General features: G+C 46.5%; 1 protein-coding gene across 1 annotated transcript; it reads right to left on the bottom strand.

Annotated features, from left to right (window-relative positions):
* Positions 1-17,179: 17,179 nt before the first annotated feature.
* Positions 17,180-53,303, bottom strand: nudC (nuclear distribution C, dynein complex regulator). Its single transcript, XM_075696002.1, has 10 exons — positions 53,126-53,303; positions 52,616-52,693; positions 51,184-51,366; positions 48,370-48,429; positions 45,161-45,274; positions 36,473-36,541; positions 29,792-29,917; positions 29,026-29,109; positions 19,821-19,939; positions 17,180-17,294 (listed from the first exon to the last, which is right to left on the bottom strand). Exons 1-10 carry the CDS (start codon positions 53,201-53,203, stop codon positions 17,243-17,245), a joined length of 963 nt encoding a protein of 320 aa, XP_075552117.1. The 5' UTR covers positions 53,204-53,303; the 3' UTR covers positions 17,180-17,242.
* Between the last annotated feature and the right edge of the window lie 18,786 nt (positions 53,304-72,089).

Raw genomic sequence — 72,089 nt, 5'->3', positions numbered from 1 at the left:
ATGCAGCAGGAAAAGGCTTGATGCTCAAGCAGTGGGGGTACTTCCTCGCGCACCTCTTGAAGGAACTCCTTCCGGAGGAAAGCATACACAGTAGCTTTCAAGGTGTGTACGCAAACACAGCTCCGCGAAGTGATTTCGGGCTTCGGAAGTCACTCTCCAACCTTTCTGTTCTCTCTCGTACACTCACTAAATGTTAAGGCTGTCGATGCAGTTGAACACTGCGACTGACTGCTTGGAGTACCGCGCCGCGCGGATGGGTGTTTTCTGCTCGATGACGCGCCAGAAGCCCAAGAGTTGTTCTCTCGCCACGGGGCTGAATATCTTTTTTTCGGGAGTGGTTCTGCTCGGTCGTCGACGCGGCGTATCCGCCAGCTTTCCTCCCCGCCCACGCGGCAAGCAAGCACTTTAAATTCATGTCCCATACGAACGCTAGTTCTGCGACATGTAGTGCATGCCGGCTTCCGTTCGACAACATTGGTTTTGAGCAGCTTTCACTCTGCTCTAGCAGCACCGCTGTCGGCGAAAAAAAAAAAGAAAGGAAAGGAAGTTTGTTTATGCCTCGAAGTTGTGCTTCCAACAGTTGTTGTCGCGCCGAGCTGTCGCAGGAGTGTTGGTGAAGAGTGCGCATAATCTATAACGCACCGAAGTCCAACGACCCCGCAACGGTGGGGTGAAAAGAAACCGAACGACGGAACTTGCGAGCGGATGCGAGAGGCGCTAAAGTGCTTTAGGGGACGACGGCGAAGAAAGAAAGGCACGTCGTCAGCTATCTTAACCTTGAATAAGTTATAAACGAACTTTTAGCGGATAGCGAATGCTTAAGCAGATTTATTATTATTATTATTATTATTATTATTATTATTATTATTATTATTATTATTATTATTATTATTATTATTATTATTATTATTTACTCGGTGCAGCCTTATCGCGTTCACAAGAAAATTACGCAGAACCCACCTCACGATAACTGCCGACGGTAATGCGATTAGCATTGAAGAAATGTAGTGGCACAGCGTATCATTAAAGTCACGTTTCTTTAAAATCTGTGGCAGTCATTCTGAGACTTCCGTTGCTTCGGCTGTACGCAACACACACTACTGTCTCCAGTGTCGGCTTCGGTGTGGCACTCGTTTGCCGAGGTCGCCCACGAGCATGACCACCATGACGGCGACTGTACGAAGACGACAGAGTGACGATAGAAATGACGACGAAAGAACGGCGTCGATGGAACGACACAGGCGGTATGACGATTATGACGACATTGAGGTGACGATTCCGAAACTATAACGACAGTACACGCCGACAGCGTTACAACAACGGCGGCCTGAAGAGTGCGGAGGGACAGCGACGAATGTGCGACGACCATGAGACGACGAAGCTGGAATAGCGACGACGGCATCGTTCCAGCTAATGAAGCCGTCATTAAACGCCTTCATTACGACGACGACGCAATGACGGCGACGGCATCACAACGCCGCAATATCCATGATCTAATCGCTCCATGATCGCCGCCGATATCCATGATCGCCACCTGCGTCTCCCGGTAAACGTTACGGTTACATAAGCTGCAGTTGCCGGGAAGCATGAAAAGGGGTCAGGGGATCTTTGAATGCTATCGCGTTCCGCTCTTAAACGCTTAAAAGCTTAAGCGTACCTCCAAATTTTTAGACAACTTGGGCCACTGGGTCAGCGTAGAAGGAGTAACGACAACGGCATGACGAGAGTCAGATGACGCAGATGAAATGACGACGATTGAACGACCACGACGACATCACGAACACAAGCAAATACCCAGTGGCCCAATCTGGTAGGCAGTTTGAAATTAAATTAAATGATGGTGTTTTACGTGCCAAAACCACTTTCTGATTATGAGGCACGCCGTAGTGGAGGACTCTGGAAATTTAGACCACCAGCGGTTCTTTAACGTGCACCTAAATCTAAGTGCACGGGTGTTTTCGCATTACGCCTCCATCTAAATGCGGCCGCCGTGGCCAGGGATTCGATCCCGCGACCTGGTGCTCACGCAGCTCAACACCATAGCCACTGAGCAACCGCGGCGGGTGCTGGTAGGCAGTTTGGGCCACCAGGTCGGCATAAGAGGACAGATAGATTCAAAATGCTTGAAGTAGCTGCTTCTCCGGGTCCATCATATATGGCACTTGAGTTTCAAGGTATTCGAGGAGCACCGGTCTTTTTTTCTATTATTATTGCGATAGCAATTATACCAACGCTCGAGGCGAACGGCGTTATCGTGCTGTCCTTGCTTATCGACGGCGCACGCGCAACCTTCACATGGAGGATTAGAAGGCCTCCAAATTAGAAGGCGCCTGTGATCTGATCTAATTTCTAATCCTCCTCCATGTGATCTTCACATGGAGGATTAGAAGGCGCTGTGCGTATTGTCTCCAAAAAGCGTCGAAGCCCTGTGTATGCACCCTCGATCCGCTCAAACGGCTCTGTCGGAGCCAGTACAACGCTCTGGCTTCCGTGGCTCGCATGAACATTTTGTGTGCACAAACATTATCGCGTTCCTCCCTAGGAGCCATGTGAATACTACACCGAGTGGAACAGAAAGCAAACGTCAAAGCTAAATTTATGCAATCCCATCCTTTGGACGCTGACCAACGCCGACTGTTTTTCTCGGATGGATGGAATGGATGGATGGATGGATGGATGGATGGATGGATGGATGGATGGATGGATGGATGGATGGACGGACGGACGGACGGACGGACGGACGGACGGACGGATGGACGGACGGATGGATGGATGGATGGATGTTATGAGCGTCCCCTTTGAAATGGGGCGGTGGGTTGCGCCATCAAGCTCTTGCAATTATGCTGTCTAATGTCATACCTAGATTTAAAAAAAAAAACAAAGAAACAAAAAAAAAACAAGATGAACTCCCACAACCAAATTTTCTGATCCCCTATCGCGAACTTTGGTTTTGTACGACTCCGTAATTTGTCGTTGCCCCGCCTTTCTTCCACCAATCTTCCAATCGCCTCTTACTAATCTCTATTGCCGACATGTTTACTTTCGCACTGCTCTTGCTGAACCCAATGGCGTCAAGGAGGCCAGTGGTGCCTAAATCGACTGCCGGGCAGACGTCTTCACATTCTAATAAAACATGCTCCATCGTTTCCCTAACTTTACCGCAGCAAGCACATGCTTCTTCTTCCTTCTTATATCTCGCTTTATAGGTGCGGTTTCTAAGGCATCCCGATATCTCTTCGAAAAGTAATGAGCTTTCCTTTGAGTTATCATAGATAGTTTCTTTCCTGATTTCGTTTTTTCCTCTTAAGTAGTTACTCATGGCAGCTTTCTTTTCCATCGCCGCCACCCATGAGATTATTTCAGCCTCCCTGACTTTCCGCTTCGGTCTCATCTCGTGCGCCATCTAGGTGCAACACCTGCATAAGCTGCTGGCTCGCGCACTCATCACGCCAACGCTCTGCAGAGTGCGCTGCAACCCAATCTCATGAGACGCCTCCAGCGCAGTGCTAAACCTTGCTATCGCTTTCAATGCTTTGTACTCGGGCGACACCGATACTTTATTCAGTTTCTCAAGGTCGCCAGAGGGAGAGGGGAGAGAGGGAGGGAGGTTAGCCAGTGTAGATAGGCTGGCTACCTTGTGCTGGGGTACGAGGCTGTCACTAATTAAACATACTGAGGAAGCAGTGCCTCTAATTCAATTCACAGCAATTGAGCGAGAGATATCAGCGCTCGCGTTGCGTCTTCCCGTTAGCCTCCCGCCTATACGCGCTGTTTGTTCAAGATGTAGAAGTGTCAGTCACTAGAGCCTCGGAATATATTAATAATGCGTTAGCATTAGGAGTTTCAAAGTGAGAAAAGTGTATGTGTGAAGCCAATCACCTGGTAAAGTTAAAGAGGGAATGGGAAAGTTTGGAAAAGTGTGAATATATATATATATATATATATATATATATATATATATATATATATATATATATATATATATATATATATATATATATACTGCAATGTGGTGAACCCTGTTTAAATCATGGATCCGGGATCTCCAAGAGGTGCGGCGTAATGCGAACGCATTTCTCTCGCATTTACCACTAAATCGCCAGTGAATATATTTTCTTGTGTTCAATCACTTCTACACCCTTAAACAGCATAAAGGATTCATTCATTCATTCAGAGTGATGGTGCGTAATTACCGCCCCGCGCTTAAGTTGAGCACCAATGCGCCTGCTACGTCACACTGATCCTTTAGCTTCAACAGAAATTCAAGATCTACATGTTCACGTAGTACATGTGAAACCCCGCTCATCCATATAGCCAATGCCAAGAGCTGCCGCGCATCTAGTCAGAAATAAACATCTCAACGATACAACAACAACAAGGAAACTATAACTGTCGAACAAAATCGAGATCATTTTTGTGACTTTACAGCGAAGCTGTATACCTCTACCGTCCAAGGAAATGTTCGTGTCGTAAGCAGAAAACTCCCCATACGTGGGCCTGTTCCAAGGTTAGTGCAATGGCGGGACGACCCGCGGCGGAGGTGCAGTTCGCCATTAAAGTTTCGCTGGTCATCCTTCTTCACAGAGTGAAAGGGCACTGAGATTTTTTTCAAGCCAGCTCTTTAGACTTACGCGTCTCTGCCCCGACTGCGTGCAATATCTGACCGTCTTGCACGTAAGCCTCCTGTCTGAAACATGACATGTCCGTGTTCTATAAACAGGCACAGGATGCACGCAAAGCTTTTGCCATTCTATTTGGCACTTTACGCTTATCCCACTTGTCAAAGAAACAAATAACGATAACTTACATCGATCCCTAGAGTGTGTACGGTGGTTATGTAACATAGCAACTGCGCGAAGGCTCTATATTCTCGGCGCTTTCTTAATTCTTTGTCTTCGTCCGGTTTTGGTAAAGTACAACGCAGCAAGTGCGCAAAGGTCACGTAATCAAGTAGTAGGTTACCGATGGTACGTTATCTTTATGATGTAGATGATGCCTCAATTGTATAGCATCTGACATACATACATGTACTGATGCACGTCTTACCTAATGCGTCATGATAATTATAGGAGACACTCAAATCCGTCCCACATGCCGTGCCGACATTGCGATCGCTGTCGGTGGGAGCAACGCTTAGAGGCAGCGATTTCAAATTGACATTCCGGGTTACAATGTGCGCTGAAGGCCAAGTTTATTTGTGTGTGAAACCTATTGTCACTCTACTCTGTTTACAATGATAAAGTTAGAATAGTTGGACGAACATGTAGTGGCACTCAACATAGTTTATATACATTCCGTCCCGAACGGATTACGGCCACGGCAGCAGAGGATCAAGCCCGTAACTTCGCGCTGAGCAACAGAACGCCACACCCTTGGTGCTGCAACGAACCACGCTGCTAACACTTCGTCTGAAGCCTAGAGGGCGCGCATGACAAGAATATATATATATATATATATATATATATATATATATATATATATATATATATATATATATATATATATATATATATATATATAGAGAGAGAGAGAGAGAGAGAGAGAGAGAGAGAGAGCGTGTTCCTAAAACCCCTTAAACTTTGTAAAGTAGCGACACTCTCCTCCTCCGCCTTCACTCGTCCTCGTTTCTCCTCTCTTTCACGCTTCCTCCTCGACCGTGGCGCCGCCTACACCGCTCGAGCGTAGCAGACGACCTTTCGCAGAGTGAAAGCACGCATAGCAAGGTGCGGTGCGCTTTAAGCGTTCGCGTTGGCTTTCTGGCTCCGAGTAACTTCGTGTACAGCTTAGAATTTCTATGCGGACGGTTATACAAATTCAGTGACGGCAGCTTTTTTGTTTTCCTGTTTTGATAACTATATTTTATATAGTATCGGAACGAGCGCTAAAGCTGTGTCACGACGACTACGAATGTATCGCATGCGCTACAATTAGGTGCGCAACATTTGTCAAGCGCGTGTCGCAAGATGTTGGTGGGAATGGTTGTAAATAACAAATTACCTCCAGGCAAGCCCTCAGTAGCCTAAATAATCCGCGTCGTCCTTACCATGTGAATTCGCGGCGCGGATCAGCTATGACGGCCTGCAGAGCGCGCGAACGATGACTGCTCTGTAAAACCCCTTTAACTTCCTAAAGTAGCGACACTCTCCTCCTCGTTTCTCCTCTCTTTCACGCTCCCTCATCGACCGTGGCGCCACCTACACTGCTCGAGCGTAGCAACGGCGCCAACATGCGCTTCTCGCCACTCCGTAGGCGCTTCTCGAGCAGAAATGGCGCTGAAGCAAGGCGCGAGGGCTCACGCGATGCTCGATGCCTCGAGAGCGCGCGAGGAGGAGGCGGCATTCTTCAAAGCATGGCACTACTTTACGAAGTTTAAGGGGTTTTACTACTCTGAAGGTTCGAAAGAGTATTACAAGCTGCAGTGCCGCCAACGTGCGTGCTTGCCAATCTTCTAAGCACGCGCAAAGGCTCAGAGCTAGGCACTGGCGCTATTACGTTTCTCGCGCCTCTAAGTCGACAGAAATACGCGCGGCCGATCATCGAGTCGGGATTCTGCATATATAGAATATGAAATCAGTTTTTTTAGTATTCGTTCGCGAAGCGGGAATGTGGGAACAGCACTTCATTCGGACTCAAACAAGTGCATGACTTTTTCAGGTTAGTGAGTCATCACGAATAACATTTCGTCGTGCGTTAGCTCGTCCGTTCACGAATTGACGTACTTGTCGCGATCCGTGTCGTGCTAAGGTGTATGCATTGAGGACAGTCGCGCTCGCTCCGAAATAACATTCGCGAGATACGACTTTAGTGAAGTGATGACCGCGCAAAGAATTGCCGCGCTATGACGCGGCCGAAACTGCGGTAAGTGAAATGATGCAGTCGTTCACAGTGAGACACAATTTGTTGTCTCATTACGTGTGTCTCAGAGAAAGTGGCAGAACGAGCTAATAGTTGAACAAACGAGTAAGCGAACGAGCGAACGATGACTAAACCAGCCGGCGCACGACAGTGCGACCGCACGTTTTCTTTGCGAATGCTCCACCGATGCATCTTAACGTATACCCACACTTTAAAGCTGACACGAATGAACACGTACGTCTCAAATACTTATGATGCTGTCTTTCGGTGACGAACGCGGTTTCGGGCGAGCACGCACACTTTTCCTTTGTAACGCAAATCCACTTGGCGACCGCCACTGACGAACAAAAGATGCGAACAAACCTATTCGCTCTAAACAAGGCTAGTCCGTAACAACAAAATGCAGAAAGTTTCTTTCCTAAGATGAGTTCTCACGCTCGAGCCTCGAATTTGTCAAAAGGAATGCGCTGAATCCTAAAGGTTTCGTAATCACGTTTTCGCACGCAGCCTTGTGCGGCGGCGATTTCAAGCCTGTTAGCATACAGTAAGATTAAGCGCCCCAAATACAACCACGTACTGCTTAGATAAACAGAGTACACGTCGCGTAAGCCGATACTATATGAGAGACTCGCAACTACCTCGCACACTCGTGTGGAGAATGTTGGTCCGAAGTTCTCCCTCCCAATTCGATGAATCCATGGATTTCTTAAGAGGAAGCTTTAGCTCGGGCCCCAACTCCGACGCGGCCTATTCAAATACATGTAAAACGCAAAAACGTTTTTATGAGATAACCCCTGGACCGATTTTGATGAAATTTATTGCATTTGAAAGAGAAAGTTAAATTCTAGTGACTGTTGGAAGCGGAATTTTGATTTAGGACTTGAATTTTCCTAAAACAATTGTCAAATATTTGACCGTTTGAAAAAAATAGAAGCACGAAATATACAAATTCATAGCTCTGCATCAAGAACTGATATCGCGGTTCTGTAAACGGCATCCATTAGATCATTCAAAGCGGACAAATTCAATATGTCATTTTACATCTTACGTGAATTTGTTACCTTGGTTACAATGGTTTTGCAAAAGTTGTATTTCCCTATGATTAATTTTTTTTATATTCATGTGTAACATATCAATTTTGTCCGCTTTAGACGTACTATTAGATGCGATTCACAGAATGGTATTATCATTTTTAGTGGTTGAGTTACAGAGTTGTAAACTTGATAGTTTCGTTTTTTGAAAATTTACGTTTTTTGCCAATTTTTAATAAAAAATTGACAACCCAACTCAAAAATTCGAAACCAACAGTCACTAGATTTTAAGTTTGTCTTTTAAATGCAACAAACCTCGTCAAATTTGGTGCAGTGGTTGCCGAGAAAAACGAATTCTCCTTTTACATGTGTTTAGATAGGAGCACTCGAGCTAAAGCTTACCGGACGGTATCGAGAAGAGCTTCTTGCATTTTCTGAAACTATTTTCGCATACGAAGGCGCAGCAGGTTATGGTGATCGAAAATGCCGTGAAGCGACGTCCCGCTTGCAACAAAACTTAGTTCAACGTGTTCGCAAACCAAACGACACAGAATAGCAACGGCGCCCCCCAACATGCGCTCCTCGCCACTCCGTAGACGCTTCCCAAGCGAGAATGGCGCTGAAGCGCGACTGTAAGCAAACGAAGCCGGCGCAAGGGCCCACGTGATGCCATTAGGCCAATAGCGACGCGGCCCCGGCCAGAGCGCACGAGGAGGAGGCGGCATTCTTCAAAGTGTGGCGCTACTTTACGAAGTTTAAGGGGCTTTACGTGCTCCGATTCTAACCACTGTCTGAGACAGTCCACGTAGACAGCTAATGAGACAGCTTAGAGGCCATGTAATGTAACGCGTTTCGAACCTTCTGGAAGACGCTTCTTCGACGTGATGCCACCTCGCAGTGACAAAAAGAAAGTTGAGAAAAGCGCACATTACTTCTGTATTTGAAGTCTTTGCGCCTGCGAACCTATGAAAAACAAGGTGTGACTTATATTAAGGGCACAGGGCACAGCCTTACTATGTTTTCTTGTGCACAGGCACCTTCCTGTCGAGCATCTGTCGTGTCGAGCCGCCATTTTGTTTGGACAGGAAAGTAGCCTGCATCGCTCTTGACTTCAATGTTGTCTTCACTAGGCTGTCTACTTTGACGTCTTCGTGAGAATGTGAACGAGACTTAAGATGACTGGTGTCCGCTTAGTCGTCTACTTTGCCGTCTACGGCAAGTATTGGAAGACAGCCAGAGATAGCGAAAGGGAGGGAGCAACATCAATCGGAGTATAACATCAATTTTGTTATTATTAATTATAACATCAATTATGTTCTACCATGCAACTGTCATATTTGCTCAATCTGATGCTCTAATAGGCGATAAGCATATGGTAGGGTTGCCACAATTTCATAATATGAGTCTACTCCTTTAGTAAGGACACTAAACCAGGTTGTGGAACTGAAATCGTTTCAGTTCAGTTCAGCTTCGGAGTAAAAATAATTACTGTTCGAACCGGTTTGGAGTATTCCGAACCGGTTCGTTTGAGTTCAGACGAGTTCAAAGAAAAAAACAAAAGTCTGAGGACACCTGAGCCCTTCTTATGAGTTGTGTATGCGTAAGCATTAATCTCTAATTGAACGGTGCTGAGCAGTCCTTCGAGCTTTGTATAGAGGTATGCGCTGCCTCAGCCAGCAAGCAGCAGCAACCTGTGGTGCCAACGCAGCGTGCCACCGACGTCCTGCGCGACGAGAGACCAAGGAAGCAGCAGGGGCCCACCTAAATCAGCCGGTGCGCGCAGCAGCTAAGCCCAGTGGTGGTGGGAGAAAGCTACGGACCACGCGCCAGCTTCTGGGAGCGAGTGACGTGGCGTCACAATTAGTACATGACCGGGGTTGTTGGAGAAGTATGGGAGAGGCCTTTGCCCTGCAGTGGGCGTAACCAGGCTGATGATGATGATGACGTGGCGTCGCTGCGATGCCCTCTCCCCTCAGGCAACAACTGGCCCACTACGGCGGCAGAAGGCGTACCCTTTCACCCGCTCTGCTACATCGACGAGCGCTCGTGACATGGCATCGCAGCCAATGGGAGCTCCGTCGAGGTGTGCTCGTGACGTGGCATCGTAGCCAGTGGGTCTTTGGGTGCCGTTTCGCTGCTACAGACTACAGGCGCCGGCCTTTTCGCTCAATGGGCCATATGACGCTTTTGTATGAAGAACATTCGCGGGCCTTGTCGAAGGGGCCCTTGAAACCGAAAGCGATGAGAGAAGCGTGTAGCTTTTTGCCTTTTATTTAATTGTTTTACGGAGCACGTACAAGGCGAGGAGTGCGCTCTTCCCATATGAAAACCAAATTGTTTAATATCTGTGAGAACTTAAAAGTCGTTCTGAAATTTTACCAGGAATGGAATTTATTAGATTAGGCCAGTTTGATAGGAGCGAGTTGGGTGATCAGTTAGGTTTTGCTACGAAAATATGCTACAAGAATAAGAAAAAAAAATCTCAGCAGCTTATGAAAAAGAATCTTCAGCATGGGAAGAGTGAGCCCGTCCCGCGCATGCCCATTGAGCAGAACGGGCGTTATGCAATGAGGTTCAATTTCTTCAATGGTTTTTTAAAAGTAGGTCATTAGTCAGACTGTGGCAATTAAGCCATTAATTGCCGGAGCCTATACTCTAATAAATATCGCCGGTGTATCTACTGAAATTTATGTGTTTAACAACTTAGCAAAATGTAAAACACTTGTTGGGAACCACTGTCCAGAAGTGGAACGATGAAAGTAGTTACGTGGCGTGCCATTTTCCAAATGAGATTTGTAATGCGAAGCCAATATATTTCGCTATCTTAACGATATGCAAAGCCGCTTGGAGGCCGATATTTACAGCAAGATCAATGTACACTTTATAAGTGGCAAAAGTGATACAGTACTGAAGTTTGTTGAAGTCCCCTAGTTGGCTTCTGTTGTTTTTCTAAAGTGCCCAGATTCTCTGTTTTTTAAAGCACAAGATATCCATGGACTTTAGTTTTTCGGGATGACTTGACGAGATCATGTTAAATCACCGAATATGGCGCACACCAGGAATCGCTTCCGCCTGGTTGCGGTACAACTGGTCGTAAATTAGTTTTACGGAAGCATTTTACATTATTATTTAATTTCTTAATGAAAAATTCCAGACCTTCTTTTCAATGAAGGCGAGTCTGTTGAACCAACTGGAAGCAATTTTAATTCTAGAGTGATTCCAGAACATTTTGGTGTCCCAAAAATTTTTAATGCAAATTATTGTTGAGGTTTCTTTTGACAGAAGAGAGGGAATCGATTGTTTTGACGGTCAGAATTTCGGAGTCACTATCGAACCAGTTGTAGCCATACGAGGCGAGAGAAAGAGATGATAGCCTGCCATCCATCCAGCTGTGAGCAACGTGCGATTGTAATGTAGTTTGGAATCAAGGGTTATCGAGTGCTACGAGATCGTAGGGGAACGCAAATTGCAGTGACCACGCAGCACGCGCCTCTCCGCCAACCACGCCCTAAAGTTATTAGAGTTTGGCATTAAAGTCGCTGGCAATGATCTTGAATGAGTACATACATGATGCGAGTAATGCAAACTTGAATTTCGTTGAACAACTGTTCGAGTGGATCAAGAGGTGCTGCATAAACAACGATGATGACAAATGTAAAACTGAGAGCTGCACCCTTAGCCACTACTATATATACAAATTTTGAGGCGAAATATGCCCCACCACTTAACGGGTGCTAACAGGTCTAGACAGTCAGATTTTTCGTGGTTTCGGTGCGAGATTTGTAAAAGGAAACTTGGTCATTGCTTTTCTCCAGTGACATTCAACCCTTTTCTGCCAAATGAATGAAAATAAGAAGTTTTGAAAGAATATTGTGCCAGCAGAAGCAAATTTAATCCAGTGATGCCAACCTCCTGTGCTGAAATATCCCTAGAATAACTGTTGAAGATCCATAGTCTACAACAACAAAAATTCTTAGATGTATATATTTATGGCTATTCTTTAGATGAAGTTGTCTGCTCAGTTATGTTGCATGACAACACATGCCCATAAAATGAGGAAAAATGCTCCAAAACTCAAAAAGTTTCAGAATATGTACATTACAAAGAAACACGACTTGCACAAGTTTCCATTCACGCTTCATTGTTCCCATACTTTGAATAATGGCCACTTGTTATTACTAAGGGGTGCGCAAATATCAAAACTTTCAAATACAAACACACAGCTCCAAATATCGAATAACGATATAATTATTAGTTGTTAGCGTAAGTTTTTCCTCGAGGGTATGCATAATTTTTTATTCGCCCTTTCATAAAGGCCGATGAAAAAGACTGCCATACATTGATCTTATCCTAGTATGCTCAGATGAGACATCCCCAGTTCTGATATTTATGAACAAGAATCTTGGTAAAGAGGTCCAGATACCAACACATTATTAAAAAGCAGTCACTCAAAGAGACACTGATGCCAAGGTATAATGATTAGGAGCTGATGAGTGCCCCTCAACGCTTCATTTTTTGCATTGATTGCGTATAGGAAAGACACACTTTTGACAATGCACTTTCTGAGGGTCTATGTGGTGTGTATTTGAGTCTGCTGGCCCTACTGCTGGTTTGCAACGCTGCCGAGCTTCTGGAGAGCTGGTTATGACCTAAAATCAGACATGTACATAGGGCAAATCATAAACGTGTGCACCCGGCCACAAAAGTTTACGGACCACGGAATCTCCGAAAACGTTCAATTCACTGTCGTGTACAGTTTTACTGTACACGACAATGTTGTTAGCATATCCTAATCGAGGCCCGAAATGCCAATACCAAACTGTGTTGTGAGGTTGGGGAGATATACTGCTTTCTCTCAGATTTAATGGTCCGCAATATCTTGTGGCTGGGTGTACATTACCGTGAACGATCGCGTTTGACACTACAAACAGAAGCAAAACAAGAACCACTCACTAGCTGCTTTCAGTTCGTTTCGCTGGCAGCAATATATCATCCAATTACAGGGGTCGCATTTTATACACATCTTTTTTTTATTATTACAGCCTTTGTGCCCCATGGCTAATCCTGCCAGCGTCCCAGCCAATAACAAAGGTAAAAAGTAGTGGGAATTGAAATGGTTACATAATATGGTACCAGTTGTATGAATTTTTAAGTAAAAAGAGGGCAGTGCAAAAAAACAGGGACAAAAAGGAACACGTGAACAGGACACAGTATTTTCTGTGTCTGCGTCCATCCTGTGCAAGTGTTTGTTTGTGCTGCACTCTCTACACTTAAAGAATGAACCAACTAGTCAAAATCCGTCTTATTACATTAATACATTTCTCGGAAGTATGCCTACATCTGCCAGCCTCTTCCGAAAATCCGTACATGTTGCCACCAAGATGCCAAATCCCTAACTTCGTTAGAAAAACCTAGATCTAGAGACAAATCTCTAGAAGTGGCATCGCTGGTGCTCAACTGCAGTTTCCTGGTAAGTATGAAGTAATGGGTGCCAATATATTTTCTCGTAGTTGAGCAGTCTTGGAGCACAAATGCTATCAAAACTTTCAAGACTAACTACTCTGTTCTTTTAGAATGCAGTGTAGCCCTTCTATTCCAACAAACAATGAAAATAGGCCCGAGGGGATGCCGTGAAAACCTATGACATCATGGCAAGCTAGCGAATGAACTTCAGGGCGATGTCTCCACCAGTCTTTCATGTTCGCATCTTTTCTGGCTTGCCCCACATCCTTTTCCCAATGTCACTAATCACCAACACTATATTATAGTCAGTGACAACACAAGGTTTCAGTGGCACACATGCAGCTGTACAACTCAGATTTTGTATAGATGGGTCAGCCAATTAAGTTGGCTCATTTGCTTTACGTCACGGCAGAGGCAATCGTCTCTCTTGGAGCACGGAGAACAGAAGGCATACAGGTCTGGTGGGCTCTTATGGCAAAGCTTGTAATACTGAATTATTAAGGCTGTGACAGAGTGCATAACAGGCTATATGTCAACAGAAAGCTAACCAAATGTACTTTCCAAAGTTATATATATTAAAGAAAGAGATACTTGGGCATAATATATGCAATGCACTGTGTGAAAAACAAGCTTTGCTGAAATGTGAGAAGTGCAGAAACTATTTACAATGCTACACTGATAACATAAAAAGTGTGTGTGTATGAACACGCACAATTCTTCCACTCCAACTGCCCACAGCACACGGAAGCTCCTGATCAGCTCATAACTTAAAATGGATGCTAGTCGAATACACATGAACACACAAATATGGCAGACTTGTGCCACCTAGCCCAAGTGCTAGCAAAGCTGTTTCTTTCAAGCAGTCGCATCAATTTCAACTGCCTGCAATTAAACCACACTTGAAAACTATGTTTACATATAAGACTCACGACAGGAACCCCATTTACAGTGAATTAAAGATTTGTGACGCATTTCGTTCTCCTAGGACATCAAGAAACGATGGACATAAGTTCTCGCAGGTGAGTGGGCAAACAATATTCTATACACATACCTATATAATGCATTAGGTTACTTGTATAAATAGCTTACTGCAAGAACCAGAACTAGTCCAGTGATTACCTGCCAACCGAATAATTAACTCAAACTTAACACTTGTTCCACACATTAAACCTAGCATGCCCCCTTGTACGCCAAATGTAAACTCTGTCCTGGATTAAATTCTCAGGCACACACTGGGAAACAATGCATACAACAGCCACATAATGCTTTTCGGCACTTGGCTAAGCAAGTCCTTGCAAAGTCCATGTAATTAATCAACTTTGTTGAAAGCTTGCCCGCACATCACCCATAAGATGCCTTCTGCTTCCTTGAAATGTGAACTCTGAAGCCCGTTCAGTTCTTCAAGGACATCACGTAAACTTCCTTACGTTGTTCATAAAACGCACTTGAAATGCCCTGGCAAGTTTGTACAAGTAACTCCCTGCAAAGGCTATGATTAACTTACTACAAGTTTAAGCTTTAATTGTACTCTACTAATGAAATGAGTGAATTCAGGGCTAGGACACACACAGGGAAATGATGTATACAAACACCGTATGATGCTTTTGAGCACTTGGCTAAGCAATTCCTTGCAAAGCCCATAATTAATCAACTTGCACAAGCTTCCCTGCACATCACCCGTCAGTACAGGTAACTTTCTGGAAAGCTATGATTAACTTACAAGAGTAAACTTTAGTTGTACTCTACTAATGAAATGTGTCAATTTAGGGCTAAAGTGATGTGCCTGCTTTCATTTCCACTATCTCCAGTTTGTGGGACACTGGCATAATTGCACGGTGGTGTTGCATTTTGGTGTGGTATAGGTTGGCATTGTATTTCAAAATTTCCCTGTTGAGTTTCCTTCCTTGAGTATGATACAATCAGACACAACATGCCTGCCATTCCCACGCAAATTCAACCTCATGAGTAAAGGAGAGAATGCTGACTAAGAACTAAAGATTTATTGAAAAATGAGAAGATATTTCGGCTCCCGTGCGGGAGCCGAAATATCTGTTATAATTTATGTTATAATTTATGACGAAATATTCTTCAGTTCTTAGTCAGCGCTCTCTTCATCATGCCTCTTCCTGACCTGACGAGATACAGAAAAATCCTGGATTTCAAGTTTAACCTCAGTGCCAAGCTGAGTTCACCCAGGACAGCAGGCAATGCAAGCACTTTTTGTAACGCTGCTAAAGAGAAAAAACAAGCATCTAGTCATTTCCTAAATCACGAATTAACCTACACACTTCAAGCTTTCGATACACACTACCTACAACATGGTCCCCCATTCTTTCCAAGCATAAAATTTCTTACACCTTTGCTTGTTCCAGGACAACAGAATTTTTAGATCTTTTTATACATCACCTAAAAGACAGAAAAGGAATGTCTAGCATTTGCATATACCCCCTAATAAACCCACACATTTCAACTTTTGCCTACACATGACTGTCTGTACCTTCAACTGTAAACTCTGCGCAGGATTGAGTTATCTCGAGCCACAGGGAAACGCTAGTTTTCAAGCACTTCTATTCAGGCCAACAGCTTCACTGTGCTACATTTCTTGCTAAGAGGAAACTGCCACCTTCAAGAAATATTGGCCAAAACATCACTCTGCTATGCTGGTGGCAGTAAATATTTGCCATGTATATCACAGGCATTGCAAGTACAACATATAATAGTGCTAACATCTCTGCAACATCTCTGTCCACACAAGAAATCAGTCAGCCATCGATAGGCAGAAAATGAAATTTGCCTTCAAAGAGCTGACAATTGTCTAGGCTGGTCATGTGGGTTATCCATCATACAAATTAAAATTCCACGATCTGACATCTTTGTCACTGCTAACGAGTCTCCAAACAATCAACTAAAGATGCAAGACAGTCACAACAACTGTTCATGTAAGGGTCCAGCTACCAGACTGCATGCAATCTTCGCAATCACAAGGTGCTCGCAGTGAGGTCATTAAAGATCGGCCCCACATGGCAACAACGTACACCAAAAAATGAATGCTTACTTAGACTGTTCTAGCTGACACTGAATAGTACGAGTTCCAGTAACCTTGATATTGGGCGCAGCACTCGTGGGATTTTTGTGATCAACATTCAATGGCGATCATAAGAAACGAGTAGAAATTTTATGTGAAACTTACAGCACTGTTTTCAGGACTATGGCAGATGCTAAACAACGATGTAAAACTGAAGGGCATAACCACAAAACACACTTTTTGTTCTGCAGGAGGGCTTGTTGGGCTAGTTGATGTTTGCTTAACATACTGTAGCGTGAAGTTACTCCTTTGTAGTCATGCCTTTGCGTTACAATATGTCATGCTTTTGTTTGGCCCCTTAAAAGAATGGTTCAAACAAAGCAAGTAGCCCTTTTCTGGAATAAGGTTATTTCCTCAGTGACGTTGCTAGCACAATTTCTGAATCCTGTATGAATAGCCATCGTGGTGCTGTTACTGCAATTTTGGAATCTTTGGGCGATGTTCTCAGTTGAGACCCCATTCAGGAGTAGTACAATCACTTTCGCAACATTTTTGCACGACTTGGGACCAATGCATGTCAGTGTCTACGGGTGACAGTGTACCTGGCACATCGATCTAGAATACCACTCCTGCAGAAATATAGGCTAGTGCAGGCAGAGTCATCAAACAGCCTCTTGGGCGAGAGGTTGCAAACATGTACGGTACCAAATCAACTGTAGAACACAGCCTTTTAGATATATTTAAAGAAGGTTATAAACGATTAGCTTATCGGTCTGTTTCAATTTGCCAGAGACTACACAAAGGGCAGGAGATTGACATGTTTTTTATTACATAGAAATAGCGCTATTCAGGAATGATTGAGGAGTGATCACGTAAACTTGCACTTGGAGAAGTCCATCTCTGGATGCTGCTCCATGAACCTAGAATGAAAAATTCAGAAAAATATTGCACCATGGATGTGTGTGACAATGTGACTTGTCCTACTGCCAACTGCCTGAGAATAATACAGACTTCATTCGTCTATAAGCAAACGAGCAAGACAATTTTTTCCGTTCGAGAAGAGCTCAGAGCATCATGAAAAAACATAAAAATTGTGTGTTATAACTTTAAAACATTCAGTTAGCACATTTTTAAGACAGCCTGTGGAATGTCAACATTTTCTGAAAATGGAAAGCAGTTTGGCTTTGATGCGACTTGGAACAGCATTGCTATGTCAGGTGCCCAATTATGATCCCAATGAAGCAGGATTTCATGAAACGCGCACTGTGGGCACCGCATAAAGACACTGTGCTGGCATGGATTGCAAGAAACAAAACTACTTGCTTGGCATGCTGTACTCTTTTTCTACTAAGTGAGCCAATTTCATGGGCCCTAGAAAAGGAGCCTGATCAACAGAAAGGTTTGCACTGCTTCATCAATACGCAGGTTGCACAAAAAACCAAAAGATGAAACGGGGCAGAGAGGAACTTGTGCTTCTTCAGTTGCTGTTCATGCAGTAGTTGACAGAAGAGTGCAGCAGGATTAACAGGTGAACAACTCATAGGAAGCACTTTGTCTAGATTAAAAACAAAAAAGCACAGTGCAGTCAGACACGAAATGTGTAAGCATAGCACTTACATTCCAACCTAGCTATCGCATTTTCCCTCACTTGGCTTGCTGCTGTGTGTATTAAACTTAAAGAAAGCCCTCAGGCATCTCCCTTCATTACTTGCGACTTCTTCACAGACGGAATCCTGCGTAGCATTTGTTTTCAGATATACGAGCCGTAATACGAGCAATCAGAGATGCCCCAGCATAGAAAACCTTCTGTGTCCACCTCCGTCATGCTGGCACCATTTCATGCTGTTTGCAACCAAATTCACAAATTCACTCTCTCAATGAAAATGATACACTCTTTCAGCTAAGTTGCAGCTTTTAATCTTTTGTAATAAAAATGTGCCTTTATTGTTCGGGGCAGTGGTTTCGTGTGTAATCATACACTAATGAGACCCTACCTCTTGCAATAACCACTAAAATCCAGCTGCATTAAACTTCAACTTTGGATGAACTGGCTATAAATGAGTAGTATGTACAGCTGAAGTAATCATGGCAAAGCCACAGGGCTGGTGATCACCTGATCTCTCTAATCTTTAACTCTTCTCGTGCCACGGGGAAAACTTGCAATCTTTTGCAGGTTACACCAATTTTTTTTTCTCACGAAACTACTGCACTAAATATTTTACCCAATATATGAAAGTAAAGGAGAATGAATGCTTTTCAGGCATACAAGTTTGAGTAACAAGATATAAGTCATAAAAAGATATAAATTGCCAAGAACAAGACTAGAACTGAACAATGCTTGCAAACATACAGCTAAGAAATATGGTTAAAATTCTTTTCGTACATATCCAAAAATGTTTTGCTACCCAATAGCCAATAACTGCAAAGAAATCAAATTCTTTCCTTGAGAAACTACTTTCGCTAAAAAAAATTTAACTGGAAGCTCTATAGTTAGACATGCCATGAAGCAAAGCAGCTGATCGATGTGAAACAGGTGAATGTTGCAAGCCTTGCAGTAAAATCTTGTTTTCTGCTGCGTTTTGCTGTCGCAACATTTCGGTGATTTTGGCATGTCTCCATGTTAGCTGGCTATGCTCAATGTATTTTGTTGGTGGAGGAGCACAAATTAGGGGTTCATCCTCATTTTCTGAATTGATTTGCTTCGTCGTTGCTCTCAGAATCAAGGTCAGATGAAAAGGCAGGAGCCTCTGACTTGCTGTTGCTTGAGCCATCGATAAAATCAGCCGCAGGCGCAGCGAGATCTGCGATGTACTGGAGGCAGCCAATTTTGCTTTCAATTCTCACGAGTGTGCCCGTCTTCGGAGCCCGTTTAATAAACATCACCAAAAAGGAAAAAGCGAACTCCGTAAGAAACGAAAGTTTTGTTTACATACTATGTCAGATGGCGCAGTGTATCTGAGCGGCATGGAAGGTGTCGAAAATGGCATTCGAAACCATCGTTAGCGGGCCAGCGAAGCCTAACTGGCACATTAGAGAAAGAGTTAAATAACAGCCTTTAATTAAGTGGCGACTAAGCAGACGACATGCGCATCTGGTCACAAGCGGATACAACACAGATCGCAGAACAGATGCGCGTTGATCTTGCTGTTGCACTTTGTCGCACAGGTGCCCATGTGAGTGCTGGTTCTTAATGTCCTGGGTTCTGCATCATTTGCAGTGAGCAGCATTGATGGCATTTTCTTGAGTTTCGACATCCAAGAATGTAAACTCTTGCAAACCTTTTGAGATGCATCTGCTCATAATAAAATCGTAAAAATTTGCATGGAAGTTGCTTTGTATCTACTGTATCAGAAACTAAGCTGTGTTGTGGAGTCCAAAATTTCGTTGCCAGTTCGTCCTTAGTTCACTTTTACCAAAAACAAGCGGTGAAGCTGTCATTTACTCACTTCTTAAGAACGTCTTGTTTCTTTTGTTCGTCGGATGTTGGCAGGCCCATTTCCCGCTGCCTCTGGTCGTACATCATTTTCTCCACCATCCCTCGCGTTTCACCGTCAAGGTCAGAGAGCTGCACAAACAAAGCTGTTCAGTTACCCAGAGGGCAGACACACAAGAATGGTGAGCAAATATTTGAAGGGATTTAATGTTTGAAAGGTAGAAAAGCTTGGCCACCTCAAGTTCTTTTAAAAGAACACTTAACGTGCGCATTAAGTCAAATTAATGTCGCAGATTAGCTCTACAAGGTGTCCAAAAATGGCACTTTACTCAGAACTGAGTTCTGTGTAAGATTAGCAATGTAGTAGTGCAAACACCATGCCACCTCACGTGATGTAGCATTCCTATTTATAACTGATCAATTGTATACAACAACAGATATTAACACTTTTTAGTTGCTTTTCCAATACGACAGGTAATTCATGCTGCCTCTCCACACCAATCTGTCAGAGCCATTTAAAGGAGTGTGGTACTCCCTCTGTGCTGCATTCTGATGTGAAGAACGCATTAGTGCCCCAGTAGAGCATGACCACGAAGATTCTGGACACTGATCTGTATGAGACCCCGCCTCGTTCATCGAGATCGAAGTACAGGAACTGCATGGCTCCTATAGTCGGAAATTTCATTGCAGCAAAGTCACCTTTTAGCATAAAGTAAGCATCATGAGGTTTTTTGATAGATAATGTAACATACTATATCAGCCCTTTCTTTTCCTTTATTTAAAGGTAGAAAAAGAAAATGAATTTGCAAGGTGACTGATGGGCCAATAGACAAGTGCTAGTAAAGGCCCGTCATAAACAGTTCATAAAGCAGTGGCCGTACAGCTGCAATAATGCCCGAGTGCACACACTCAAACAAGTGTAATTGCAAAGTGAACAGTGCAATTTAAGAAACAAACAAATATAGCGCAGCCTCGATAACTTGCATAAGTGGAACAGTGGAAGCTTAAGATAAAGAGATAGCTCCAATGTTCGACCTCTATGCCTCTTTAACATGCACTGACATATCAGCCCATAAGCATATTTGCATTCTGCTCCACGGTAACAGCAGTCAGGAGTTGAACCAGTGATCTCACACTCAGAAGCAGACCATCGTGGCTACTGTTCCGTGTAGCGAAAGCAAAAAATTAAATTCTGCAATTTCACGTACAAGGACCACTATCCGATTATGAGGCACACTGTAGTGGGGCTCTCTGAATGAATTCCGACAAACTGGAACTGAAATAGCATGCACTTAAATTTAGGTATACGAGTGTTATAACTTCGCCGCCATAGAAATGCGGTCACCGCAGCCGAGACTGATCCCACAACCTCGAGCTCGGCAGCACGATGCCATAGCCACTAAGCCACCGTGGTGGTTAGCTCAGAAGAGAAATTAACAGATCATTTTGCACTGTTGAGACCAAATTCGGGTGGCAGGTGACACAGCTTATATAATTCATCTGGTGCTGCAGTTCAAAGCCCTGCGAGCTGTCGGCTACCTGACAATGCTCAAACTGGCTGCATCTACCAAATCGATGGCCGCTCACGCACCCTAGTGCTGCAAGTTCTTGCATGCGCTCTCCTGTGCTCTGTGTAACACAGCTCACTGTGCCTTGGTTGAAAGTAGTGTTCTTACACCAAAATTGCACATGAACACCTGAGCGCATAGCTGACGGCACATGGAGGAAGGGGATGCTTTAGTACCTGCTGCGCCGTCTGCACATGTGCAGGAAAGGGGTTTTCCACGTACTGGAATTACAGTTTGGAACAATCCATTGCGACTTCAGCTTTTTTTTTTTTTGCCCTTCATCAGTGGCTAACAAAGCCGAGCCACTGCTATTAATGGAACAGGGCCACAGTGGATAATAAGAATAAAAATTAAACGAATCATAATTTGAATTAATTAATTACATGAATCATAACAAAATGTGATCTCCTCAAGTTTCTCGCCATCATTGGGATTATTCGCGTTTTATGAATGCCACAGCACAGTGCTGCAAGCCTTTAATTTCCTGCAACATCCTTCAATAGATGCCAGCCTAAAGCAACACCTTTTTCATTGTTTAGAAGCATCCATTCTACAACCGCAATGAGCATTGCATGAAATCGAAGACTTGCAGCGCTCATTCGGCACGTGCACGAAACGCTGTTGTGCTGCTACAGTTTTTGTGCACACGACAACAGCAAAGATCATTGAGCATTGACAGCTGCATTAGAAAAAGCCATCATTGAGTGCACAAAGATGTGGCAGAAAACAATCTGTCGAGGTTGTTTGGCAGAGTGGTGCAGGCTTTTGTACAGGCTTACTCTGTGGTGTTTGGATCGGACTGCTGGTACGATCTGTTGGGAACTCGGCGCTGACGCCCGTGGTTGTACCTGGGTCGCAAGCCCCAAGGGTAGCGTTGGCCTGGCGGCCTGGGGTACAACTGGAAGCATCCGAAGGTCCCGGCAAAGCATGAGTCGACTGGTAACAACGAAACAACTTGTTTATTTTAACATCGCAAAGAGTTGGCGGTCAGGTTTGACCGTAGTAGAGAGACGGGAGAGCACTTCACTCAACAGAAGAAATCGGAGCCCTCCTTTTGGCGTCCGGGGGCAGCTGTTTTTATACTCTCGCAGTTGAGGGCAAGAAGGAACCCCTCAAAAGACGAGCACGTGAATGTACAATGGGCTAATGGTGACGCACACTGTCGTAGCGATGCCGTAGCACCATGTCGAGCACGATCTCGTAGCACCCTGTCGTGGCGCTGCCGGTCGGACACAATGACTGTAATGAGAGGATGGTCCCTGCTTTGGCATCGCCTGTTTCGGGCACAATGACTGGAATGCGAGGATGATCCCTAGGCGGTCGCATCGCCGCAGTCGCGCCTGGAAACACCTGGCGATGAGTGTTGCGGCGACGACGATCGGGCCAAAATGTCTGCCGCCCCGCCGCAGTCGCGCCGGCAAAACCACGTGTCGCAGGCGAAACGCAACAGACCGCCCCGCCGGGGGAAGGAGATCCCGATGGACAGGGGACTGCATCCGCTGTCCGGAGGGATGTCGCTCGATGATGCTCATAACCGAAGTCGGGCGTCCCTCGACGTTTCTTGAGCGCAGCGCACAGAGAAGGCCTCGTTCTCTCGTTCAGGTTCGCACGGGACACTGCAAAGTGACTTCGGGAGAGTTCACATTTTTGTTCTCGTTCCCGGCAAGCGTTAGAACTACGCTGAAACTCAACCGCTCAGTCAGCAAGCACGGCACAACCCTCACTAAGCCCTGCCAGGCTCTTTCCCCTTTTTATACCACTGCCTAGTTCCTTACAGTAGTCTAGCATCACTCAGAACGCGTCCACAAATTGAAAAATTGCACTAGAAAGCATATCATCACTTTGAAACACTAAACAAAAGCAATATGTTAAAAAAAAATCCTGCCTCAGGAAGAAAAACATCAGTAACAAACAATTTTGAGGCTGATTCCTACGTTAGGGGCTTCGACTTAAGCCATCGGCGTTACCGTTGAGACTCCCCTTTTTGTAACGCACCTCAAAGGAATATTGTTGTAAAGCGAGGCTCCAGCGCAGGAGGCGGCCATTTTTGGGAGAGATGGTCTGCAGCCATTGGAGAGGGCAGTGATCCGTCTCAATGATAAACCTTGAGCCGGCTAGATAGCATGACAATTTCTGAACGGCCCACACGAGACATGCACACTCTTTCTCGGTGGCGCTATACGCCTGCTCACGACTGGTCAGCTTACGACTAGCATACAGGACGGGGTGTTCTACTTCTCCATTTTCCCGTTGGCACAGTACAACGCCCATGCCTCGCTCACTAGCATCGCACTGAACAATGAACCCTTTTGTATAGTCTGGCGATCGTAGCACAGGCTGGCTTGTTAGGGCACTCTTTAGGGCGCTAAAAGCTCTTTCCTTTGTCTCGTCCCAGACGACTGTTTGAGGCTCTGTCTTTCTTAGAGCATCCGTCAGGGGAGCCGCGATATCAGAGTACCTAGGGATGTACCTCTGATAGTAGCCGGCGACACCCAAGAACGACCGAATATCGGTCTTGGTGCGCGGTTGCGGAAAGTCTCGCACAGCGGCCACTTTTATTTCAGAGGGGCGGCGACGACCCTGACCAATCACGTGACCGAGGTAGACAACCTCGGCCTGTGCTAACTGGCACTTAGGAGCCTTGACTGTCAAGCCCGCTTCGCGCAGGCGGGTTAGCACTGCCCGCAAGTGTGTCATATGCTCAGACCAGGATGCGGAGAATATCGCTACGTCGTCTAGATACGGTAAAGCGAATTCTTGCTGTCCCCGCAACACTTTATCCATGAGACTTGAAAAACAGTATGGTGCGTTCTTCAAACCAAAACTCAACACTTTAGGACGGAATGTTCCCATTGGTGAAATGAACGCCGCATACCTACTAGCCTCTTCTGTAAGTGGAACCTGCCAATAACCCCTGACAAGATCTAGGGTGGAAATAAACTGAGCGCTACTAACTTTCTCAAGGCGCTCCTCGATGTTAGGGATCGGATAAATTTGATCCTTAGTGATGGAATTAAGCCTGCGGTAGTCGACGCAAGGACGAGGTTCCTTGCCCGGTACCTCAACTAAAATCAAAGGGGAGGTATAATCACTCTCACCTGCCTCAATAACACCGAGCTGTAGCATTTTCTTTACCTCAGCCTCCATAATATCGCTCTGGCGGGGTGACACCCGATACGCCTTGGATCGTACTGGCTCTGTGGAGGCAAGTTCTATATCATGAGTAAGTACAGAAGTCCTACCAGGCCTCTCAGAGAACAGACCTTGAAACTCTTGTAATAGCTGGTGTAGTTCGGTTTTCTGCTCGGGCGACAGCGGTGCTTTACTGATAAGGTCACTAATGACTTGACCGGTGTCTTCCCTGTTCGTCACTGAGCCTAGTCCCGGAAGCTCGACTGGAAGCTCTTCAGGAACGTTTATCATCATGCACACCACTGCTTCCCGTTGTCTATAAGGTTTGAGCAGATTACAGTGGTAAACTTGCTGTGCTTTCCGCTTTCCTGGCAGACTTACCACGTAGTTAACGTCCGACAGTTTCTGAACAATTCGTGCTGGGCCCTCCCACTGCACGTCTAGTTTGTTGTTTAGCGATGTGCGCAATATCATGACCTCATCGCCAACCTCAAAACGACGGGCCCTGGCTGTCCGATCATAATAAACCTTGGCCCTCTGCTGGGCCTTTGTCATTGCTTCACCTGACAACTCCTGTGCCCTTCTTAAGCGTTCGAGGAGCTTAAGCACGTACTCCACCACGACTGGGTCGTCGCCCCTGCCTTCCCATGATTCTCGAAGCATGCGAAGCGGAGATCGAAGCGAGCGACCGTACACCAGTTCAGCTGGCGAAAACCCCGTAGCCGCATGCGGCGCGGTCCTTAAAGCAAACATCACCCCAGGCAGACACAGCTCCCAGTCAGTTCGATGTTCAAAACACAACGCTCTCAACACGCGCTTCATGACGGAGTGGAGCTTCTCAACGGAATTCGACTGTGGGTGGTACACTGAGCTGTGTAACAGCTTTACCCCACACCTTTCGAGAAAAGTTGTCGTCAAAGCGCTAGTAAACACTGTGCCCTGATCTGATTGAAGTTCTGCAGGAAAACCAACTCGCGCAAATATGGACAGTAGTGCATTGACTATCTCAACTGAGCTGAGTTCTTTAAGCGGCACTGCTTCAGGGAACTTTGTCGCTGGGCAGATCACAGTCAAAATGTGTCTGTACCCCGTGGCTGTTACCGGCAGAGGTCCCACTGTATCAATAACGAGCCGTCTAAAAGGCTCCGTTATGATAGGTACCAATTTCAACGGCGCCCTTGATTTGTCCCCTGGTTTGCCCACCCGCTGACAAGTGTCACATGTCCTCACGAAATGGTCTGCGTCCCGAAAACACCCTGGCCAATAGTACTCTTGCAAGAGACGGTCCTTAGTTTTCTTAACTCCTAGGTGTCCGGACCACGAACCCCCATGTGACAAGCGCAACAGATCCTGACGATAGCATTGAGGCACGACCAGCTGATCGAACTCCACTCCTCTGCGGTCTAGATACTTCCGGTACAGGACTCCACCCCTTTCCACAAAACGCGCAGTTTTCCTGGCGATACCTTCTTTGACATTGCAGCGCACGTTTTCCAGGCTGCCATCCTTTTTTTGCTCGGCTATCAAAGCCGTCCGGCTGACTTTTAGCAACCTATCAAGTCCGTCTGACGTAGGCGCGATGAGCAAATCAGTAGATAGCTCTTCTAACTTTCCCGAATCGGGATTTTCCTCTCCAGTATCTGGCGCCATCAACGCTACAGACTCAATTTTATTCAGTTCGGGCGTGCTCTGAATATCAGCTTGCTGCGCCTCTGACCCTTTTTCGTTGTTTGATAACGTCGGCCCCGCAACTACCGCCTTTGCAGCGAGCTCCCGAACCTTCGATCTGGTTAAGGCCTGAACACTAGCTTCACCAAACAAAAGCCCCTTCTCGCGCAGGAGGTGATCGGACCTGTTTGAAAATAGGTACGGGTACTGGGGTGGCAGCATAGATGACACTGCCGCCTCCGTCTCAAGCGCTCCGAAAGGTCCTTCAATAAGCACTTTTGCTACCGGCAGACACACGCTATGAGCTTCCACGGCTTGCTTGATCCATGCGCACTCGCCCGTGAACATATGGGGTTCTACGTAAGACGGGTGAACTACATCCATCGTAGCTGCGGAATCGCGAAGCACTCGGCACTCTTTCCCGTTCACGAGGAGGTCTCGCATGTAAGGCTCGAGAAGCTTCATGTTCTCGTCAGTGCTGCTTATTGAAAAAAACACAACTTTTGGTGTTGTTTCCGGACACTGCGCCGCAAAGTGACCCGGCTTCTGGCACGTATAACACAAGCGCGCTCGCCTCATCTCGAACCGCTTTCTGCGTTTGGCTGCCGCCGTCTCTTTACGTTTGGTCGGACTGCTTTCGCTCGCATCCGCACTACGCGTGTCCCCCTTTAATCTCATGGGCGTGAACTTCGGCCTCTCAAACTTCGAGCCAAATTCACCCTTTTGACCGTCCTTAGCTCCGCGAGCCCGACGCGTCACAAACTCCTCGGCTAGCTCAGCGGCTTTAGCCACCGTACAAACGTCTGGCCTATCCAAGACCCAGTATCGCACGTTCTCCGGTAACCGACTATAAAACTGTTCTAGCCCGAAACACTGCAGAACTTTATCGTGGTCACCAAACGCTTTCTCTTCTTTGAGCCACTCCTGCATGTTCGACATAAGCCTATACGCAAACTCTGTATATGACTCACTTTTGCCTTTCTCATTTTCCCGAAACTTCCGACGGAACGCCTCCGCAGACAGCCGGTACTTTTTTAGAAGACTCGATTTCACTGTGTCGAAATCCTCTGCCTCCTCTCTATCCAAGCGAGCGACTACGTCGGCCGCCTCGCCGGGTAACAAAGTGAGCAAGCGCTGTGGCCACGTTTCCCGAGAGAACCCCTGCTTCTCGCACGTTCGCTCAAAGTTAACCAGGAACAAACCAATGTCCTCTCCAAGCTTAAACGGCCGCATCAGGTCAGTCATTTTGAACAATACGCGTTCTCCTGCACCGTGTGCCTGACTTCCATTACGAGCGCGTTCCATCTCTACCTCAAGACGCTTCATTTCCAAAGCGTGTTGACGGTCACGCTCTTGTTGCTCTCGCTCTTTCTGTTCTTTACGTTCACGCTCTTCTTTTTCTTTTTGTTCTTTACGTTCACGCTCTTCTTTTTCTTTTTGCTCTTTAAGTTCGCGCTCCTGTCTTTTTGCAGTCTCTCTCTCTTCAATGGTCTCAAGGCATTCCGACAGCTCGTCATCCTCAGCCTCTAACTCAAGAATAGCCTTTATCAGTTCTGGTTTTCTTAGTTTGTCTGAGACATCCAGACCCAACTCTCTTGCAAGCTCCAACAATTTCGGTTTGCGCAACGACTTCAAATCCGTGGCTGCTCTGAATGCTGCTTTCTCTACTGCTTACTATTGTCTTGCCGCAAACTAACCCGGCAGCAACGACAACCACAATTACCAGCTCTGTTTCTGACACTAACAAAAAGCCTGGCAAAGCTCAGAAGAAGAAAGTCCCGCACTCACCTAACCTCGCAGGCAGGAATTCCGCGCAGTCGTTCCGCTGCAGGCAACCAGTCGTCACACAGGGCTCGTTGCACTGCTCCCGGATCGTCGTTGAGCTGCTCAGCATACAGTCAACTGCATCTCTTCGCTGCTGGCCTCCGTTGTCGCGATCTCACCGCTGGCAGACAGTTGTTTGAAGTCGTAGGCGATCTCACCGCTGCCAACCAGATGTTTGGATCGGACTGCTGGTACGATCTGTTGGGAACTCGGCGCTGACGCCCGTGGTTGTACCTGGGTCGCAAGCCCCAAGGGTAGCGTTGGCCTGGCGGCCTGGGGTACAACTGGAAGCATCCGAAGGTCCCGGCAAAGCATGAGTCGACTGGTAACAACGAAACAACTTGTTTATTTTAACATCGCAAAGAGTTGGCGGTCAGGTTTGACCGTAGTAGAGAGACGGGAGAGCACTTCACTCAACAGAAGAAATCGGAGCCCTCCTTTTGGCGTCCGGGGGCAGCTGTTTTTATACTCTCGCAGTTGAGGGCAAGAAGGAACCCCTCAAAAGACGAGCACGTGAATGTACAATGGGCTAATGGTGACGCACACTGTCGTAGCGATGCCGTAGCACCATGTCGAGCACGATCTCGTAGCACCCTGTCGTGGCGCTGCCGGTCGGACACAATGACTGTAATGAGAGGATGGTCCCTGCTTTGGCATCGCCTGTTTCGGGCACAATGACTGGAATGCGAGGATGATCCCTAGGCGGTCGCATCGCCGCAGTCGCGCCTGGAAACACCTGGCGATGAGTGTTGCGGCGACGACGATCGGGCCAAAATGTCTGCCGCCCCGCCGCAGTCGCGCCGGCAAAACCACGTGTCGCAGGCGAAACGCAACAGTGGTTACTAACCGCATCCCCTCCCCAGCATGCAATGTCATCGATGAAAGTGGAGAACCCTTATAACTAAGTAATGAATATACTGAAGTAAGCTCGGCTCCCTCTTCCACTTGATTAAAGCAAAGGCCTTGATGTAGAGCAGAAATGAATTTCACACGAAATTCACAGTAGTGGAAATCATTAGCACAAACCTTGGATGGCTCAGGGTTCACTTTCCTAGTGTTGATTTCTGGGTCCGTCATCACCAGACGTGTCCACCATTCCATCTTGTTAATCTGATAAAGAGAGAGAGCAAGAAGACAATGCCGTGTTGCACCTTCTCTTCATTTCCTAAAGCTAGGTAAAAGAGACGTTCTGGACAACATTGCTATAACAAACAGTACAAATGCCGCAAACTAGCTTCATATAATCAAGATCTCACATAAAAATGCAATTAGACATCAATGCTTCTCTACAAGGAATTAGCGCTAAACTGATAATATTTGGGCAGCATGCAGTTTGAACACTATCTTCATCAGTAAGTGCCAGATTCCAGAAGACCTATAAAGAAAGCTTTCCCACGGCGCTCTGATTGGCTATGTAATAATAAAGCTGTATTACATGGACAAAAGACTTTAATAGCATTATCCTGGCTTTGCTAACATTGTAGGAGCAGGCTTATTGGCACAATACAGGTTCGTTGCTATGTTGAACAATCTTACAAGCTTTGCAGCAATGCTGGGAAACCACCAGTGCAACCTGACATCACCTCCCTCACAAATTCAGTTTCCAGCCTGCAATTTAGAGGGGCAAAGCATTTGCCATGCACAGATGTAAAGTGCACTTTCCGATTTAGAGCAACGCACTCAGGCTATGACACAAAGCTGAAGCTTACGTAGGTGGCAGCACAGTCTACAGCAACAGTCAACAATGTGTGCTGGAGACACCACTGGCATTCCTCACATCATAAACACTCACTTTTTCCATTGTGACTAGGATGGTCTTGGAATCCTCGAGGATCCAGCAGGACTCTTCCAACTTGATCTCATTGAACAGGTCACCATCAATGATGGGTGGGAAGCCCTTGAGACCGACCTTTAGGTGCTGCACGGAAACAGGAGCACAGTTACACTTTCCTCAACCGCATACATTAACAGTTCACTGCATGAGAGCTAATAGCCAAGGTGTGGTACATCTCGAGCACCTGGCTACTCACATCTTATGCCTCTGAGAGACGGCTTCTAGCCAAGAAGTTCTGTTAAGAGAGCTTTATCCTGTCTATCATCATATTAAGGTTTATGGAATACCACAACTCCGATGTAGATGGTAACATCAGTGGCAGTAGCGCCATCTTGTGATGCTTTCCAACAAAGCCATGGAATCTTTTTTCTCTTGCTACATTGTTCCCACAGAAATGGGAGGAGAAAAAATGCACTACAGTTGAGCTCACTTATGACGGCCTCACCTGAGACAAACACTTACTTATTGCAAACTAAACCGCTATGACCGTGAAAATATACATTACTGCAATGTTGCCATGTCTCATGTACAATGAATGCAACTGACACAGTCGAGTGGTTAAAGGGGTACACACAGCTGCGGAACAACAGCTGGTACATCCGCTACAATGTCCCATGCTCTGATCATCACTCGCCTAACTCACCTGGAGTGCCTTCACCGATGCACAGCACAGGCATGTGTGAAGGCTCTCACAGTCCCTACTCTCACCATTACTATCATCACCAAATTGTGACGCACAATCGACGTGACCCACCGCCACCACCATCACCAATTGCACTTCCTCACTTCTGTTTTACCAAGTTTAAAATCAGCTGTCCTCCGGTGTATTAACAGCTTATTCAAGATGGCGGAAGGGAAGCCTTCTCTGCCTGTGTTAACCATAAAAAAACCCTGATGCTTTATAACAAACCAGTCCCGCAAAGACGTGTGGCAGCACTCTGTAGGCTCTGACACAGGTAGCCTTGATGTTGACTGGGATGATTTCGTTTGTGCGTATGATGACATCATACATGAAGTGCATTAAGTGTAAGCAACGCGGAAGGATTGAACGAAACTGCATGGCGAAATTTCGCGCACAAATGACGCACGGCAGCAGGACGGGGATGTCGTTGCGAAACATGTGCCGGGGAGATTGCATCGCTGCCGGTTTTTGTTGCAGGTAGAAAAAGTTGTGTGTTGCAATGCTATGCACGCTGCTTGCACCAACGTATATTTTCCTCATCCACAAGTAGTGGTGGTGTGTACTGTGTGGCTTTTGGTAAAAATGCATTACTAAACACGAAAAATGAGCTGCAAACCTGCTGTGGCAAATACTGTCATGCAGGTGCTCTCACAGCGGTGGCTGGGCAGGTGTTTGCCGCATGACGTGCTTTCATCGAATCACACCATGTGGTTCCCGCTTCACAGCTTATCTACGCTGTGGGCCTCAGTGAGGGACATGTTTTCACAACAAACTTCAGAGCGCGGTTTCATTGGGCCTTGCTTCTGCAAAAGCGGCGATTACCAGCTTCTTGTTCATTTTTGTTTTTTGCAATAAAAACTGCATTTCAGCTAACGACTTGGGTTTTCTTTTTTCTTGTCCCCCCCGAGCAATCCTTTTATTACAAGCATCAGCATAATGGATGACGCTCAGTTTCATTATAATTGGGCTCGATTGTACAGTTGACTTCCATTAATTTGATCCTGATGAGACTGAAGAAACTGGTTACTTAAACAAAACGCAGGAAAAACGCTGAAACATGCCACTGATTCACTTGGCAATATTTGCCTTTAACGTTAGCTTCGCCGCAATACAACGGTGTTACGCGGTGAAGCATACTAAGGGAGGACAAGAATGGCACTGTTATGGGATATAGCACGTATACCTTAATATGCATGGGCACATGCAGCATCTGAGGTCACAGTACGAGCACCGATAAGACTAACGAGCTTACAGCCAAGCCTTCAGAGTTTTAGATAGACCCCTACTCTTTTATTGGCTTTAACCACTTCCTCGACTTTCGGTGCTTTTTTTTCATCTTACTGCCTCTTCCTTTTTGTGAGCTTTCTCAAAACACAGACGGTTTTTCTCCGCTTCAGCAATGCTATACCCCAGAAAATGCATGAATGAAGAACATATCAGTGGGGTTCTGTTGTATCCGCATTTGTTTTATAGAGGTACGATTGTACAAGAATTAACAAAAGCTTGATATCATTAAAGAAAAGATACGCTGCTTGCCGGGACCAAAAAGCAAGTTCAAATAAGCCATCTTCCATCTTTTGAATGGATTAACATTGAACTGGATTAGTGTTGCTAGTGTGGAAATATGGTACCAGCTCCCACAACACATAATGCCTCATTTATGATCAGCTAATTGGAATCGGCCACTGATAACAATTAAATGTCTTTCAACACGAATGCATATGCGGTTTGTCCAGCTTATTAGGTTTTATTAAACAACTTATTGATATTACTTCACACAGCCCCAGTGGCACTTTTTATGACAGAGCACAGTGTGCATTTTCTATTTAAAAACAGGCAGTAGTGCTAGTACAGAATGACCTCAGAGATTGCCGGCAAAGCAATGCAAGGCATATTTGTCCCAGCCGGTTCGAATAGCTGAAGAAATGTGCGGCTCCTCCAGCTACAATTTTCTTTGCAAAATTAATTTCTTAACTTTATATGAAGCAAACCACTCTTGAGGTTTTAAGAAGGGTTCAATGTTTGCCTTTACCATGACCTTAAGCATTAAGCAGGAACATAAGCCTTGAGCTACAAAGGCAGATGTTCAACCATCATGGGAACTCATGACAGTGCAATGTTTCTTTTTTACTCGGTTTGGCACAGCATCACAGAGAAAGCACATGGCAGCTTTATGTCTGTTGGCTTTATGTGGTTGTGACTTATAAAAAACAGCACTCTCGATTCCCTTTCTTGTCAACCATTACATAGCGAAGGTGTTGTCTCCGGCAGCTTTCATGCAGTCGAGTAGAACTTGTTGCTGGGCGAGTTGGTTGGGATCTAAAGAATACATTGTTGCGCCAAAAAACGAAAAATAAAGACTTGGGAAGGAAGAGTACGAAAAGACAGATTGAGCGCTGAACAATAAAACTGAGATGGTTGATGTAACTTGAAGTAGACATGGTAGAAAAGGGGCCCACTGTACTAGAAATGTAGTCGAGTAGAACTTGTTGCTGGGCGAGTTGGTTGGGATCTAAAGAATACATTGTTGCGCCAAAAAACGAAAAATAAAGACTTGGGAAGGAAGAGTACGAAAAGACAGATTGAGCGCTGAACAATAAAACTGAGATGGTTGATGTAACTTGAAGTAGACATGGTAGAAAAGGGGCCCACTGTACTAGAAATGAAGTCGAGTAGAACTTGTTGCTGGGCGAGTTGGTTGGGATCTAAAGAATACATTGTTGCGCCAAAAAACGAAAAATAAAGACTTGGGAAGGAAGAGTACGAAAAGACAGATTGAGCGCTGAACAATAAAACTGAGATGGTTGATGTAACTTGAAGTAGACATGGTAGAAAAGGGGCCCACTGTACTAGAAATGTAGTCGAGTAGAACTTGTTGCTGGGCGAGTTGGTTGGGATCTAAAGAATACATTGTTGCGCCAAAAAACTTCAAGTTACTTCAAGCTACTTCAAGCTACTTCAAGTTACATCAACCATCTCAGTTTTATTGTTCAGCGCTCAATCTGTCTTTTCGTACTCTTCCTTCCCAAGTCTTTATTTTTCGTTTTTTGGCGCAACAATGTATTCTTTAGATCCCAACCAATTCGCCCAGCAACAAGTTCTACTCGACTACATTTCTAGTACAGTGGGCCCCTTTTCTACCATGTCTACTTCAAGTTACATCAACCATCTCAGTTTTATTGTTCAGCGCTCAATCTGTCTTTTCGTACTCTTCCTTCCCAAGTCTTTATTTTTCGTTTTTTGGCGCAACAATGTATTCTTTAGATCCCAACCAACTCGCCCAGCAACAAGTTCTACTCGACTACATTTCTAGTACAGTGGGCCCCTTTTCTACCATGTCTACTTCAAGTTACATCAACCATCTCAGTTTTATTGTTCAGCGCTCAATCTGTCTTTTCGTACTCTTCCTTCCCAAGTCTTTATTTTTCGTTTTTTGGCGCAACAATGTATTCTTTAGATCCCAACCAACTCGCCCAGCAACAAGTTCTACTCGACTACATTTCTAGTACAGTGGGCCCCTTTTCTACCATGTCTACTTCAAGTTACATCAACCATCTCAGTTTTATTGTTCAGCGCTCAATCTGTCTTTTCGTACTCTTCCTTCCCAAGTCTTTATTTTTCGTTTTTTGGCGCAACAATGTATTCTTTAGATCCCAACCAACTCGCCCAGCAACAAGTTCTACTCGACTACATTTCTAGTACAGTGGGCCCCTTTTCTACCATGTCTACTTCAAGTTACATCAACCATCTCAGTTTTATTGTTTAGCGCTCAATCTGTCTTTTCGTACTCTTCCTTCCCAAGTCTTTATTTTTCGTTTTTTGGCGCAACAATGTATTCTTCAGCTTTGATGCTTTCAGGTAGCATAGGAGGGTTTATTGGCAAAGTTGCCCCCTTCCAAATTCATGTACCGTGTGACGTCTTACGGCAGGAAGGATATTTTACATCCACAGCCGAAGCCGCAAGTGGTAGCATGGGCTAACAGTCTCAGGGTTAACTAGTATGCACGCATAAACCCAAAAGAAAGTGGCCAGGAAAAGGGCCTGCGGTAGCTCAATTGGTAAGAGCATCATGTGCATAATGCGAAGACGTAGGTTCGTATCCCACCTGCGGCCAGTTGTTTTTTTCATCTACTTTCATTTACAGTAAAATCTCATTACTACGAACACCACATTAACGAACCTTTCAGATTACCAAACTTTTCAGAAATTCGCTGCTGATTTCTTATAGTTTCAGTATAAAAATATTTCAGTATTACGAGCTTCAGAATACCAAACTTTTCAGAATAACTATTCAGTTCCCCTGTAATGTTAACAACGCTTCAGTTCTATGAACTAATATTCGGAAAACTGAGGATTCTTAGATTCCCGTGTATCCATTCTGGCAGCCAAAACAACAGACTATAGCAGACAATGCACAGATGTCGGACGTCACAGCACATGGGTTCAGAAAACCTGAGACGGCGCCCGAGCAAAAAAGAATGCGGACGAGCGAAGACGACGACTCCCCAGGTCTTGCAAGCGCATGCTCCACCCAGAAATTTGCCACCTAGCAACGGAGGCGTGCTCTTCCTTCTTTCACCCTTCTATCTGCGCACACCTCTTTCTGGGGCCGTACAAGCGCCGGGGAAACGTAACCTCTGTACTTGCGGGGATGCCACGCGGTCGCACTTTGCACTTTCCAGACGGTGTCGTTTACGCACGCTTACACTTTGACATAGTTCAGGTGTCCTGCTCAAGCGAGCCAGTTACGGTGTCTATGGCCAGAAATGTGAAAAACAAACAAAAAGTAAGAACCATTGCGCTTTGGAGGCAACGTAAAGCTACCTTTTTGTCGGTAGTTTTCTTGGCGTCAGCATCTGTTTTGCACGCGTCACTCTTACTATACAGTGCTTTGGTGGTGCGTGGCGGCAGAATCTATGGAATATAGCAACAGTGTGTGCCGAGAGAGCCAACAGCGACGTTTGCATGGATAGCTCTAATGGTGATAACTTATGAACAGATGGGTTGATGGGCGGTATGGTTAATGTTGAGGCTTTCCCTATAACAATCTTTCAGAATAACGAACAATTTACCGCGGTCCCTTGAGGTTCGTCATACTGAGATCTCCCTGTATTTATAAATTCTACATTTCAATTAAATAAACGAGCAATTCCCCCTACACTTTCCTTCTTGTCATTGTTTGTCAGCTTTATACTGTCGTGACTTTTGAAAAACTGGTCCCTTGGTACCCTTTCCTTACATTCATTATAATCACTTTCATAAGACTCTACATCGGACTTGTATAGAAGTATGTGCCTGACAGCATTTCTAGCACTGTGCGCAGATAACAAGCTTGGAACAGCGGCAGAAACGCTGGCGTCCGATTACACCAATGCATCTGGTGCCGAGTCGCACAAAATCTTGTGAAAGTGATGGTACATGTCTGAAGCCGAGAGCACCTCTCTAGATCTTAGTCTAGTGCAAATTGAACGAACAACAACCCTCACAAAATCGTGCTCTGCCATAATTTTGTGATGGCTATGACACTGCCTCTGACAGCTCCAATGATTGGCCACAGGCAGGACGTCGCAAATGCCGCGAATGTGGTTTTAGTTTTGTATCTGATTGGAATGCACAAGCAATTTTCAAGCACATTTTGCTGGAAAAAAGGTGCACGTTAAATTCAGGTAAATACGGTACTTTGGCCACAAGCTAATTCACAGTTCCAGATTCGTTCTACTATGAATGTGCAAATAAAACGCTTAAAAAGTCAAACAAAACAACAGCTACACTCGGGCGCAGGAAGGAATACAACGAAGGACTAATTCTATCCTGGTTCTATTGCGAGCTGTGCGGTGCGTGGCTTTTACGATGAAGTGACCTGTATAATTAATGATTCAGGAAGCCTCAAGCACTCCGTTATAAAGGCTTTCGACTGTACCAATTAATGCATTACCCAAATGGTTGATGCCACTAACCTTTTTCTCAAAGTCGATGACAACATCTCGTGCCTTGATCTTTAGATTCCTTGGTATGGGGACCCTGAGCTGGAAAAGCAAAAAAAAATTTTTAAAAATATGAACGAACATTTTGTGGGTGCAACACTATGAAAAATGCCCATCCTGCGTCTGACACAGAAAAGAATTGAATGCACTGTAGAACAGCTGATAAACAACAATGAGAACATTCACACATTATTCCCACTCTAACTTGTGGTGGCTTATGGCTGCACCGCAGATACTGAGCCAAGCCCAAACCACCCATCACACTCTGTTAACATGCCGTGAGCAGGAGAGAAAATGAGACTAAGACACTTTGTCAGAAAGTTGTCTTTTTTTTTTCAGTTTCATATTCCTTATTACATGCACATAAAAAAAAACACACACACAGGTCATTATCCCTATGCTTTCTTAGCTTCAATGGCGACTTCGTATGGCAGCTAACAAAGTTTTCCTTAATTCAAAGAAGTTTTATAGATGTCCGTCGAATGTGTAACGCGAAGGGGATTGCGAAATAGCTTGATATATCAATCATTTGAAATTGAAGGTGTGCGAATATTTGAAGAGTTCAAACATTATCGAATATTATATCTTTAATATTCGTATTCAATTTGCAAAATAGATGTTCTAAAATGTTTGAATATTCAGTTGGATACAAGTATTCCTATCAAATCGAGTATACTGCTGGCTGTGAGGGAGAAAATACGGTTCTCAGCATTGGTTTCTATCCAATCAAAGAATACCGGGGCGATCTTGTGCTGAATTTTGTGATGCTTTCATGCTGCTTGCGAAATTTAGCCTGTAAAGCACACTTAGCTACCAAACGTCTGAACTTTGTGGGAAAACCAGCCTTTCAGTACAGGGGGGCACTGGTTTGTAAACAGCGAGGGTGGACTTTTTTTTTCGCAGATCTGCGTCCAATTACGACCTTATTGCTTGACAGCAAGTGTGACGAGTGACAACTGGTACAGTGTCAAATGCCTCCGAGTTTACGGGCATTTGATGCATTATAATAAGGCACAGGCTGGTGAGGACAGCTAGTGGGAATGAGTAAACATCAGCCAAACACACTATGTTTTATTATAACGGCTAACTAGTCTCGTTTTTTAACATTGGCAATGTAATTTCAACATTCTAACATAACAAGTTAACCCAACTTGCTAATAAATGCATGTTCATGTCATCATTCGATACTAGAAGCTAAGTATTCGTGTTCGGTTTATATTAGAAAATTTTCTTATTCGCACACTCCTAGTTGAAGTACAGTAAAACCTTGTTAATTCGAATTTTTTGGGGATGCTATGAAAATTCGAATTATACAAAACTGAAGTAATGAAACAAAAAAAATTATACAGCGAGCGTGCGCACTCTATGTCATGTTGGCGAGAACGTCTATGGTTCAAAACACTGGCGCAGCCAACGTAACCGGGCGTGGCCAACGCGGTCCAACATGCGTGATGTCAAGGTGGCTCTTGCTCCATCCGCGCATTTGTTGCGACGACTGCACCGACCCACAATGCATGGCACGAAGAAAAAAGATGCTTACGCCGCTTCACCGACATACGCAAGCAGTTGTTCAAAGCAGCACGCGGGTTGGGGATTGTTCTGCGCATGCTGCAAAGAAAGCACCCGACGGTGCACACAGAGAAGTCTAGAGAGGAGGGCATTTTAGCTGGTGCAGAGCAAGCGGCGTAGCGTGACTGGTCACAAGCAGCACGAGCCGCAAACGTTGAACTATAAACGCGCCTTTGCATCACCGACGCTCGCCACAGAAGCAAGAGCTGTGCTCTAAAATGCACTCGTGAAACGCACCACAACCTGCTGCAACGTTGGTCTCCGTTGTACTTTCATAGGTGCCCTGGCTGCATGCTGCCGAGTTCCACTATATGTATAGGTGGCGTCCAAACACATACCCCAGCAATGCTTTCCTTTGAGTAATAGCCACGAATCTCAAAGGCTATGCTTTTTGGTAACAAATGCCGATAAACATCAAGGCCATCATGTTTCAGACATTACCTAATGCCGCTTCATGGCAGAGCACCTTATAGAGAAAGAGCATAGCCTTCAAGATTGAACATGATAAAAAAAGGGGGGAAAAATGAATGCGGTGCCGCGTTTGCGTTTTTATCTTGACGGTCTTTAGAGAGGGAGAGAACCGACTTGCAACAGAGGCGTTGGTCATGCCTGACCAGGCCCAACGCGTCTCTCCAGTCAGGCCTAAACAAAGGGCCACAGGTCGAAAGAGCAAAGCTGTGCAGTGATGCCAGCGTCGCCAACGTGCTCCCGCGCTCTAGCACTCTCTCCCCATACAAGATCACGGAGTTCGAGTTATCGGTGGCGGTGTGTGGATTTCAGTGTGAATTTGCGGGATGTGTTACATATTGCTTTCAATACATTGTTGGACAGACCGTGCCTGCTACAGTCGAACCCGGTTATATCGAACTTGCAAAAAAATGCCCATCAGTTCGATATAGGGCATAATTCGATATAAGCCTGCTAAAGAATTGGCCGTCATAAAAGCACATAAGCACATATCAGTTATAAAAGCACTTTATTGCTGAAACCAGGTTAGTCTTGCATGAAATAGTCCTGTATTTTCTTCTGCTTGGGCAATTTTGCTGCCTGCGACGCACACACTTTTTCACTGTCCAAGGAATCGGAGCAGCTGTGGCCACTACCTTCCACATTCACGCAGAAGCGCCAGACTAGTGCGAGTGCACCAATCACCTCGGATGATGTTGGCAAAGGATCGTCATTGCTTTCTTCATTGTGCCCACTATCACTTGTGCTCGGTATTATGTCGGCAATGTAGTCTTCGTTTTCAGGCTCTACCCTGGTCACGACACCATCATCCGCGCTCACAAACTCGTCGACCATTGATCCGTCAACGACTTCCGGAAATTCTGACTGCTCGCTCCATACTTCGGCCGCAACGACTTTTTCGCACTCATCAGAATCATCAGTCACCACCGGGCATGCAGAAGCCGACACATCTGAAGCAATTTCGGAACAACCACTTGCACACAGCCGCCTCGACGTTGCTGTGCGTACGCGTCGGGTGCCATGGGCATTGGGTCGCGAGTTTGTCTGCTTTAGCCCCTAATCTTCCCATTATTCTTCCTTCAAGATAGTGCTGAGAGTGCTCCTCGGAATCTCACATGCTGCGGCGACATCCGACTTCTCACCATCTTCGAATTGATTTACGATTTCGAGCTTCACGGCGAAAAACAAATTTTGCCACTTTGCACTAGCCATCATGGCAGCACTGTGGGAGAAGGCCCACAAGGCGCAAACACAATGAACCAGAAAAGCAGTGAGATCACTCGCACTTCCACCATCTTGCATGACTAGGGCGCAAGAGACTCTGACTGGCTGTCTGAGCAAGGGCTGCGGGTATGGTATGGTATGGTATGGTATGGCAAAACATTATTGAAGTCCTGCAGATTGTGAGTCTTCATGAAGCGGGCCGCTCCCACGTGGGAACCAGAAGGCCGAGCCTCTTGGCTGCATCATGGGCCTGCTGGAGAGCCCAGAGTTGGTCAGCCAGAAGAGGGCTGCGGAAAACCGCCTCCCATCTGGCTGAGCTGTTATCGATGATAGAGCGTGACCGGACACACCGCCAGAGCATGTGTTCTAACGTGGCCCTTCGTCCACAATCGCAGCAGGTGTCATTGGTGTAAGTATATGGATAGATTTTATGTAAGAGTGACGGATTGGGAAAGGTATTCGTTTGTAGTAGACGGAGCGTTAATGCTTGAGCTCTATTGAGCAGCGGATGAGGAACAAAGCAAGTTCTACGGCTGAGATAGTAGTGTTTCGTAATCTCATTATAGGTGGAGGGCGTGTCCCTGTTCTCTGGGGAGTCGGCTTCCGATTGGTCGAGGGTAGCGCGGTGGGCAAGCTCAAGCGCAGCCCCGTGAGCCGACTCGTTGAGGTTGGGAGGAGCACCCTTTATTTGACCCTGACGTGCGGGAAACCAATAAATGAAGTGGTGCGTGACTGCCTTTCTCCTAAGAAGTCTGAGGGCCTGTTTGGAAACGGTGCCTTTTTCAAATGCTCTGACTGCAGACCTTGAATCACTGTAGATGACATCCCGTGAGCTATCCAGCAGGGCTAGTGCAATAGCCATTTGTTCAGCTTTCTTTTTTTTTTCCAGCTCTTATGTTTTCTTTTTTTTGCAGGGGGGGCGTCGACAGCTCTCACCACGCGGCACAGTCGTGATAGGCAGAGTGGGTGGATGGAACCATGCTGCCGGGTTTGCCCGCCGCCATGAGGGAAAGCCAACTTCTGGAGGCACTTTTGCGCCACTTGTGATGTTTGATATATCGGGAGTCACTGCTATTTTTGTTCGATGTAAGCGCAACTTTTGCTACATATACTCACTGTAACTATACTGTGTTCAGAAATTGCTCGATATAGAGGATAATTCCATGTAAACGGGTTCGATATAGTTTGGTTCGACTGTACTTCGAATTATCTGAAATTTTGATTTAACGAGTTGTGAATTAACAAGCTTTTACTGTATAAAATTTACCAATATGAAGCTTATCTGGAAACTTCGAACGTCTTGGAGTTTCCAGAGATCATGAAAAATGGGAATTTACCTGTTTGCTTCTCAAAAGCTGTGTCAAAAGCAAAACATTTACTCACTTTGTTTGCACATGAGTGCTATAACTCACTCGCACTACGAATGGTCTTTGATATACTGACCATGTTAATGCTAAAAGCCCGCGTTTCCAGTCACCGAGATCACAATGCATCTCGTGTCGAAGCATTTGTTGTGCGTTTTTATTCAGGATAAGCTAGAAATGGATGCAGCACAGAAGCAAGCCAGTCTGTATCTCTATGCACTGCGACACCACCAGCGCACTTGCTCTGTGAAGTGTGTGCATACCTGCCAATCTGGCGAGATAAAAAATCGGGAGACTTTTTATTCGTGCCAAGGGGGGAGAGGAGGAGGTGTTCGTTCAAACTTTCAGGCATTGTTCGATGAGTCCTTTTGCAAGGACTTTCCAGTAGCAGACTTTGCTCACTTCAAAAATTTGTCGGAGTAGCCTTGCTCAAAACATGGTCCAGACTCATGGCCCTTCACTAGCAGTAGGTGTTGGAGGGTTGTGTTCCACACTGACGAGCGGAATTCAGTCCTAGTTTTTCGGGCCATGCTAAAAATCCTCACACTCTGCTTTGCTACGCAGTATCACAAGTAAATCGAGCATCACTTTAGCAACTCGATGAAACATGTTTTCCATCAGTGTTTTTCATTTTTCTAACCATACACCACTGCACGTCCCACCTTTCTTCATTCAGAATGTCCTATTGAAGACTGTACACCTGTAGTGTGGCAAACTCAGCTTCGAGAGCATCTAAAGCATCTTCAGCAGATTCATTGGTATCTCGGGGCAGCAGCTGAGGGAAACTCTGAATAAAGAAACGAAGACTCGAGAGCGATGCCTGTGAAATAAATTTCAGGTTGGCCACCCCCGCATTCTTCATTGTTGCGTCCACATCCATGACGCTTCGCCTTGTGGCGACGAGCGACCACGTAGACCGTTAAAGTCTCGGGCTCTCGCAGGAGAGGAAGAACCGACAGTCCGTCTCTTAGCGTAGCATTCTTTTTAATGATCTCCTTCGGAACGCTAGCCCGTGCCGGAGCGCCAGCCGCTCGAGCCTCGTGTAGACGCGAGCGTCTACGTCATCCCTCGTGCGACGCCGATGCTGCTGCCGCTACAGCCTCGTTGCATTTCAGAAACATTTTCCGTAGAAGAGGCCCAACGTGGTCGCTGACCCTAAGAGGTAGGTCGTGTTCGATGAGGAATCCCAAAACCAGGCACTCCACATGAATGACACTGTCGTCGCAGTTGTTCCTGAGAAAGTTCACTATGTTGTCTTGCTGCTCAGCGGTGCGAACATAGCTTTGATTCTTCGGCGCGGGAACATGCAGCTTCAAGTCGCCTTTGCCACTGTGAGACACGCTGACGTCGCATCCACACGTTGTACAAAATGCAAAATGCTCTCCTTTTCTTGATGTCAAAAAGCATGGAAATTCAGAAGTATAAGCAAAAACTTCTGCAAATACATTTTCTTGAGCTTTGATAGCGCCATGGCATCAAGCATATGAGGATTGTAACTTTACATGATGCACCGCACACACATGCCTAGCCAACACTAATCATACACACAAGCAGCCGTAACAAGGTGCACCATGGAGAAAGGCATGCATTGGCTGTGTCTTTGGTCGGCTTACTAGGCAGCGTATTCGGCTGCTTAGTCGATGATAACGATGGTGCTAGTGCGGCCATTGTTGGTGATGCTGACGATTACGATGTGGCTGTAGATTCTGCGGTGCCGGTTTCGCAAAAATCATTATTGCGTGAACAGAGACCACTTTTGGAGATATAAGACAGTGATCGTACAATCGGAAAGTTCAGTAAAAAATCGGAAGTCTCCCAGGCGAATCCGGAGGGTTGGCAGGTATGTGCGTGTGAATGTTCCCAGCATGCCCGTTACAATGCTTAATTTACGACCGACTGCCATACATTGGCAGGGAATCCATCCAGGCAGACGCTGTTAGATTCAAAATTGCCTTTCAGCTTACGCCACATCCCCAGTCCATTCCCACTCACGTGCAACCATGCATGCATGAAAGAAACGCGTTCACTGTGGACCCGCAAAGTGCACAGCGATGAGTCTTGCGCACCACTGCTGCGATGGCCTTTCCTAAAAAATGACCTATGTGTGCATGTAGAGTCAGGTGGTTTTGTTCCAATTCAAACTGTAATCTAAAATTCGCCAGTGAGGTCAAATTCATTTTGGCCACTTTCGAACCCTAAAACGTTGTTTGCGAAAACCCACAGTTTGAAATGACAAATCCAGTGGTGCAATATATCCGGTTCGGAATTCCATGCCTGGATCCACTCAATTCGGTTTCACGGGTCCAAAAGAAATGTCCGAATTAACTTAATGTCGAATTATCCAAGGTATCAAGAAAACAAACAAATGATTACTACATCAACAAGCCCTCATTCACTGAATCAAACAGCAAATCCCATTCCTGTTTTGCACAAAAGCAGTGCGGAAACTGCAATTCTCGTCATCTCGTGACTGATTAGCGTTCGCAGCAACAAAGGCTTCACAATCAATTTCCTTCGCAGCGCAGTCTTGGTGCACGTCATCTGAGACATGCGCACACATCCTGATTATTTTTTCACCAGTGTCGCCACCCATCGCAGTGTAAACGGTGCTCTTCATCCTCAACAGCTTTGCACCGAGTAAAAACGAAGCTACTGTTTGTCACAACCACTGCGGATGAAAGCGCGGCTGCAGCCGACATGATCATGGGCAGCGACCTTGCGGTTCTGGAGGCGTGTGGCCAATGCACTCACTGAGCCAAAACGAAACTACTGTTTGCTGCAACTGCGAACGAAACTGCAGTCGCTATTGATGCGGTCATGCATGGCCACTACACAATCATGAAGGCACAAGGCTGATGCGCATACCGAGTCAAAACGAAACCACTGTTTGCTACAATTGCTGCGGACGAAACTGCAGCTGCTGTCGACACAATCGTGGATGGTGACTATGCAGTCATGAAGGCGCACGGCCGACACACGCACCGAATCAAAGTGAAACTACTGCTGCAACCGCTGCAGACGAAACCACGGCTGCTAGCAATGCATCATGGGTGGCGACTACGCAGTTATGAAGGCACGCCACAAATGCGGTGCTATGCGTGGTGGCAAATGCGAAAATAAAGGCTTTAAACGCACACATAGGCGCAGCATTCTGGTATTGCTGTCATTCACATACAATTTCTACTAATGATTATGGCGATGCGAACTCCACTGCTCCATTTTGGTGGACGTTAACGCCGTCTTTGCTCTTTTGCGTCACACATTTGCGACATTCGCCGAGCTCCGAGAGTTGTCCGAATAAACTGATGTGTGGCCAAATATCTCTGAATTAATGAGAGTTTCATTGCATTAAATAATGCATACACCTGCTGGGGCCAAAGGGCGAGTCCAAATTATCAGATTTTCTGAATTAACGAAGGTAGAATTAACGAATTTTTACTGCGATGGCCGCGCAGGCCTTTTACATTTTTGAGGCAGTGTGGAAATCCACTCTTGACAATATAAATGGCTGCTTGACACGACACATACTTTGCTCATTTTTCCTCCGTGGCAGGTGACACTCTCCATATTCAACGGCTTTTTTGACAGCATCTGATAAAACAGCAAACTCACTCGTCAGTTGATTCACTCAGACTCGGACCAATTCATGAGCCTATTGAGCTTGACTGAGACTTTTGGCAAGTATGAGTCCAAGTGAGCCCAGCCGAGTGCAATTTTGGCGAGTTTGAGCCCGAGTAAGCACAGCTGAGTAGAATTTGAGTGAGACCGAGTCAAAGTGAGTTCTAAGCCAAAAATATTTTTTGTGAGTGTGTTCCGCTTATTTTGCTGAGCTATACAAAACAGTGCCATTTTGTTGGCATTAAATATTCCACACAAAAAGTGATTGCGGCCCCATTAGGAAAGAGGTGCATGTGTAGGGATGCGGAGTGGTGCAGTGTTCAATATATACATTGTGGCGACAAACGTGAGTTTGATACAGGCTAAACTTTGAAGAAAACACTGCGGGATAATGTACCAACACTTTTGTTAAGCTTACCTCAATTTCAGAGAGGGTCTGAGTCCACCTGTAGTTCTCCAAGTCACAGCCATTGCCAGCATTGGGCTTGAGCTTCCCTTTGTCCTTCTCGTCTTCCTCCTCGTCCTCATCTCCCTGTTCAAAGTGAGCCCAACAATAATGAGCCACAAGCACGAAGAGTCAGAACTTCTCATCGGCAAATAATAACAATTGACCGTATTTACTCGCATAATGATCGCACTTTCGTAATGATCGCACCCCTGAATTTTGTCGGCCAAATTCGATTTCTTTAAATTTCCTGTGTAACGATCGCACCCCGAACTTGTCGCAGCGGCGCCGTGCGCCAAGTCTAGCTAAAAATGATCGCACTTACCATCTGTCGAATGCTACGCGAATGACTCTTCAAGACGAACCAAGCGGTCTGCACGCACCAAACATTCTTAAGCAGATGCCCCATTTCATTCCTTTTATCACTTTCCGCACTTCCGTGACAAAAAAAGCTACAACCAAACTTGCCTTCATTATGCGTAGGCTTTATAATGGTTGTGGTCAACAACAACAAACAAGGCGCCTTTCGATTCTTCTTGTCTGCACTCGTGGGCACGCAACAAACCGCGAGTGGCAATGATAGCAGCCATGTTTACACTGATATGTTAGAAGTGTACCCTATTCATATGCCAACGCTTATAACACAGCTAAGATAATCACCCACCCTTAGCGGAAACGTACCGTATTAGGATAGTAGTAAAGACAAATGCTGCAGGGGTTGGTGATAACATGTCACTTTTATTATGAAAGTTCATTTAAGAGTTATTTTACGTGCTAAGCTAGTGATAAGAGAGCACCACACCATATTCTTTATCCTCCAGAGACACATGTGTTAAGCTGAACTGGAGAATTACCGTATTTACTCGAACCTAACACGCACTTTTTTTCCGATAAAACGAGTCCTAACATTGTGTGCATGTTAGAATTGAGCACGACCCTAAATCTGCATTACCATATCGCCATCGGCATTTCAAAATGGCCACCTCGTATGCGCTTCGAGCCTAGCTGCAGCAGATTCCTCCGTGTGATATAGTACATGTGCTTAGGCAATGCAGGCAATGCTTCCTTTGGCTTAGGTTAGTGCACCGACTGTATTCCGGTTTTCTGTGCTTGCTCTATCAACACGGAAGTGCCGACTGCAAAGGCATGCAGAGTTCATCACGATGCTGCAATTAAAAGGAAAGTGATCATGCATGTGGAGACGGACAGAAATCAGGCCGCATCATGGGCATTGAAAGTTACCGAAACATGCATGCAGGACTGGCGAAAACAGGAGAGGTGTTGTAAACCAGTGGCTGCTACATACGACGTGGCCTCGCAGCCCTTATCTTGAAAGCGATCCGAGAGTCTGCAACGGAGACAACAGACTACGCACCTAGGCACACCTGCTGCGCTCTCATCACTTCATTCGCGTTGAAGCGAGAGGCCGCACAAAGGTCAATTCCCTCGCTCCTGCTACCGCACTTCCTCACTCCAGCGCTTTGATAAAGAGTTTCCGTGGTCATTGAGTGAAACATGTTTGCTTGTGTGTGTGTGTGTGCTTGACACCATGCTTGTTAATTCACTTAGTAAGCAAATGTTTAAAAGCTTACACGGCCGATAAAACTACCATCCTTACTTTTCGTATAGCTATCTACTAATTTGCTATCATAATCTATGCTTCGCCTTTCAGACGAAACTGCGACATTTTTATTTATCGAAACTTTAGTGCATGTGAAGTAAATTTTTTTTTTTCCAAATGAGAGAAGTTGTATTTCTGTATGAAAGAATGAGGTGTGCGGTACTATAAAGGACATTTCTTTTTTTCGGTGACGACAAAAGGGTGCGTGTTACAATCGAGGGCGTGTTAGAATCGAGTAAATACGGTTAGTCAAGTTAGGGCATGAACTATCAGCTCATTTGTGATGGTTGCAGTCATTTGAAAAAATCAGAATATCGAACACATGTTGTGGTACATAGAGTGCAATAAAAAGCTTCCCAAACGTACATAATTTTAGTTCTGAGAACACAAATTTTGCAGGCTGAATTTCTTTTTGGTAACAAAAATTGGAGGTACAGAACTTTTATTTTAGTCATAAAAGTGGGAGTGCATTCAACTCAAATGCCCATTACTTCCTTGCTCTGAACACACAGAAACTGGGTGTGAGGATGAACGTTTGAATGGAGCGCTGCAACTTTAAGCCCTTGGGGACATTTCTAGTGCTCACTAGGAAAAACAAAATTGAATTGTGTTCAGACACACATCACAGCTGTAATACTATACCTCAGCTGCATATATATGGTGTAAAACCCTCCACACGGTCAGTCCAAGGAATAGCTTACAGTAAGGGAAATTTTGGCTGACGTCATGCACCCTTTCCACAGCAGCACATCACAGCACCCAGAAGGTCAACACACTCCCTCATGAGCCCACTGGCTCATACACACTCTACGTCGATTTCACAGGCGTGGGATACAGAATGTGAGTGACAAAAGGTGTGGTTAGCCACGAGTATGAACAGGAATGAGAGCTGGTGAGTTTGAGTGGGTACGAAGAGTGGCTGAGCACTGGTTAATGTGATTATCTGCTTACTGTACTGATCTATGACAGCACCAGAAGGACATAACCACAGCACATAACCACTCCGACCTCGAAAATTTTTTTTTAGTCGCAGCTGTGTCCCAGCTTACAATGAACATGCAGCTGCAAGAAGTCTGCGAACTGATGCCACTATAGCCAAGTTGCAGGCTTATGACCATGACTATGCGGCCGCCTCAGCTTCTTACTCACTTTGCTCCCTTCTCGGAACACACAGCCAGCTCTTGCCATGCTGCCTCTCTCATCCCTCGATCAATAAACAACATTTACCCTGATGGCGTCACCCGCATGGCATTGCTGGCCCTATGACATGTGAAGCTGGGATTGGAAAAGCCCAGAGAGGAGTGCAGGATCGTATTCTTGGTGTGTGGCTTCCCCTCAGTGAATGGTGCTGCCATGTTCACTGAACGCGATCATTGTGCCATTTTGCATACAATATGAACGTTTATTTCAAATGTGTTGTTAAAAGAGTCAAAGGTGGTTTGGGGTCTTTTAAAGATAGGTGCCAAATAAAAAAAAGAGCCAGCAGTGTCTAAGTTTATAGACATAGTACACTAACCCTGCACCCCCCCCCTGCCCCCACTTCTGCATCTTTCTCATTTACCTTTTTCTCCTCGTTTTCCTTTTGTGCCTCAGCAGCCCTCCTTGCTTTCTCTTCCTTTTCCTGAAACATAGTGCAAAGCATAGATGAATGATTTGCAATAATTTCCTGTTAGCGTTTATAGAGCCTTAGAAGTAGGAAAAAAAAAAAAAAAGGAACTAAGTGCATGTTTACAAATGCTCGAACAAGCTATGAGCCATTTATGAGCCACGTAATGCAAAATACACTACATATAAGGAAATTTGAATATTGTTAGAAATGGCCGGAATTAACATGATTAGTCTCTTGCGGTAAGGACACAAATTATGTTTAATTAAAGAAACAATGTATTTACAGTATACAAGACACACAACTCACTTGTGCAGATCCACACAGTTCTTTCGATTTCACACACTGCAGCATTTCCTTGAACCACTCAGCCACACATGTGCACGCATGAGCACGCACGCGCGTGCAAACACACACACACACACACACGCGCGCGCGCACGCACACACGCACACACACGCACACAAAAGAATGTGCACATTACTGGGCACACATGGTTGGATAATCCTGGGGCGAAATAAAGTGCGCAATTTAAAACTCACATCAAACTACATATACGAATTTGAACATCGCTGGCAGCAGATTATCTGAAGATAAAAGAAGCCAAAGAACCACTCCTAGAAAAAATTTTTTTCATGGAGCACCAGACATACTTCAGACATGTTTAACTGCAACTTTGGTGCTCTTCTATTACAAGTGCAACACACATGGCACTTTCCACTTCGGTCTTCAAATGCACAGTCAGGATACTGCACTTTAGATGTGCAAATAGAAAGTTACTCCCATGTACCAATATAACTAAATTTCTTGCACAAGAAACCGTGTCGAAAGGAACAATACACAGGAATTTAATGAATGCTGACTCAATATCAGTATGAGTGGGAAAAAAATGTGCAGAATACATTTCACAACTTTGTATAGCCCCTGTTTGAACTCAGCAAGAGTTGCACCTTGATGTTGGTGTCTGCCCTGCATGACGTTCCCTCTGCCGTTCCTTCGTAAACCTAACGAGTTATCATTACAGCTCCACAGACCCTTAACATGATAGTGGCGTTCCTCCCAAAAGGAACTAGTTCCATGAATGCCGTTCCGTAAAACACTGATAGGTACCATGATAACTTCTCTCTTGTATGCACTTTTTTGCAATCTAGAGGCACCTCATTTTTTAACCCCATTAATACTTGCATTTTTCATAAAACTGGTTGCAACATTTGCAAAATCATAGAATAAGCCCAAATTCGAAAACATCACAAAATATCGGGAGAGTTGGCAGGTATGCATCCAGTTTTTGTCAAAAGTAAGGCAGCCACTGCTCCCATGGCCACAGCTGGCTCTGATGTATCCCTGTCGACCATCTCATATATTTATGGGGCTTGAAAGCTCGGAGGAGCCACGTGACTTCCATCTTACTTTGAAGAGTTTTCAAGTATATAGAGTTAAACAGGCACTACACAAAGTTGCCAGGACCCTACAATGCTCTATTTCACTACACTGCTCTTGGCAAATGACTGTTCAGTTGGCCAAAAAAAAAAGTTTACAGGACACAGGTTTCACATCAAAGGTGAATTTCTGTCCTGTTAAGAGCACAGCGCCTCTAATTTAATGAAAATCTATGTAGGTCACAATAACTACTACAGTTTGAAACTTTGGATTCAAGGCTATGCACCCAGGCTATGTGAGAATTTGGCCTGTCACAAACTTCCTGTCCAACAGATGCTGCGCACAAGAACAGAAAACTGGGCAAGTTGGATTACGTTCACGATGCTGCAGCACAAAGAACTGACGCAGACAAGAATACGCTTAAAAAGAAATGCTTGTGTCATCTCTTGTACGCTGCCTTAAATATAGCACACTGCTTTTCAAACTGGGATACATAGCACAAGAATGACACAGGGACAAGCAGGAACACGGGATGAGTGCTAACCCTCTGTGCTCATCCCGTGTTCCTGCTTGTCCCTGTGTCATTCTTGCGCTATGTATTCCAGTTTGTATGTGTCCCACCAACACGCCCAAACCTCTTCCTTTGCTAAAGTGCTTTGCAAAGTTAGCTAGGAAGAAATCCCTCAAAATATTCACCTTGCGTATGAACATGTGGAACTGTGCAAAAATAATTTACTCATACACCCGTCATCTGCTTTGGCAAAATCTGACACTAAATTGATCTAGACATATGTGCTGTCACGGAGGGCAGAAAGCAATGTTGAAGTGTGTTTCGAATTCCTCGAGATTGCAAGAAAATCCGCAGCAGCAACATGGCAACATACTACACATAGTTCCATCTTCTCCTCGGCAATGAAGTGCAGTTTTTACCACAGCAAACATGAGGAGATGGTTACTTTTTCCACGTACATGGAGATGCGGGTTTTGGTACGTAAATGTATTTAAATTGAAAACAACGCCTATAATGTTCGCACCATAGCACTAGACAATAAAAACCAGCTTGAAGAACGATTATACCCCACAGCTGTGTTCAGGTGTCAAAGTGCTAGCAGGTCGAGTAGCTGCATAAACAATAAATGTGACAGCACGACACAGCACTACACGCGTGTCTTGCACCAAGCGACAAATCGACAACAGCAATAATTGGGTGAAAAATGATCGCCGGCTAAACACGAAACGTGTTACGAGTGATCGCATGGTGAAACGACATTGTGGCTGCATTGTTTGGGTAATAGCACTGTGAGAAGCCACCCTCGCGACATGTCAAAACTATATTTAGTGGCCAACTGTACATAGCCACTTTGCGCAGAATTAGACAGTGGTACAGACCTTTTCCAGTTCTTTTTGAAGGGCTTCAGCCTCAGCGTCGCTAATCTCTTGGACTGTGCACTCCTCTTTGTCCTTCTTGAGCTTCGCCTTCCGCCGCTCCTCGGCTTCCTTTGACTTCTTTTCCTTCTCCGCCTTCTCTGCTAATGCCACAGACTCGTACTTGGAAAACTTCTCGAGTATGAGCTGAAACGCGTGAAAATAGATGTTGGCAACACAATCCCCAATATACAAAAACGCAGGCCACCCCAAGAAATGAAATGTTAAGGTGGCTTGAACCGTTGAAGATGATCGTCAATGTCAGCAATAGCTTTATTGGGTGACCTGCTGTGTATCCCCATGCAACCTGTCAATTACGAAACCTTATGGGCACATCAAACGACTAACGAAGTGGCAATCTCACTGTTTACCACAATGCCAAATCACACCACAACATAGTATACCTTTTTGTAATCACAACACCCAGGTTGAAACTCCGTAGCAGCACCCACTGTCCCAAGTATCCTGGTTGCAACTTCGTTGCAATGGCTATGCATCAAATGGTTGTGCTTGATGCGGAGTTGTCTGTTGTGGAAGGGGCAATATTGATTTAATATATTGAAGGTTTACACACCCCAAAGTAGGGGCAAAGTCGGAGGATAAACCCAAGAAAGCTATCACAGCAAAAAATTAAGCCAAGATGTGATGTGATATTGTACTTGTTGCAGACAAGACAAAGCACCACTTGCGCTATGAGGTGTTCCGTAGTGGAGGGCTCCAGATGAAGTTCTACTTAGTCCCGTCTGCTGTCTGGCTAATTGGTAACATGGCTAGAAACGGTTTTAGGCGCAAAATTAGACACGGACAAGCGCTTGTCCATGTCTTTTCTTAGTACGTGCCTAAAACCGTTTCTAGCTGATTTCTTTGACGTGCGCCGAAAATTTGAACACGCGGCAACAAGCCCCATGGCACAGTAGCAGACAGTTAGCCGCAGCAAACCGATCTGTACAAAATCGTCTGCCGTACTACTCACTCAAGCAAGTTTCTTAGCTACAAAAGCCACCAGACAAAGTTACTAGCCTACATCGTTCTTATCACAACACACTGGTCCGGCAGTGACTAGTTGTTTTTTAGGGCCATGTAATATTCACATTGAACTTTCTTTTGCCAAGCCGGTAATAAAAAAGAAATTTAAGAGTTTCTCGCTGATCTGCACTGGTACCGAATTAACTGATGGTGCTGCCTATTAAATACAATACGTATAAATTCATACTAAGAATCGGAAATGTAACAAACAGGTCGTCTCAAAAACGCGCAGCTGATTAGAGAAGATGAACAGCAAAATAACTTCAATCGACACCTGTTCCCACTGACGCGGAATATCCTCGAACAGTTACAGTTACAGTAGAATCTTATCAACCCTAGCGAAACACAGCAGAAAGGTCGTGTTACCCACCTTTTTCGCGGAGCCTGGTCCCCCGCCAATGTAGAAATCAGTTTTTCTGGCAAGAAAGCTGAAGATTGTGTCTAGGAGCTAGGCAACAAAACGAAAGCACATCATTACTACAAAAGGTCGAGTAGTTGGGCCGCTACTTTGCATTAAAAAGTGCACCACTACCATGCTTTCGATGGTTAAGGATTATATTTTGTTCATTATGTTCGTGAGCAAGCAAGAACTTTTTTAGAATCAACATGAGCGATAAAGTAGTCGAAAATCGTCAACGCAGCTAATTTACATACTCATGCTCAAACTTGAATAAACTGAGAGATGCAGGTTCAATAGACCTAAGATCATTTCAACGCTTCGGTTTCAGGCGACGTTGGTTTATCTACCACGAAGGCCACGCCGGCTCCAGTCGGAGATCCGTCAATCGCCGGATCATGCAGGCGTGTTTACGTCGTTAGGCCTAGTAACAACCACGAGCGGTACGGCGAACGGGCAGCACTACAATTCGAGTCAACTCACATGCTGCACGCCACCTTCGTGCTGTTGCGCCAAGGCAAGCAGCATACCGTCGAATTTCTCAACGTCAGATTCAGGCATTGTGGTTTCTACTACGTAGTCGGTTCGCTAATCGGGCTTGGCTCAGACTCCCAGGGCACGTCTGTCTGGTCCGTCGTTTACCGGCGTTGCCTGGCAATGCGCAAATCGAGCGTCACGGATATCATGATATAAAGAAGTATGTAAAAAATAATAATGAAAGTCAATTTAGATATCAAATTAAATTAAATTATTATTTTAATTGGCCAAATTAGGCAGGATCTAGTTAACAAAAATGTACTGTAGAGAACTGGTTACGATTTCGCTTTCGCCGCTAGATGCAAACTTGTCGATTTGCTCCGTGTGCGTAAAATTGTATGCTGGTATGGAATTGAGAAAACAATATGGCCCTTTGTCGCTGTAGAAAGTGTCAGAAATAAAATCTAGAAAGTTCGTGTTTCAGCACACAACGACGCGTAAACACGGACTCGTGTCAGAGAACACCCTACGAAATATTTGGTCAATGCTGACACACACGCACGCATACGAATTGACAGCCTTGAGAGTACATTATGACGCACCACAACAACACGAATGTATTTGTTCGACGGTGTGTTGTCTGGGATCGGCCGTCCCTGGGAGTTTCGATTCGCAAAAACGCAGAGCGGAACATAAAGCGTCGGCAATTTCGGAGGCCAGTTAAACTGGCCGTAGGTCACATTACCTCTTCCTCTTCATTTCCAGTAGATGGCGACTCTAGTCACGTGAGTTTCTTTTTATTCGTAGGTCTTCTGACGAGACGTTCATTTGAGGGATCGCCAGTTGTTTGTGCTCAGGCGCGAATTACAGCGGGCGCGAGGGAGAAAATGTGCGGGATTCTGTGGAGCAGCAGGTTTCTTAGCGCGCGTTGTATGCGTTTGTCCCATGCCGGCATTGCGGAGTGGCGTCGAGTTTGTTTACGCTCGGACAGGCGCGATAAAATAGGTGAAGCAGCGGGCACTGATCACCGATTTGGCAACCGCTGTGTCGGACAGACTATCTCACACCTGCGGCGCTTGTGCTGTTGGCGGCTCGACGTAACTATATTTAATAAATCGTGTTTTTTTACTAATTGTAACAACGTGTCATTATTTCGCGTGCCAGGGGTGTATAAGATCGTCTGTCCGCTATCGCAGACAGCCAGTTTTTATGCGAACACCCCCTGGCATGCTTCGGCCTCCGCGGCCACAACCCACGGGCCGCCCTGCTTCCAGCTTCGATCCCCCCGCTACCCCTTAGGTGTCCTGGAGATCCTGAGCCTCCTGCTTTATTATAATAACCTCAGGCGCTCTCCTGAGGCCTCCGCTGGCCGGTTACATGTGCCCTCCTGGAGCAGTGCTTGTAAAAAATCCAATCTATCGTCGCGACGAAAAAAGCGACCCGCGACTTATACAACACCAGTCAGAAACTTGCCCCTTCAGATACAGCGATCACCAAATGGGGCGTCCGTGCCCACTGCCTCACCGCGCGGGCAGCTGCAGCGGCGGAGTGTACTCGACCGCACGCCGCAATGCCGGCATGTCTAGGGGACAAACGCATACAACACGCGCAAAGAAACCTCCTCCACAGTGCCCAGGCAGAGTCACATATTCAAGGAGCAAAATGCCCCACATTTTCTCTAGTGCCTGCTGTTACGCGCACAAACGGCTGGAGATCCCTCAAATGAACATCTCGTGAACTATTGAACGTTACGGGCTGTTATTGCAATTACCGGTTTTGTGTTACTACGTCATACTTAGTATGCGCGTGCCATAAAGTATTAGAAAAGGAAACTGCTCGACATAAGCTCTCACTTATTGGCCATGCTATTCCCTCGCGAATACGCGTATGCCAGCGCGCTGGTCATTGAGCGAAGGAAGGAAGGAAAAACTTTATTGCCCTATAGAGGTCTTCATGTTTTACTGAAGTCACCGTCGTCTTGAGTGGTCGGCGCCCCTATTCCAGAGCACCGCCGAGCCTGGCTACTTTGAGAGCGTGTTGCACCAATCCTTTTTGGACTGTAAGCACGCCGCTGGTGAGCAGGCCCTCACACGGTTCCGCACTGGTTTTTTTTTTATTTGTGGAAATAGAAGTTATTTCTGCACCGCCATGTGATGTGATATAACGTTGGGATGGCCCCACACCGTGGGCATGTGTCCCTGTATTGACTGGGAAACATTTTATGTAGGATGTACGTGTAGATTGGAGAATGCTCCTGTCTGCAGCCTTCGCCAGCCGACTGCTTCGTGTTGTGTTAAAGACGGGTGGGGTGGTGGATATATTATCCTTTTGCCTCTGTGACGGTTTAGTATTTCTGCGTACGTTGGTTCCACCGCCATAGTGGTATCCGGGTCCATTGAATGTCCCACTCGGTATGTAAGCTCGCGAGCTAGACTGTCGGCTCTCTGGTTATCCTGTATTCCGGTGTGACCCGGCACCCAGAAAAAGCGTATGCAGCATCTTTTCGTTCGGAAGCCCTGCCTCGAGGAGGATTCGCAGCGCCCCTTTGTTGATTCTACCTGCCGTGTAGTTTCTGCATGCTTCTTTGGAGTCTGAGTATTATCAAGGATCTGTTTCTACGGTAACCCTCTGCCGCTGCTAAAGAGACAGCTGCTTCTTCCCCCTCTTTTACCGTGCAGCTCCTCAGGGTTGCGCTGCTTATCAGCTCTCCAATGTGATCCACGGTCACTGCCGCAACTCTTGGTTCTTTGGTGTTGTGGTCCCACGGGTATTGGGCTGCATCCGTGTATGCCACATTGTTTTTAGTGGCCAGGTGTTTTTCTACATATTCTGCTCGCGCCTGTCTTCTGGCCGCATGCAGGTTCGGGTCCATATTCCTCGGTAGGGGGCTAGCTTTCAGTGTCTGGCATGTTATCCATCCTATCATCCGTTACTTCTATATTTTTATAGCCCAATCTTTTAAGGAACGCCCTGCCGGTGGTTGACTACTGGAGCCTGTACAGCTGCGCATCCAGTTGTGCCTCCTTGAGCTCTTCGAATTTGTGAACACCTAGCTTGAGTAGCTTGTCGTTCGACGTGTTTCTGGGCAGATGCAACGCTGTCTTGTATGCTTTCCTGATGAGAGTCTCGGCTTGTTCTCTCGTTGCATCATGTTGTGGTACGGGAGTACGTGACCCTGCTGACCACCAGGCTCCCGACCAGCTTGATCGTGTCCCCTTCCTCCATGCCGCTCCGTCTTTGCGACACTCGTGATCATCCTACTGACTTGCTCCGTCGATTGCTTGAGCAGGCTTGGCGTGTGCCCGCACAGTTTGCTGCTCCGGATCCACATGCAGAGGTATGCTGTCCTACCAAACGCACATTCTCATGTTTCCCCGTTTGATGTAAACATGCATCTCGAATTAAACTTGTCGGCATAACAGCACGTACGGACCCACCAATCTACGCAGCGAACGAGACTGGCAGCCTTCGGGAACGGCGAGGTACATACGTTGGCTCTGTGCTCTTTCGCCGCTTGCCACTTATTGTGTACGTGCCGTGCAAAGATGACGATTTCGAATCGGTAAGGTCAGAACTGAACGATAAAAGCAGCTTTCAGCAACTTAACTGCTTAGATTTCAGGTCCGCCGGTAGCGGGTGCGATAACTCGACGGGGCCAGGCCTTACCTTCGCTGAACAGGACCGTGGGTAATGATCGGATACGGTCTCACACGACAGTATCGAAGGCTATCAGCACGCTGCAATAAGCTGAAAATCCTGGAAGGCATTTCAAATGCAACACATTTCAGAAGCTGCATCATCGACTTTGGAACTACTACGTCCAAAATTTTATTTCAGCTCGCATAGAACTCCAGTGAGCGCCGAGGTGGCAGGAATATGCACTACAATAAAAGTAAGAATGCTTTCAATTGTATAATGTACGCCACACAGGAGCAATATTCCTAAAGAAAAAGAACAGCTTCGCCATTTTATTAAGTTACAGTGGACATTGTACCGCGAGTGCATGTTATAAAAAGTATAAGTGGATGCAAGCAGGTAAATTCACACAGGGCAGTGAAGTACAAAAGCAACGTTGATGAAACAGTCATCAAGACGTAACAACGGAGGCGCGTGTGGTGGTGGCGTGCGATCAATGTCCAATCTCGCTGAAGGGAGGTTCAGGATCAGCTTTGCTTGGCTCTGTAGTGGTACGCAGCTTTACCGCGAACATGAATAATGACTGTAGACAGGTTTTTTAAAACTAAGTTTGGTGACATACCAGCACTACATTTGAAAGGATAAGCATGATGCTCACAAGCTAACGGAAATGTTTTATTGCCTTTAATTCACACCATATGCTTTTTGTAACGGTACGCTGACGCTTCGCATTAACCGTGATGAATAACGTCATAAACTAAGAAGATATGGACAAAGGAAAGACACCGACAGAGACCCCTTGGATTAGAAAGTTGACGAGGGAAGGGTCACAGACGAATACACCACCGGATGCCCTTCAATTAAGGGGAACACCCAGAGCCATAGTTGGAAGGATTTTGGAACAGATTGATGACCACTGCGGAACCATCAACGAGCTTTCTGAATAATTCGGACAAGGCGAGCCGCCAAGGATTCCATGGAAGTGAGAATGCACCCAGCTAAGAATATGCCAACAACCAGATGAAGTGATCGAAGTTGCACGCACATGCAATAAATATACAACATACATGCAGCAAAACACGCACACACACGCATACTCATACGAACACATACGCGCGCGCAACTTCACAATGCGAACCAGCATCAGCGTACCATTACGAGAGCCCAGGATGTGAATTAACGTGCACCAACCTCCAGATTGACTGAGCAGAGTACCACAGATGAGCCAGCATGTTACCTGGAATTGTTTTGGTCTGCTCGTCAAACAGTCAGGGACCCTCAATACGAGTCTTTAGCGAACGGCAATAATACAGCTACCGGACGGAAAAAACTCGCACAGGGATGTCGTGATCGGTGTTGGCATTACGAATCGGTAGTTGTGCAGCGTCATCAAGGCAGCACGGAGAAGGCAGGGAGGGACTTTTTCTGCAGCTCAACGTCAGCGGGTGTAGAAATCTGACGGACTGTCGTGAGCAAGGCTTGCCGCACTACGGTGAGCACCGGACGCCATGGCCGACTACGCAGGCGGAACAAATCTTGAGGGGCGGCGGATGTCAAGACAAGGGTACCAGACTGAAACGACAAAAAAAGGATGTTAATTAGCCGTCAGCACAATATCGCAGCACGGGTCGGAAGAATTCCGATTTACCTACGCGCAGCCGACGTAGCCGGCGCAGCCGACGGTCTTGCAGGTTTCTTCGTTGGCCAAGAAACCAGTAGCTGTGTGGCTGGAGGAGTAGTGCACAGACGGTCAGCCGCGGAACAGGCGGTGAAAGTCATCCGTCCGGGACACTGCAGGGGGCAGGAAAATGCGCCGCACGTGACTGATGGCCAAGTATGGGGAACTGAAACGACATGGAGGCATCGTGTAAAGCACACGACAACACGAAAACAGTGCGGGCCCGAAGAACCCCGATTTACTTACGAGCAATCGACGTACTGCAGGGCTGGTCGTGCAGGTTTGTCCATTGGCCAAGGAACCAGTAGCTGTATGGCTGGAGGAGTAGTGCACAGGCCGTCAGCCGCGGAACAGGCGGTGAACGTCATCCGTCCGGGACACGGCAGGGGGCAGGAAAATCCGCCGCACGTGACTGATGGCCAAGTCTGGGGAACTGAAACGACATGGAGGCATCGTGTTAAGCACACGTCAACACAAAAACACAGTGCGGGCCCGAAGAACCCCGATTTACTTACGAGCAATCGACGTACTGCAGGGCTGGTCGTGCAGGTTTGTCCATTGGCCAAGGAACCAGTAGCTGTATGGCTGCAGGAGTAGTGCACAGGCCGTCAGCCGCGGAACAGGCGGTGAACGTCATCCGTCCGGGACACGGCAGGGTGCAGGAAAATCCGCCGCACGTGACTGATGGCCAAGTCTGGGGAACTGAAACGACATGGAGGCATCGTGTTAAGCACACGACAACACGAAAACACAGTGTGGGCCCGAAGAACCCCGATTTACTTACGAGCAATCGACGTACTGCAGGGCTGGTCGTGCAGGTTTGTCCATTGGCCAAGGAACCAGTAGCTGTATGGCTGGAGGAGTAGTGCACAGGCCGTCAGCCGCGGAACAGGCGGTGAAAGTCATCCGTCCGGGACACGGCAGGGTGCAGGAAAATCCGCCGCGCGTGACTGACAGCCAAGTCTGGGGAACTGAAACGACATGGAGGCATCGTGTTGGGCACACGTCAACACGAAAACACAGTGCGGGCCCAAAGAATCCCGATTTACTTACGAGCAATCGACGTACTGCAGGGCTGGTCGTGCAGGTTTGTCCATTGGCCAAGAAACCAGTAGCTGTATGGCTGGAGGAGTAGCGCACAGGCGGTCAGCCACGGTACGACACACACTGAACGTGAACAGTCCGGCACATTGCTTCGCACAGGGACGTTGGGGGAGTGCGCTGGAAGCGGATGCCTAGGATGCGTACCTGAAACGTATAAAAAGGGAGAACTGTTCTAATTACATATATAACCAGAAAGCAGGTACTCACCATGACAAGCGTCATCGCACGAGCCGTGGGGGAGATGAACTCGACAAACATTGTCCGCGTGTCGAGCGACAAAAACACAGCGTGGAACAAGGAATGGAAAAGAAAAAAAGTGGGCACGTACTTTGGCCGCAACGCGCCGCGCCGCGGACCGAAGGCAACGTCCGTGCTTCAGCGTAGCTGGACGAACTGGAAGCAATACGCCACTGGTTAGCCTGACGCTAATTCCGGATGCCACCGACTTCCGCAATTCCACATTTCGCGCCCTTTCGCGCGCGTGGACGCGAAACTGGCCGGGAAGCGATAGGCACTCGGAACGGGTCGATGGCCGTGTCGCAAGCGAGAGAGAGGACCCCTGCCAGCTGTTGCCTGCGCGCAGCGTCAGCTACCTGCCTAGTGTTAGCTCAGCCTGAAGCTATAGAATCGCCCCACGCCGTCCTCTCCGCTTCCGTCACGGCGACGACCCGATGTGGCTGCGGCCGTCCAAGGAAGCTCGTGCCCAATTAAGCACCACAGTTAACTGCACACAATTTGCCAATGTTGTCAATCAGTTTTGATGAGGAAGTTAATGGCCGCGCCGCCCTCGCAAGCTAAACACTCCCACCTCGGAGATTAGATGCCGAAGCGAAGCTGCGGCGACAGTAGCTGCGTTGTCCCTCGGGGCAGTGCCACGATCACCTGGTTGCACGAGCTGCACCTACGGTGGGGAAAATAAAAGAAAGACAAGTCATGGCAAGCAAGGGAGTCTTGAAACCTAACGTATTTGTAGGTGAATAATGCAAACACGAATACAACGCCACGACGTAGGACTTTCGGTTCCAGAAAAGCAAAGATAACGGTGCATGTATATGCATGTCAGGAATGTAACGCGACATCATGTCGAAAAAGAAAAACACATGCATCGCAGAGCTTTTTAATCGTCAGCGAAATACGGTCTCTAAACGAAGTAAGAACTACGGACTCTGACGTCTCGCCGTCGACGAGAGTGGCGTCATGCGTTGCTCTAACTATTAGTTACTGGACAAACAGCACCTCAAGAATATTACAGCGACACAATAGAACGGGACAAAGTCCTTCACGGACTGTGCGGCGATTCACCGCGCGACTTCGAAGACTGCGTGACGCGCCTGCACATCGGCGCCTATCGTCTTGCGCAGAGCTGCGATGGTTACACTGCGAGCATGTCCACGCCGCACTAATGGCGTTGTAAATGAGAATACTGCGCAAAAATATGCAGTGGCCGCGGGCACGGAGAGTTGGAGTATACGGAGGTGAGCAGCCTTGTCTACAGAGCGCGGATCCCGGACCCCTGCAGTACAAGAGAGCGCTGTCCAAGGTTAGCGGGCTTTAGTAGCACTGCGCACGTGCTAAGAAATGCATTAAGAAGAGCTGGGTGCCTCATGGCTTCACTGTCCAGTTCCCGCCCCCATGGCCGCGCTGCATGGCTATGTTGTTTTAATACGAGGCGCGGTCACCCCGCCATCACTCTCGCTTGCCTGCCTGGAAGCCGTGGCAACGTCATTTCAAAGCCACAATATGGATGAAGCGCGGCCACAGCGGCAGGAAGCGAACGCGCGAGGTGGGAACCGGTCAAGGAAGCGATGAGCAGGCACCCGGCCGACTGTTAGCCGCGCATGCGCAGTTGACACTACACTCGAGCCCAGCGGTTAGGGTTAAGACGAGTCGCTCCGCAGGGCCCCGGCGGCACGCCCTAGACAAGGCCGCCCACCTCCGTACAGAACAGCATCAGAGAAGATATAACCTTGCCACGAATCCGAAGACTTCGCGAGGAGCGTTAAGAGGAGAGAAATATCGGGGGAAAGAAACAAACTCGTTATATTTGTGGAAATACGCTCGTTACGTATTAAGGGCTAAACATGGGAAGAGGCCGTCATGCAGGCACAACAGCAAAAAGAAAAAGAAAGCCGCCCCACCGTAAGATATGGCGTTCCAGCTAACCTTAGCCAAGGTGTTACAAAAAAAAAAAAAAAAGAAAAAAAAAAGCACGGTGCAAAACAGTCTGAAGGCTACGGTGTTCGGTTGCCAGAATTCTGACGATAAAAACCGCAGGTTCTATCGTATCGTACACCGTGAATTCTTACGCTTTTTCTTTTAACAGCTTGGATAACTTGAGCAGCGACATACAGCTTGCACAAGCTCGCGCGCCCAAACACACACGCACGCGCACACACAGCTTACCTCACAAGGTAGTTGAAGCATCTGCCGACGACAGTTGCCTCGTTGTATTCCTCGGTTAAATGGCAGGGTCAGTTCGCTCGTGGGAACACGCGCACAAAAGAAAAGACCGCGACAGGCGAGACTTCAGACTTGTCGGCAGCAACGGCGTCGTTAGCGTCAAGGCACGACAGCTCGTGCGTGAGAAAGGATGCAATGGCTGCCGCGCGTCGCATACGCGTATTCCGGGAGCTCCAACGGGCCGTGCAAGAACTTCGGAGCAAAAGAAGAGTCCCGTAACCGCAATTGCAGAAGTCCATGCCGTAACCGGTGCAGCCGCGACTTGAAGCTTCGAAGCACGTCGCACGGCAGAAGCCACCGCCGCGGAACCCAGGGCTGTGTTTCGGGCTCGGTGATGTAGTCGACAATCGCTGCCGTAGAGCATATACGGTACGATGCAGAGGTTCAGCTGACACGGGCGGCTGCGGCGTGAAACGCAAAATGAAGGGCGGGTCTCCCGGCGGCCGCTTCTTAAATCAAAATTTACGCGCGACTATCAACTGTTGATGCGCATGCGCTGCTGTGCCCAGGCGTCTTTCCTTCGTGCGCCGTACATACGTCATCGCTCGTTGCCAGTGGACCGCAACAGCCGTTATCGCCGAGATCAACAGCTCGGTGCAGCCGCTCGTCTGCAAGAAAGAAAAAAAAAAAAAACGCGAAGAAACAAACTGAATACAAACAAATACAAACAAATACAAACTGAATTACAGTTTGTATTTGAACCCTGCTGGAAGGGTTTCACCACGACCTAACCATAATCACGCTATAATGCCTTATGCGCCAAGAGTTCATGTCTTTAAGCACTCTTTCATTGTCAAGACAATTGTTGAGTGGAATAACTTGAATTCTTGTGTGTCTCCGAGCAATAACAGGGTTGACTGTTTTGAAGAAAACTTGACTGCGTTCTTTGCGTGAACTTTGTGCTCTGTATTCCCACCCTGTAACAGCCCGGCAGGGTTTACAGTATTGGAAATAAATAAATAAATAACTAAATAAATAAATAAATAAATGATGGTTGCCATAATCTGGCCTTCCATAATCCGCCGGTTTCGGAATGTTCCAGTAGCGTCCACTTCGTTCAACTGCGGCTGCGTGCCGCACTGAGGATTACGGCATGATTACGGTGCTGCCTGCAGCCGCATTGTCTATCGGTGGAGCATGCGGACGCAGCCGCTGCTCCGAACGCGCTATCAGAAACTGCGCGACTTGCAATTCACGGGCGCACATGCTACGTAACGTGTCGGAACCCCTTTCCGAGTTTCATTATCGATTTCATTTTTTTATTCGCGCCGTCTCGTTACGCGTACTAATAGCGACAACGGTTCGCCGTTCATTTGATGTGACCCCGCGTTGCAAATGTTTCGATTCCATATCGCACGCGCTTATACCGTGACACCAACTTCGTGGATATGCTATAGCAGGGCCCTAAATCGCGTTTAACGGTTAAAAAAAATTAAGGCAAAGTGCTGTTCGCTGCAATGCTGGCGCGAATGAGGCCAACCGTCGAAGCAAAGGCCCGTGTCTCGACAACGGTGACTATACTACATTGTGGGAAACATTTCGCACAGACGATTATGGCTGTTTCATAACGTCTCTTTCTACGCCTGTTCTCAGAGCGTGCTTTGCGGGGTGGTAATGCTCGCTGTGCTTTGGCCCGCCCCCACTTACCCTCAGTATCCTCGTAGCTGTCCGCCGCAGCTGTGGCATTCTGCTGCCCAACTCGAGGTCGCCGGTTCGGTTCCCGGCGGTGGCGGCTGCCACATTCTGATGCAGTAAGAAAATGCTCGAGTACATAAATGTATATACAGTCGGCGTCACCCTTGTGTGGAACGCGTGAACGGCAGCCCCCGCGGCGCTCCAGAGGCAGCCGGCGGCGTCTAACGCTAAGCTGCTGCTGGACCCGACGTCTAACGGTAGCTGCTGGGCACTTTTGAGCCCAGCGACCATCGTCAGACGTCGCTGGCTGGCCCGTGAGCGCCCCGGAGGCCACCGTTCCCGCGTTCCATACAGGGGCGACGCCGACTGTTCTTATACATCTCTTTATGTAAAAAATCACTGCAGCCGTTATGACCGTTCGTGTCTGACGTTGGTCGTGTCTGGACCGATTCTCTGGCATTTTCTATCTCGATCACGGTTGTCGACAACATGGAGTGCCTCGCTTATCTTACCGTCAACGTATCATTTTGGTACATTTAGAAGGCTAATTTACGTCCATCTTGGACGAAAATTAAAAAAAAAATTACCGACGATTACGTTACTTCCTAATGCGAAATTTGAGCGCAGCAAATAAGCTGTTTCACCTTTTCGATAGATTGAGGCAAAGAAATCGAGCAACACATGTATGCGCTATCACAGAATATTTTTTTTATTTTTCACACGTATTCCTTTAACAAAGACTCCACTAGGTAAGCTTCTGCTTCGGCGGCACGCACCTCTGGATTCTGACGGGCCTCTGCTCTGGCAGCTCGTTTAGCAGCAGCAGCAGCAGCAGCAGCAGACGGAGGACTTCCATCGGTCGTCTCGCTCATGGCTCAGAAAGAACTGGCAGATAATTTCGCAGTGGCGAACGGCAGCGGCAATTTCGGCTCGGGCGGTGCACATATACAGATCCGCCGCCACCGATCTGGCTCTCTGATTGCCACCGCACAGGGCGAACGGCAGCGGCAATTTCGGCTCGGGCGGTGCACATATACAGATCCGCCGCCACCGATCTGGCTCTCTGATTGCCACCGCACAGGGGTTGCATTGGAGGAGGAGCGAAGAAAGGAATTAAGTTCGAGCCGGCGCTTTGACAACCGGAGACTCGCAGGAAGAGGGGGGAGGGGGGCGGCGTGTACACCCAGCGGCAAACGATGGGGGCAGAAGCGCGCGCAGCAAGCGGACAACACGATAAAGGGAGGAGGGAAGAGATAGCAGCGACTGACTGATGCCGCTGACGCCGATAGTGAGTCAACCCCAGCTGCGGAGTTGGTTTCAGGGACAACGCCGCCGATGCCGACACAAACAATATGATACCCTCGCTTCCGCAGCGCTAAGAACCAGGTCTAGCCGTGGGAAGGTGGTCACGTATTCGTCGACGTGCCGGGGCCTACGTGAAATGACCGGCGCGTCGGCAACTGAAGAGCACCCTATCCGCCACACAAGAACAGGGGGGGGGGACCCTTTCCTCCTCTTTCTGCATGGCGGCGACGGTGTTCTATGCAGTCACGTTATCTTGACTCTCTAACGGCGTCAGCGGCATCCAGCGGTATCAGTCGGTCGCTGCTAGCGCTGGGGGGATGAAAGGGGGGCGGAGCTGGTTACGAGGCCGACGACAACGCCGACGACGACGCGAAACCCAGGAACGGACGCCAAAGAGCTGCGCTCTAAAAGTAAGACGACAACGCAAAAGCGAACGACGACCGCAACGTAGCCAGTACTGTTACCCTTGATAATATTCCATCCCACAGTGGTATTCTAATGTCGCGAAAATGAAGCAGGTGTGCTGTCCCCGCTTCTTGACCTGAACATAAAAAAAGAAGTTACCTTGCCGGTGCTCATCACATACCTAACGCGTCTCTTATGAGGTATGCCGAAGGATGCGCTCTGCTTTTTATATCTGTAATTTGTCGCCCGACAATTCAATTGGATTGGAAGCATGCAATAATTATTCCTAAATCAGAAGAACGGTTGTTCCTTCCTCCGACCCTCCGATATACGTACTTCGTACGTCATCAAAAACACAGGAACACCTCGACTCATCTCAGAACCTATCCCACGATGAATGATAACGTTAACCCGATTAGCATTCAACCACTGTAGCTACCAATGGTATTGCTGAAGACACCGTTATTTGGAATCTGTAGTGGTCTTTCTGTGATTTGTATTATTTCGGCCGTATGCCACGCACACTGACTCCGGGACGAGCCAACTTTGCTGCGACACCCGCTCCTTACATACGGTCGGCCTCGCGCATGACAACACGTGAAGACATCTGTATGACGACCACTCCCTCCAAACACATCAGCGTTCCTGCTGAGCTCCTGTGTGTAATTAGCATTCGAAATGGTAAAAGTCAAGGGAGAGAAACGAAGAGGGATATGTAGGAAGGTCAACCATGGACGTGCCCGGTTGGCTACCCTGCACTTGAGGAGGGGGACAAGGGAAGAACAGATAAGGAGAGAAAAGAAAAATAGTTAAGCAAGGACCGACGCTTTCCCGCCTCATGCCCGATAGGGATGCGACGCCAGTGATGGCGTCCCTAATCCCGCCAGCGTAGTGAGAACCCAGTTGCCAAGCACTGTTCCTTCTGCCCAAAAGTAGTTGCAGTTAAGTTTTTGCTGTTCTTTTCTCCTTGAAGTCGACCAAAGTCTCTTCAAGGTGATTATCGGCGTTGATGAAGCAGGAGGCAGGTTGGAGGTAACAAAACTTGAAGATATGTTGCAACGGAAATATTTACACAGTCAAACACAGAGTTAGCAAAAGAACACTGATACAAAACACACAAGTAAACAGCGCCTTACTCTTCTACTTTTTCTTAAGTTAGAGCCTAGGACAGCTGTCACTACATACGACCAACCGAGTCTCACTGTTCTACCACTAAGTGGTTACGGCCCAGACTAGCATTGCATCGTACGGAGTCTTACTGTTCTATCAGGTTTAGTGATTACAGCCTAGACTGAGGAACAAACACCTCGTCTCGATTGTTATAGTTGGAAGAGACAAAGAAAAGGGGCGGTAGGGTCGTTAGCCCATCCCACGGAAGCAGTTGCCAATGAGAGTTGACAGTTTCTTAAGCCACAACTCAAAGGGATGGGCTTACTCTCAAAAGTAAATGTATTGGAAAACAACCCTGTTTTCCCTCTTCCCACAGCTTCGTTTCCCTCTCCTATTTACACGTGGTCAGTGACGGCCTCGGCAAACACGCCAGGCACGCACGATTTATTGAGGCCATCTCGCACCTCAGCGGCGTTTCTAGCCAGCGGGGGGCTCGGGCGCTGGTGTCCCAACACCGCGTACCGCAGTCCCCCTCAAGGTCTTTCCTCGTAGGAAAATAATGACCGCTGGCGGCATCCGGACTCAGTGTTCTTTAAACGACGTTCTCAGAACGCGGCCTCCGCATGCGCACCGCGCCCCTCTCTACGGCGCGCACTGCAAGTTGTAATACGACACCAAGCGGGCTCTCCTCAGCGCTCAAAATAAGATGCACGTGGCTGCCGCCCGAATACGTAGGGGCGTGAACCCCCCGCTCCGTACGCGCAACACGTTTCATTGCTAGCAGCTGCGTCTCTAACCAGCAGGGGACTCAGGAGCCGGCGCCACAACGTCGCGTATACCACCGCCCCACTCGAGGTTTGTCCGCGTGGCCCTATTATGACCATCGGCGGAATGTCAACACAGCGCGCGTAAGAGCATGTTCTCCGAATCCGTTTTCCGCCTCCGCCTCCCCCCCCCCCCCCGGCGCGCGCCTCGGCTCGTCACCCGACACCACGCGGGCCGTCCGACCCCTCAAAAACAGAAACGGTTGCTGCCCGACGCGCTGGGGGGTGGACGCCTGCCCATTCACAAAACACATGGGCAACTCGCGGCACTGCAAAAGTATATACAAAACAATCATGCAGCCCTACACCGTCGATTCTGCATGCTCGAGAGATCAGCGGCCTAACAGTTGCCTTGCGTGCTGCGTACGATTAGCACACCGACTAAGGAGTTCAGGCGATTCAGGCACAACGGCGATGCCTATTGCTTACAATTAGTAAATTACCACATCAGATCCTGGCACATTGAGGACGTCACACGCTTCCGGAGCCGAAGCCCACATCAATACGTCTGTAGCATGCCATCCCTAAAAATCTGCGCAGTAGCTCCGACAATCCCAAAGGTATTGCTGATGCAGTTATTCAAAAATTTCAGGAAAACGTGAAATGCCGCGAACATCAGATGAATAGTTGCTTGGCACGTATGTCTTTTAACCTAACTTTCATAACTCTTTGAGGTCTCAAGTCCATGATTGAAACTAAGTTCACCACATTGAAACGTTACGTTCAGGAGCTCACTCGACACACCCTCCCGCCTCTTCGAAGAGCGATTTGCAACTGACGGTGGTCCGAAGCAGATCACCGTCAGTTGCCGTGTGTATATTATATATATATATTTATGGCTTGAGGAAATCACGCTGGTCCCGGTAATAAAATGAAGAAAAAAAAGTTTTACGTACGTTGAATAAGCACAGTATATTGCACTGACGTCTAGACTGGTCGACCAGCCTAAACGTCACACACACACACACACACACACACACACACACACACACACACACACACACACACACACACACACACACACACACACACACACACACACACACACACACACACACACGCACACGCACGCACACGCACACGCACACACACACACACACATACACACACACACACACGCACGCGCGCACACACACACACACACACACACACACACACACACACACACACACACACACACACACACACACACACACACACACACACACACACACACACACACACACACACACACACACACACTTTTTTCACTTGGACGTTCTCAATGCTAACATATTAATATACAAGGAAACAGTCGGAAATTACAAAAAAAGAAAAAAAAAAGAATAGCCACCCTCCACAAAAGCAACTAAGGCTGCGAGTTTATAAAGCACCAAAACAAGCAAGAGCCACGGGCGGCCGCCAACTAACGCAAATTGCAACTATCATGCCGGCACGCTGGAAACTATATTCGAAACTAAAAGCAAAAATAAAAAAGAAGTAATAACACAGCAAGAAAGCAAAACCAACGAAAACAAAACACGTTAGGAAAATAACAGACAGCGCATGTAAACCGCTAAACACTAAATATGCAACCAAATCAGCCGTATAAATTTATCTATAATGGAAAGAAGCGTGGTGCGGGATGAGTGTAAAATATGGAATAAAATTATTAGAAAACGTCAAGAAAAAAATAAAGAAACTTTGCTTGTCAATATCGCTCTTGATCGTAAATTATACGCCCGCTAACCAAGTCCCGTTTAGAGACGCATCTCCCGGTCTATCTACGTAGCAGCGATAACAAGGCAACGACACGCTGTAAACCACGCCAACTCAACACATTACAATCCGTCTGGTGTGACCGTCACACCTCTTCGCAGTGCTGGCGTTTTCCTGCGTCTACACGCCTGCACAGCCGTCCAAGCTCGTTCAGAGCGGTGAGAAATAACACCAGCGTCCACCTTTAGTGCTATAGCTTTTTTATCTGGTGGGATAGGCTGTGGACGTAGGGAATGACCCTTTTCGAGTTCCTTTCAAACCGGTGGAACTTTGGAACGAGGAGAGACGTCCATGCTGAAAACTGGAGTATATGTAAGCCCCGATAAGTTTTGTGCAGACACATTTTTCTTATGACGCAGTAAACGCTAATAATAATTATTGAATATAAACGTTTATAGCAAAACGTAACAGCATTTGCAGTCTTGTACAAAACTGCGACAAATTGTGGCTTTTGCTTCTCGTGAAGATGTGTGGCGCACGCCGGGTTTTTGCGTTGCAAGTGTTCTCATCATCATCATCATCATCATCATCATCATCATCATCATCATCATCATCATCATCATCATCATCATCATCATCATCATCATCATCATCATCATCATCATCATCATCATCATCATCATCATCATCATCATCATCATAATCATCATCATCATCATCATCATCATCATCATCCTCTTCTTAATAATAATAATAATAATAATAATAATAATAATAATAATAATCCTATTTTATGTTCACTAAAGGACGAAGGCCTCTCCATGCGACCTCCAAGTACCCCTTTCTTTCTTTTTATTTCAGTTCAGTAAACAGACTTTCACCGTTCCACTAAATAGACGGGTGAAAACGTATAAAATTATGCGATTATAACTTTATTTCTTGTAATTACCGCTTAATTTAGGTAACCAGAGAAGTTTGAAGTACGACCTATTTGCAGTTTCACGGAGGAACAGTGGCTGGCGGTTATGTGAGGGCGCTGGCGGGGCTTCACTGCATACTTGAGTTGTATACGACTATGCATGAATTTGGTGCATTGTTTACAAGGGTTATGCAAGAGTCATACTCACAAATGAGTGGTGCATTTAGGAGCTATGTATATTATTACATTTTGTCCGCTTTATATGTACTATTAGATGCAATTTACAGATTTCTAATTCATGTTCCATTGCTGAGTCACACAGCTGTAAACTTGGTAATTTCTCAAAAATGATGATATTCATCAATTTTTAATAAAACATCGACGCTATAATTAAAAAATCCGCTCGCAACAATCACTACCTTTCAACTTCGCCTTTTAAATGCAACCATACTAATCAAGTTTGGTGCAGTGGCTGTCAAGGAACACGATTTCTTCTTTTGCGTCGATAGAAGCCCCCGAGTTAAAGCTCTTAATGCTGATCAGTGCAGAGTAACGGTTACACTGCGCATGGTGTTTACATCGACTTCACTCACGTAGCATGATGTAAAATACACACATATCAATAACAAAACCTGGAAATGTGATTGATGAAAGACAATTTGGTCTGCAATCTCTGCTGGTTTCCACCAGCCTTTTCCGACTGCAACGAAATTTCACTTGGGCTCAACTGACTATAAATGCCATCTAACTTATACTCTCAAAGTAACATTGGCAAAGACGCAGGACTGGTGATTGGCTAATTTTGTTACCAGTAGATATTAAATATAGCGCCTATATACTCAGACGGTGCTTGCACCTGGCGGCAAAGCGGTGCACTGTCTTTTAAGGGACTGCACCGCTTCTCTATTACACATTGCTTTGTCTACCACATGTCTTCTCTGTATGTCTTGCGCTTGCGTATTATTTTTAAGTGCACCAATACGAAGGCTCCGTAGCTATTCCTGAGCACTGTAATAAACATTTTATTTATTTATTTATTTATTTATTTATTTATTTATTTATTTATTTATTTGTGGAGGGGTGCAGCTTCAAGATGAGCACATGTTTGACAATACGCAGGAGGTCAAGACTGGAGGCATCTGGACCAGCGCTGCCAACCTCCGAAGCCAGTTTTCCCCTATGTCGGATAACAAAAAATTCGCTAGATTTCTCTGCATTCATTGCAAGATGCGGTTCATAACCAGTTTGTCAACGTAGTTTCTGCAAGGCTGAATGTTTGCATTATGCAAGTACACTACACATTTTACAGCTCAAATTTATTTCTAACCTCGTCTTAAGGTACTAAAATAATGAAGTCATGTACTCAAGCTTAAATTGTGTCAATATGGTATGCTAACACGAAGGCCTCCTGGTTTGAGTCCATATCCACAGAAAGAAAAAGTCATCACGTATTCAATTGTTGTTGCCCAGAGTTGCTTTCCAACAAGAACAAAGTGCAGAACCGCCTAGAGTTTGAGCGCCGGACCTCGCTTACAGAATGTAAACATGCCAAAAAAGGTGTGCCACTCAGCTAAACCAATGTAAAGATACGAATATCTTGTTTCGCATGCCGCGCACAGACGTAGCACAGCCACATCTACGCGCTTAGGCGTCATTTGCAGCGAAGCACGCAGATACGCGACCAATATTTATCTTTCCTCTAAAGCAATACTCGCCCACTGAACACGTGATCCCTGGCACTCTGTCCAAGGTTGCTCTGGTTATATAGGCGGCTTGCAGTAAAATTTTAGTGTAAGCATGCACTGTCGACTGTTACGGCCGAATCGTCGAGCCCAGCGTTAGGCATACGCGTCCGCTTAGGTCCAAATTCGCCTGTGCTGCTTTGTTTGGTGCTGCAGTATGGTGCCTTTGCGTCGCTGGTTACAGACAACTATTTCGTTCTGAATGCGTTAACGTCGACAGCACAGCTAGGGGTGCCAACGGCAAAATTGCGGTATACGAGCACTTCCGCAAGGAGCCAAGGGCATCCGCACCGGCCCTGCCGTTTGTTTGGTGAGTGAGTGAGTGAGTGAGTGAGTGAGTGAGTGAGTGAGTGAGTGAGTGAGTGAGTGAGTGAGTGAGTGAGTGAGTGAGTGAGTGAGTGAACTTCATTCGGTCTAGAGAAGACGCAGGAGAGACCTTGGTGACACGCGCGCA

Source organism: Dermacentor variabilis, chromosome 6 (assembly GCF_050947875.1).
Source record: "Dermacentor variabilis isolate Ectoservices chromosome 6, ASM5094787v1, whole genome shotgun sequence".
In the NCBI taxonomy this organism is placed as follows: domain Eukaryota; kingdom Metazoa; phylum Arthropoda; class Arachnida; order Ixodida; family Ixodidae; genus Dermacentor; species Dermacentor variabilis.
This window is presented reverse-complemented; position numbering and strand designations above follow the sequence as displayed.

Excerpts from the sequence above, each read along its gene's own strand:
- nudC (XM_075696002.1), bottom strand. The coding sequence starts at position 53,203 with ATGCCTGAATCTGACGTTGAGAAATTCGACGGTATGCTGCTTGCCTTG. Across the intron at positions 51,367-52,615 it reads GACCAGGCTCCGCGAAAAAG|CTCATACTCGAGAAGTTTTC; the intron begins GTGGGTAACACG and ends CACGCGTTTCAG. Across the intron at positions 48,430-51,183 it reads TTCAAAAAGAACTGGAAAAG|GAAAAGGAAGAGAAAGCAAG; the intron begins GTCTGTACCACT and ends ACTATGTTTCAG.